The 71,312-nt window shown below is 43.4% G+C and overlaps 1 protein-coding gene across 3 annotated transcripts; it reads left to right on the top strand.

Moving 5' to 3' along the window:
- The first annotated feature begins 25,813 nt into the window (after positions 1-25,813).
- PELI1 (pellino E3 ubiquitin protein ligase 1) lies at positions 25,814-68,819 on the top strand. Of its 3 annotated transcripts, none has more exons than XM_018921086.3 (8): positions 25,814-26,123; positions 51,537-51,822; positions 61,201-61,342; positions 61,568-61,697; positions 63,205-63,306; positions 65,290-65,487; positions 65,599-65,787; positions 66,747-68,819. In XM_018921086.3, exons 3-8 carry the CDS (start codon positions 61,272-61,274, stop codon positions 67,311-67,313), a joined length of 1,257 nt encoding a protein of 418 aa, XP_018776631.1. In that variant the 5' UTR covers positions 25,814-26,123; positions 51,537-51,822; positions 61,201-61,271; the 3' UTR covers positions 67,314-68,819. The 3 variants fall into 3 exon arrangements, with proteins under 3 accessions (XP_018776631.1, XP_018776629.1, XP_009094469.1); XM_018921084.3 differs by lacking the exon at positions 51,537-51,822 and adding an exon at positions 38,177-38,341; XM_009096221.4 differs by lacking the exon at positions 51,537-51,822.
- The last annotated feature ends 2,493 nt before the right edge of the window (positions 68,820-71,312 follow it).

Genomic DNA, 71,312 nt, shown 5'->3' with positions numbered 1-71,312 from the left:
GTTGGGAACAGCAATGGAAGCTGCCTAGTGCCACTAGAGCAGGTGTGTTCTCTTGTGTTCCAGCAAGGGTTGCAATGGCTCTCTTCCCCACCCTCTTGACTCCCTCCTCCTCCTCAGCTGCCTGCAGCATCAAAGCCCTGAATCTCCACTCCTCCATTCTCAGGAGATCTGGTTTAGCAGTTAATGAAGGATTTATGCTGTCATAGGACAGTCACTGCTGCCTGTAGGAATAAGTCTCACGGATATTAACCATTTTGGGATCAAGGCCCTGCTGGTTTGCCTTCTCCATCCTGGCAGGATCTTCTCCCTTTCCTGCCCATTCCTTTATTCATTTACAAGTCCTGTGAAGTCCCAAGCGACATCTGATTTCCATCCAGTTGGACAGCAAACTTACATTTTTCTCACGGTCTCTGTGCTCTTGTGCTTTGGGTCTCTGCCAGGCACTTCACATCTTTAACTTGCCTTTTTTTCCTTTTTTTTTTCTTTCAGACCACATTGCTCAGGTCCTCCCTCCCTCTTTCCTCCCAGCCTTTAAAGGAAGCAAAATAACAACGATTGACAAGAAGAGCCAGACTCCTTCCAGGACTCCTCAGGGATGGACCTGCTCCCCTCCCTCATGCTGAGTGGCCCAGGGATGCTTTCCTGCGGTTCCAGCAACAGCAGCTGCTCAACTTTCTACTCCAAAACTGAGAGATGTAGCAGCCAGTGTTGATAACAGGGGCTGCTCTCTCCCCATTTTGCTCAGAGCTCTGCTGTCACTTAGGCACAAATCACTGCCCCCAGTCCCTTGCCAATGCCAGATACCCTGCACCTTACTTCTGTTTCCCAAAATTCTGGGTAACTGCCCTCATTTTGCAGGGGCTGAGTGTATGTTTCTCTCCCCAGAGGTGGTGATGTTCTGCTGCTCACCCACTTCCAGCCATCACAGGAATGCACAGGGAATGCAACAAGTACCCTCAAACTTACTTCCTTTCCCACTGCCCCATGGCCTTTTCACTTTCTGCTCTGTTGGTGGCAGGGTGGGAAAGAGGCAGGAGTACATCCTGCTTGTACCCTCCCCAGACCTCTTTCTTCCCAGGACTTTTTCTCTTTGACACCCATCTGGCCAGTTATGGATACAGGGACAATGCAGAGATGCTGACCCAGGCACCAAATCCCAGCATGGTGGAAATTCCTGCTGGTAGCAAAGCCTTGGAGCTGACTGAGGACAGCAGGGACCAAGGCAGTTTTCCTAAAATATCCCAAAACCAACCAACCACAAGAGCCCTCACCAATCCCATTAGCTGCTGGTGCTCAAAGGCACCACAGCTACGCTGGGACTGGGGATTTACTAGTGATCCACAGCGAAATGGAATGCCATGGTGGCTTTTCTTCTGCTTGGAGACAACCTTGAGGCAGAGTGAATCTGAAGTCATGGTAAAAATATCTTTCTGGATCAGATGTTTTCTGGGCTGCTGGGACTGTGCACCCCCTTCTTGCATACAGGCAAGTGTGTGGAAATCTGCTCTTGTGCCAAGACTTATTTTGATCACAGTGAACTTTGCTCCCTCTTGATTTCCTCTGCAGGAAGCAAAGTCCCTCGGGTCAGAAGGTCTCCCTGTTTTACGCAGAGGAAGTCTTGTGGCAGCATAGATATACAGCCTTGCCATGCAGATTCAACTGGTTTTTTCTAGGAAAAATTGATTGATACTTAAATTACATCATGTTTTGAATCAGAAGTAGAAGTCCTGCATTAGCAGCTGAGCCTGCCCTGAAGTTGTTAAGGGCATGATGAATCTCACCAGTCAGTAATGACTGAAGGCAAAGGCTGCTCATCCCTTTAGGATGGGCATTTTCTGCTCATGGAGATGCCTATTTGAAGCCAGGTAGCTGCAGAATGTCTATCATGTTACAAAACAGCAAAAATACACTTGATTTTTCTTTCAGACTGGACTAATTGGTTTCTGCATCCCAGAGGATGACAGGAATTTGCTGGGACAGCAATAAGTGCATTTTGAGGAAACTGGAAAGCATAATTTTCTAATTTTCCTAGTTGACAAAACTTTTATATGTACTGGGTATATGACCTTACCTCTCCTCCTTACCCCAAGCTGTACCCCGCATGCCTGGGACAGGTTTGTTTGCATATGAAAAAGAAATCAGTTGTAGGAGTAACAATGAAGAAGATGTAGAAAAAAGAGGAGAAGAACAGCAACAACAATGAGAAGGAGGAGAACACAAGACAAGGGCCTGGAGTGAAACAGTGAAGGAACACAACACTTGGGTGAAGTTGTGTTTTAGCCCCTCTCAATTTATCCTCCATCATTTTTATTATTGATCTTGGAAAGGAAACAGAGGAGAACTGTGAATCTGAATTTGAGATGCTTTACAGGAGTGACCTGCTCAGTGTGCCTAAATGCCTCATTTTCATCAGCTCTCTCATGTCTCTGATGTCTGATATGGGACGGGGTAACCTACAGGCAGAGCCATCAGCAGGGTTATTTTTTAATTTTATAATCACTCACCATTCTTTGAGAAAAAACTATGGAGTCTTAATAACAATATTGGAGGGTTCTGCCTTCTGAAATGTCTTGCTGAAATTGGGCAAGAAGTGTCCCTACTCAATGGAGACTGCAGGACTGTGCCAGCCAGTACATGCCAATAAACAAACCTTAAAAGTGTCACAGTCCCTCCTAGGAAAAGTAGAATAAGAGTCCAAAACTTTAGGGGTTTTGGGCAGAAGTGAATTCAGCAGCATGCTAATTCCTGATATTCATTGCAACTTTAGATCAGTGCTTTAAAAATAGGTCATGTGATGATGAAACATGCTGCCAGGAAATGTCACTCACCTTGTGACGTGGCAGATGAAGATTTATATGGTAACACCTAATAATTTTAAGGGGTTCTGCCTAAAATGGGACTTGGTGCTAAAATTCAAACTATCCAAGGTTACAGTGAGTGTTGGGCTAGCGCTGTCAGAGCCCTGCAAACAGAGGAAATTCTATGGTGAGCACTTGGCGACAGCACTGAGACACTGCAGCAGTAAAACGTCAAAGCACATCCCCAAAATGCAGTGTGGGACTATGCATGAAAGACTTCAGGGCTGTCCTGGGCAGGATGAGCCCGTGGCACCCTGAGGGTCTGGCATGGGGACACGTATGGCTCCCATTCCTCAAGTGATGTTGCAAAGAAAGGATTAAGAAAAGACTTATTTTTGTTGCAGACAAACCACTTGCAACTGAAAATAAACAGGCAAGACATCAGCTCCAACTGAGCTTTGAATAAAATGCAGGATTTGAAAACAATAGTTGTTTGTTTCAAGCACAACTTCAAGGAAGGCAGAAAAACCTTTGATCTCTTGAGCCCCTCTGCTGTGCAGCTTTCAGTTTTAGATGCCTGTCTCGTTGGGTGCAGATCTTAATATAGTTATTACCTTATAAGCTTGATGAAAAAAAAGAAAAAGCTTGCTGGTCATGGCTTTGGTGCAAGACATCTGGGCGCCAGAGGGCTTGAGTGGTGATGGAGGCAGTGGTCCAGCAACACCCAGGAAATTTTCCTTTGAGGCATGTTGCTTCACCCCTTCCTACACCCTCTGCAGTTCCCAATACCTTGGGAAGCTGGACCCTCCAATGAAAGGAAGCCCTGACACCCCCAAGGACTGATTTTTAGAGGAGGGACAAGAGGGATGAAATTTTTTTCCCAAAAAACCTTCTAGTTCAAAGCAATGCCACTGAGAAATGGAGTAATTTTGAGCTCAGATTTTTCTCCCTCCTTCTAAATCTCTGATTTCAAAACCTTTGTTTTTCCTTTTAAACAGACATAGATTGCTTTAAAGACAGAGCATTGTTTCCCTGCTTGGCTAATTAAAGCCCCAGAATTTGCCTTCATGCAGTGGAGCTGTCTGGTCCTCAGTGAGCCCAGAGATAGCTCTGGTGTAGCACTTTGATCATGCCTGGACATGACTGCACCTGCTCCCACTGCCCTGGAGCACTCCAGGCAGAGAGAAGGCACCCAGGGAGGGGGAGAACCTCTGGCACATAAAAGGGATCCTACCTTGGTTAAAGGGTGTGGTGGGTGCAATTCCTGCACGGTTGGTGGTGACCAGCCCTGGGTGAACAAAAGGGAGCTGGGGTAAGGTTCTTCTTTGGTGGATGGAGGAACAGGTGATCCTAGCTGGAATGCCACCAGTCCAAGGCTGCACCATCCCTATTCCCCTCAAATTCCTACCACGCCACTCCTGCAATTTCTCCTCCCAAACATGCCTCCTATCTCTCGACATGTGATTTTTGGGGGTGACACCCTTGATAAAAGGGTTCAGGGTGTGTAGCAATGCCATCTGTACCTTTATGCTGAGAGCACTCAGATTTTTACCCAGCAGAGTAGGAGACTTTAGCAGATCTGTCTCAGCTGAAGGGATAATTCCCTTGGCCACAAAGAATGTGGGCTGTGCATGCCCAAGGAGACATGGGATCTGTGGGACCTCAGGCACAGCTCATAACCATATGTAGGAGGAGGAGATGAGGATGTAATGGGAGCAAGGAAGAGGGAGGGTGGCAGTGACAGCTTTCAGGGACCTGGGTAGTTGATGCTGCAAGTAGAATGAACACAGTCCTGTGTTTGGGTTGGTGTCATAAACACCATCCTTCAGACAGCCATCAGCAGGGTTAGACCATGGCACCAGGGTTTTTTGGACAGGAGGCTTTACTGGAGAAAAGAGGAGCATGTAGAGGAAGGAGGAGAGTAAAAAAAATTGTTGCATGAAAAGAAACAAATAGGGATAAATTAAATATGACCTGAAGAAGTCACTAGAAACATTGTCTGAGGGAGCTTTGAGGGTGGAGGGATGAGGCAGAGAGCCCATCACTGCTAAAGGCAGCACTGGTGGAGCAAGACTTTGGCTTAGCCCTCTACAAAATCACATTGCACCAGGACTTGCCCTGACTGGGTGTGCTGAAGTTCCTGGTGTGCAGAGAGCTGCCTGGGTCAATAGGTGTCTGCCATGGACACCTCTCTTTCCTGCTGCTCCTTGTGCCTTCAGCACTGCCCCAGTTTCCAGCCCCCAGTGGTCAATTCATGAGCCCCTGGTGGGTAATTCATTCATCAGCCTTCAAAGCTTCTCCCCTGCCTGAGCCCACATCAGTGGCAGCAAGCAGAGCACAGCTCCCATCCCCTCCTCCAGCTTTTCCTGCCCCAACCCAATCTGGTTTGCACTGATGCAAGGAAAAAGTTGCACAAAGTTGCTCAGAAACAGGCCCCTCCGGTTATTTCCAGCTACTCCAAAGCTGTTTGAAACCCTACACCAAGACCTCCCAGTGCTGCTTTCTCCCTGTGCTCCTATTCTTTTGTCCTTGCCTCCACCTCCGTGGCTGAGGTTTCTCCAACACCCAGCCACACACTCAGAGCTGCTGGGAGGAGGCAGCAACCACTGCAGCCCCGAATTTCCACCCAGCACCTTCTCAGCCAGGCTGCAGCATGGGAAGTCAAGCCCTGTAGCAGCAGTGACAGCCACAGCAGCTGCCGTACCTTCAAGAAAAATCAGCAAATTCTCTGCTTAAATGGAGGATTAGTTCCCCCTGCTTGAATACTTCTGTCAGCTATAATAATAACAACATATTATTGATATTTATTATTACTATTAAATCCAAGAGTGATGTCACTTCACTCTTGCCTCACTACCTGTCCCTTCACAGCATCTTGGTGTTGCAGGCACCTCTCACCCCTCCCCTGTGAGCAACCTCTGCCACAGCTGGTGGATTCTGGGATCTGGTTTTGGGGTGTCTAAGCTAAGAGCTGGCAGTGCTATGAGCAGGGCTTGCTGGGCATGGCTTGCTGCTGTGGAGGACAAGCTGCTGCCTCCAGGGTCCCCGTGGGGTGATGTGTGCATGTTTGGGCTGGGGATGAAGATGCTCCAGTGACCACAGCATCAGCAAGGCATCCAGAAGAAATCTTCACCACTGGCTTTGGATTTGCCTCTGGTGCCTTCCACCTCCCATCCTGCCACTGGGTCTGAAAACTCAGCTAAAATAGCTGTAGTTGCCCACCAGTGCTTGTGACTCAGTGCTTGACAAATCTGGGCACTGGTTGCTGCTTGTCTCTTGAGGTGTCCCAGAACCCGTGAGTAGGGAAATCTGCATAATCCCATGTACTAAGGGGTCTCCTTCCTTCACTAAGGAGTAGGAAAACACTCATAAAAAAACATATGTCTGATGTAGACATAGATTGTACAGATGCTTTGTCCTCCCTCTTTCTCAAGCCCCTTTATTCTGGAGGTTCAGAAATCTGTTTTTATCTTCTCTGCTGTCTTCTCCCTCTCCTTCTTGGCCTCAGGCATCAGACCAGCAGCCTGCCCTAATAAATAATGTAATATCTGTTGGGCAGTTTGTGATCTGATCTTATCTGATGGATGGTGTCAATGGAAGGGCTGAGCCAAACCTGCTTTGCTCTCTTCCACGTGGGAGATCTATTCCAGTGTCCTCTGGGAGAGGTGCTCTGTTCAGGTATTGATCCTGTATCAGAGCTATCAGAAGGATGAAACAACATTTTCCTCCTCTGTGCACGAGCATCCTGGCTCGGCATGTGGAGAAACTGTACGTGGCTTAAGGGAATAAAAGCTCAGGGATTTAAGTATAGGCCTAAGGTTTTACAAGTGCCTGAGTGTGTTTCTGAGCTGGGGCCTGAGGGAATGGTGTTATTGTATTACCCAGCCTTTATGGGATTGCCATGGACTGGTGGGAGCAGCCAGGTAACCGTGGAGATTTCCTGGGGCACTGGGCACACGGCCCGTTTGAATTCCCTTCAGTATTAGCTGGGTTGGGTTGGTCTCTCAGGACAAAGAGAGCACAAGGAAGCCTGCACTGGAGATGTTTTCACAGCCAGAACTGCATTGCATGAGTCAAAATCTTGCCTTATTTCCCAATGCTCCCTCTGTGGTCTGGGAGAAATGGACTCGCACCTGCTCCAGAGCAACAAAAAACATCTTTTTGGGCTGTGTGTGAGGAGATGCAAAGCTGCCCCTATGGCAAAGGTGTATTTTCATATAGGTGGGACTACTTTAACAGGTGTATCTTTACCTGTGAATTCCCACTGAATGCTGAGACCCCCTCACACCCAGCCAAAAATATACCAGGGTCAGGTGATAGGATTCAGTCCTAAATTTCAGAAATTCTTTCTACAAATAAATCTTTCTCACCATGAGAAAGCAGCAAAGTGATCTACCACATACACATGGGCACATACCCCCTGTGGGAGAGGAAAAAGCCATCTGGGGTCAGAGGGCTGGAGGAGCAGAGGAAGCCCCCCACTGAACAGGCCCTTCTTGTACAGGACTCCCCCAAACCTCCATACTCCTCCTCCTGTCATTTGTGCCACACAGGCACAGCAGCCTTCTTTCCAATGCTGCACAACTTATACTGATAATTTTCCATAATAAAACAAATTTGGAAAAAAGCCACCCCAAATTTTCAAAATAAAAACATTTTTAAACGGTTGAAACATTAAAAATATTTCCAAATAACTTTGCTTTTGAAATTATTTTTGCTTTTAAAAATTACTTCAGTCCTGATTGAAAATGAGGAATAAGTTGATTTTCAGGAGTTAAATGACTTGGAAACAGAATGAAACAACTTTACTTTGAGATGTCAGACACACAACTGCCTGAGCTAAAACAAAAAAAACCAAAAAAAAAACAAAAAAAAAAAAAAAAAAAAAAGAGGGGGAAGGGATTGCATATTAAAAACAAAACTAAGATGGGAATTGTGGGTTCTCTTCCTGCAGTACCAGAGGAAGAGGAGGAGGAAGAGGCTCTGAGCACCCTGAGTTTCTCTGCAGACAAGGATTTTTCACCCAGCCACAGGTGGTTGCTTTCCAGTGCAATAAACTCCAGTGGCTGCAAACTCAACTCCAATCGCCTTTTAAATGTTTTATCTGCTGTCCTGACATTCATCTTTTGTTGCCAGAGCTCTTGTAAAAATGTTTTGAAGCCTATCCTGCTGAGCAGATTCCCAGCTGAGTGGTTCAGCAGTTGTGGCAAGGGGGAACACATGCTTATGAGCCCTCTTACATCCATAAGGAATGGCAACCTTTCCTCTGGAAATGCTCTTTTGGAATGGTTTCAGTCTTTTGCAAAGGCAGGAGGAATGAGAGAGTTGCACATGTGGACATCTCATGGCTGGACAGATCTATTTAAAGATCTCTTCAGTAAGATCTTAGATCAAGAACAAAACTCATCTTGATCCTGTCTCTCCCTAAAGGGAAGGATGAAAATCAATCATGCCCCATTCGTGGTGAAATGATGGATAGTGTTTGTGATAACTTCTCTTGTAAAAGTCATTTGAAGCATCTCTCCTTTTATTACAGCTGAGATCACCCCAATGGTTTGAACTTTAAATACAGCTCTGGAGCAGCAGCAAGGCCCTCTCAGGACCCACCAGCCTGTGCAGGGACCATCTTCCCGGGGCCACAGACAATTTTTAAAGCCTCATTTGTTATTACACAGCTCTTCAATCCTTCCTCAGAGGACATGTTTGCCTCAGAGTACTCAAGTTTTCCTCCTCCCACCTGATGAATTATTTTGGCATCTACAACCCTATTGCCTTCTAGAGTTTGGTGGCCTCTGAGTAAGGCCACCACCACTGCTTTGCAAGTCCTTTCATGCTCCTTACACATATCAGGCTTTCTTGTGCATGCAGTATTACTGGGCCTGCCTGGCCTCCAGATGCTTGTGTATATTAATGTGTATGAAGATGTCTCCTTACTCAGAGAAGAAAGTGCAGCAAGAAATTCCTGTTCTGGCAACCTCTGAGTCCTTCCTGAGGAGCTGTTTGATGAGATGCCACACAAGGCAGCACCAGACTCTTCTTCTGGTCCTTGTCGGGATTCTCTGTGTCTTTGTCAAGCAGGAAATATTTCAAAAGCATATGAAAATGGTTCCTGAAACTTCAGTGCATGCTTGAAGCATGTGATTTTTCCTACCAAATACTTTCCTCAGCCACCTCCTCTTGAAATGCCAGCTAATCCTGTCTTCAGGCAAAGCAACCCCCTCCCACTGCCTTTTGCAATGGGAGGCAGATCCCTGCCTGCCCTCAGACTTCCCTCTATTACCATAACTCCTCTCTTCCCATTAAAGCTGTTTTCTTTAAACACAGTGAAAAAAGCCCTTTGTGTTTGGCTCGCCCATCCCCCATGGTCAGTTTTCCACAAGTGCCCATTCCCAGGGAGTCAGAGACTGCTCCGTGCAGGGCACAGTGCTGGGGACAAGGGACGTGCTGTGTCCTGCCATGGTGCACCAGGTGCTCCTCAAGGCTTGTCTGAGGCTGCTCAGTGACTTCCCTCAGTGGTGTCACAGGGCTTTCAGAAACTGCCCAAAGAAACCTGCAGGTCTGGGGACAAGGTGCTGGTGGTGTCAGGCAGGATCACACCTGGATGCTCTGCCTGCAGGTTTTGTAGGCATGGAGATAAATACAGGCAGCCTGTTGAGCAATTCCCATGTGCAGGAATTCATCTATGGGCACTCACACAGACTTACCCTGCCACGAGGGGTCTTTGTGAACATGGTGTATTTATGGCTTCTGCAAACCATTTTCAGAGCCAGAGAAGAAATCATTTTGGGATGCTTCAAGCTGAAGTCTACTTCTCCATGGTGATAATTTCACATTCCTACTGTGCTCAGTGATCCTGCCTTTGAAATCATTCCAGTTTTCAGACAGAGGCTCCCAGTGTTTCTGTCTGTGATGGGGGGGGTTGAGTGTCTCCTGATGGTGCTGTCACCTGAGGGATGAATTTGGAAGCTGTGCTCTGTGCCCAGCTGCAATGCCACCTGAATGCTGCCTCTTGAGTAAGGTCCTAGCTCGCACTCAGCTAAATGGGATTAAGGGTATCAGTGTTGTGTTGCATTGCTCACTCAGTGGGCATCTTGCACAGTTCATGAGAAGATGCAGACCAAGCCTTGAGGAGGTTCTGCTCTTTGCTTGGCATCAGCCCCAACTTTGCTTGGCATCAGCAGCTCCCTGCCATAATTTTGCTCACTAGTCCTGCTGAGAGAACACTGGGCTTTGGCTAAGAGACTAAGCCTCCAGGACCCTCAAACCTCCCCAGCCAGGCAGATTTTCACCAGAGATATCTCTGGGTAAGCAAGACAATTCCTCACCTTTGAAGTCCGGTGAGCACCAGGTATCCACACCCCAACACTTCTGCTCTTGGAGAGCTGACAGTAGGGGAGCCACCAAAGATCAGTGTCCCCATGTCACACTGACATGTCAAAACCCTTAGAGGGTGTGGTGGCTGTGCTCCAGGCTGGAGGACAGGCTCCAAAAAGAAGCTGTACATGAGTGGTGTGACTTGGATCATTCCAGCTCCTACCCCCTTCCAGCTTCTTGGAGCTGCATCAGCACCCCTGGATTTCCATGTCGTGACTCTGCAAGCATCTGCAATGACAGCTGCCAAGCAAGGTGCTAACTAACATGACTAAAGGAATTCATTGCTGGCCCCGGGACTGCCAAATCTCTGCCTTTGGCTAGAAACATGTAGTGTTTTTCACCAGTGTCATGTGCTCATGGAAAATATCTCCCAGAATCAGATATCTCAATCCCTTCTTGTCCCTCCCTCACCAGATTTCAGGAGCTTTGGGACTCAAAAGTGGCTCATGAAACCACCCCAGGAGCATGACCTAAAGAACAGGCTATGGGATGCTGGGTCTGTGTTTGCAGACACAGCACTGTGGGGAGAGGGAAGGAGGAGCCAAACAGCCCAAAGTCAGAGCTCTCCCACTGCTGATGGGCTGTGTCAGGCTGAGCCATGCAGCTCCTGCTCTGCTGGGTGCAAGCAGAGAGGTCTCCTGCCCCCATACAAGAGCATCCTATGCTCTCATGCATGAGCACCCAGTGAGCCCCTGGTGCTTTCACATCCAAAACAATTTGCACCTGAGTGCTGGATTCACTTGCACATGAGCAGCTGAACAACCTACACATGAGCATAAAGAGTCATTAACAAGTGTTCTCTGCAGAAGATGGGCAACCATCACTTCCTAGCACTGATCTGGAGAGCTGGAACAGGAAAAACGAAATTGGTGACTTGGGGGAATGGAGCTCTGAGGACACAGATGGAAAAAGTGTTGCATTTGAACTACCCTAATGTTTTTTTTCTTGCAGGCACCAGGCCTGACCTTTGTAAAAGGTGCAAGGGCTGGGGTTCGTTATTTTTCAGACTGCTGTGGCCTTCCTGGCTAAATGTTTTGTAGGTATGAGTGCTTGCAATGAGTATTGTATCCAGGTTTTTACAACATTAATTCCTCCATCCTTGTCCTCAGGGGCAGTGGATGAAGTCACAGCAAGTATATTTGGGCTTTGATAGTGTTGGCCCTGGTATTCCAGTCCATGGTGTAAAGGGTGGAGTTCATAACATACAAAAAATTGGGGTTGTAATGCTGATAACTCCCTCTGGTCCCCAGGGGCAAGGAGTGAAATTTTAGTGCATATGCACACATTGTTTCAGCATTAACCCCTCTGTCTGGTGTGCAGGAAGCAAGAGAGGAGCTTGGAGTCGTTATGTATTAGGATTGTGATAATGGATTTGTGTTCAAATGGCTTTTAAGGATGATCTTCAAGGAGAGGAGTGAGCTGGGCATGAACTGCAGGGTTTACTGCATTCACCCATGGGTTCTAGTGAGCTCACACAGGAGCACCCAACAGGTTCCTGCCTGAGCAGCTGATGAGTGCCTGCATGAGCACCCTATTAATTCATGCATGCATCCCCAAACAATGCCTGCCCAGATCATCCATGGGCAGCACATCCATGCCCCATGACTGCCTGAGCAATTCACACATGAGAAGCTCTTCTGTCCATGCATGAGCACCCAAATGAATCACACAGCAGTGCCTGGCTTGCTCACACGTGGGCATCCAGTTAATCCTTGGAGCAGCACCAAGTTCATTTATGCATTGTCACCAAACCGGTTCATGCCTGAGCACCCAAACAGCTCAGGAAAGGGTGATGAGAAGGTTGTGTTCACTGGTACTAACAGAAATGGAGCCAGAACTCCCCAGGTTGGGACTGTTTTACCTGCTGTGCTACCGAGTTCCTGATCACGCAGCAGCAGGGTCACATAGGACCTGTCTCTGGGACGTGGGAGGGAGCTGGAAAGAGGGCGGCAAGGGCAGGTTTTGTCCTGGTGGTGATGCTGACATGTTGTGTAAAGGGACTCCTACAGCACTGCAGCTGGGGACAGGACCTTTGGGAGCATCCCCTTCTACATGCTTATTTTGCCCCTGTAAGCAGCTCCCAGGATGAATTCTGTGGTCTGAAAGGCTTTGTCAGCCTTCTCTGCCTGGACTTCTGGGGGAGCAGAAACTCCATCTGCAGGCAAATATGTTCTTTAGACAAAAACTGTGGGGTTTTTTTGACTGCTGACTTTTAATTGCTTTGCAGTGAGCACATCAATAGGGGGTAACCTCTCACCACCCAGCCACTCAGAAACTGACCACTGGGCTAAGATATGAGGTTTAGATGCTGTGGTTTCTACCTCACTGGGGCCAGAGCATCATGACTGCAACTGTCTCTGCTGCACAGTCATCTTATGGGGGTTGGGTATTCCACCTGGGGCTTTCTGCACAGCACAACACCAAGGTAGGGGTTGGGTCAAATGGGCACTTTCTCATTCTCTGCAGGCACACAGAGGGTGAAACTGCTGGCTCAGGCAAATGGCCACCCACAGCTAACCATTGCCTCTCTTCAGCTGTTTGGGTGTTTCTGCAGATGCTACTTATTTGGTTGTCTTTTTGTTCTGCATTGCATGACCCAGCAAACACAAATAATTGACCGTTGCAGGATTGAATGACAAATAATAATCAGGTAAGCGCAGGCATATTTGCACAAGAAAGAGAGAAAGTATGTGGCGCCAAGGTTGGAGGCATTAAATCAGTTTAGGAACAAACTCAGCAGAAATTCCCACTTATTTCCTCTACTTCCACATAGACCTGATTTCCACTGGTCTCAAGTAACTCAGGGAAACACAGCTTAACCTTAGCAAAGCACACGCAGATCCTTACAGCACAAATATCAAAGCTCACACCTCCAGAACCACAGAGTGCTCATTGCAGACGTGGACCCTGGAGGCCAAATCCTTCTTTGGACTTTGCTCCTGGACAGGGAAAACCAGTTTGGTGTGGTTGGGTCTGTGTCTCTGCCATTGTGCCCAGCTGAACACAGCAGAGTGATGGGGTTCATACAGGGAGCAGGAGGCGGGAGCATGTGGGTGATGGCCACTCTGCGGTGTCCGCAGCCATCCATCCCTGTCTGGCCATGGATGGAGCTGCCTTGCCCTGGCATGCTTGTCTTGGGACTGGTACTTCAAGGGAAGGTGCACTTAAACTCACCTTGGAGATGGAGGTTGACACTGGGAGGATGGGATGGACTCAGTGCTCCTCATTCAGTTCAAGTGATACATCCATCTCACATTCAGGGGGGAATTCTTCTCTCACACATCTGCTGCCCACCTGGGATGCTGGAAAAAACTCCACTCTTTTTCTCTGCCCTTTTCTAATCTTTGTCATAGGAGAAAAATTGTGACTTCCAAAAAAAAAAAAAAAAAGGGATTGGGAAGCCTAACATTTAGAAAATATATAAAAATAAATTTAAAGAAAAAATTGTCTTCTCTTCCCAAAGCCTAAACTAAAATGCTTTGCTGGCTTTTTTTGTTGTTTTTATTTTTGGGGTTTTGTTTGGTTTTGGTTTTTTTTTTGGGGTGGGGGGGAAGGGGGAAGTGAGGTCAGGTTTTTTTTTTTTGTTTGTTTGTTTGTTTGGTTGGGGTTTCTTTAAGTTAGGCAGCTGCTCTGTCCCAGATAGACATGAGCCGACCACAAGGGCTGAACAACCTCTCACAGCAACTCCTCAGCACCAGGATGGAGCTTGAGCAAGCAGGAGGCTCTGCTTTGCACGGACACCATGGTATCTGCCAAACACCCCTCCTATGGCTGAGGTCGAGCAGAGCCAGCAAAAAATTTTCTCTTCCTCAATCCAGATTTGCAACTGCTCTGCTCCAGGTTTGCCAAGCACCATGGCAGCAAGAGCTGGCAAACCTTTCTCAAAACAAAAGCTCGGTGGGGCTGGGTGAAGCTGAGAAGGGTGCTAAATTAATAAATGTAAAAGTAGAAGAAACCCACACCAGGGCAGTTACTTTAATGGAAATAAGCCGCCTGATTTTGCCCTTGAAAGTTTATGGCGTTTGAAACAATTGTAAACATGTCCGTGTACATGGATACGGTTTCTATAGCAGCACAGCAACAGTTAAGGGCTTGCTCCCAAACATACCCCAAAGGACACTAAAAATAGTGTCTCTGTTGGATCAAAATCTGTATACACATTCGGAAAGACATACAGAAACTAGGAGTTTGTGAGCCTCCATTGTTTTTTTTCAATTTTCCCCCCTTATTTCCTCCCTCGTTTCTGAAGGCATTGGAAGGAGGGCGCTGAGTTAAGCAGCAGAATGTGGGGAGGGTGTGCCCGATGCCGGCAATCCTGTGCCAGTCCTTCCCAGGCAGTGCCAAGCCGGTAGGATGCCGTGTCCTCTCCCCACCCTGACACAAACAGACCCATCAACCAGGGCTGGAGGAGGTATCTCCTCCTCTCCCCTCTGCTCTGTCCTCACGGTTGCCTGGTTGCAAGCAATGCCAGCGTGTTCCCGCCGCTCTGCCTCCGCCTCTGCCGCAGCCGGGAGCCAGAGGAGCCGCTGCTTTCCCCCGGCAGCACTGAGAGCTCCAGGGACAGGGCAAACACCGCGCCCCCCTCCCTTCCTGCGGGAGGGTGCAATCCTGCCCATCCCTGCAGCGGGCTGGGAAGGGCACTGGGTGTGAGCTCCTATGGATTTAGGACTCGGGGAAGTTTACTCCTGCCTTTGAAGCTGCATTAAAACCAGCTCAGGAAGATGGATGCTCTGCAGAGCAGAACCCTGCTGGGGCAGAAGTGCCTCCTTCCTCAGCCAGCCTGGCCCAGGCACCCGTGTCCATTCCTAGGGTGGCTTTTGCCCACCAGCATCTGCTCTGGCAACCCAAGGCTGCCTTTGAAGCAGAGGGAGCTTTGCTCATGTGGTTTGGCAGTGGGAAAAAAGGCCTTTCTGGAAAGGAGGGTGTGTGGTCCTCAAGAGGAGCATTCAGAAACACTCCTGTGGCTGCATGGGAAGGGCCTGCAGTGACAGCATCCTTCTGACCGAGAGTGCAAAAGTCCATTGTGTTCCTAAGAGATGCGTGTCACAGCAAAAGCCAAGATGTGCAGCAGAGAAACCAGCCAAAATATACAGCAGATACAGCACGGCAGAGCCAGCACTGAGAAATCTAGCTTAATGCAAAACAAGAACTTTCAGGGAAAAAGAGAAGCACTCAGGACATGCCATGGACAGTCTCCTTCCAAAGAACAGGGTCTTAATATTACCCTTTTTTTTCAATGCACTTTCACACTCAGAAAAATGACAGTTATAAATGCTGAATGAAGGAACACTTAAAATCCTTTGAAGTGTCTCACATCTTCCTTATTTTCTTTTTTAAAAAACATCAGTCCTTTCATGACAAAGCATCAAAGTTCTAATGGCATTTAAGTGTTCAACTACCCCACGGCAGGGCTGCCATACCCAGTGCATCGTTCATAAATCCAGCATCCCAGTGATGGTTTCAGGAGGGATGCAGGCACAGAGAGCATTACTCCTGTCTCATATCTCAAACAGCTCTACTCATGCTAAAACGATGCTGCTTTTACAACATAAAAGTTTTATGCGTTTTATTTTTTCTGAATTACAAACAAGTGCCTTCCTGTGTTTTGAACGCGTTGCACGCCGCAGCAGTTAATGAGTGATGGGTCCCTGCTAATAAAATCTGCACAAGTGGATTTATTGTGGGCATTAGTTTGCAAAATAATACCTTCATAAAAAAACATTGCGGGGTCAGTATTGGGGAAATTGCTTGCTAGCAGGTTGAAATCATCATCCTGTTCAGTTTTTTTGGGGGCTGATAATTGGGATCTCTCAGATAAAAGTGACAAATGGCATTTAGCATTGCTGCAGCATCTTTAACTACAAAGCAAAACCATCTCACCTCTCTCTATGTTTTTATTTTGCGGAGCTCAAATTCCTCTGTTTTGACAAATGGCATCACTGAAAGTTCTGTCTGTGTTCCCTGAGCAGCATTCCTAGTAAAATGAGAATCACAAGCTGGAAACAGCACAACAAACCATAATGAAGGAAAACTGAAGCAGCTGCATCACAACACCTAATTGGCTTTGCGATCTGCCTGGGACTTTGTGATTTTCCTACATTTCATCCTGGTTTAAGGCAAGCAAAGCACACTGGCAGCAAGGGCAGCGTGGCCACAACAAAGACCTCAGAGCTGTGGGACAGGGTCCAGCTGCTCTCTGGCTGTGCAGCCCTGCGCTTTGAAGGATGGCTGTGGCACCACGTGTCCTCCTGCCTTTTGCTTTGCCCTTCCAGCTGTCCTGTCCCCTGCCTTTAGGATATGACTCCCCTCAGTGTGACCTGAATTGCTGTTTGTTTGGGGACAACAGGCACTGGGGCAAAAAAACCCTTGGCCTGTAGCCTGGCTATGGCATGAGCTATTTGTTTATGCAACAGAAGGTGTAGCACTGACACCATTCCCAAGGCAACTGGGAAGATGGTGCCAGGACCTGGACTTGTTGACTTCACTTAGTCCTTCCTTGCACATCACCCCCACTCTCCATTTCTGCTCTGCCATTGCTCTCAATGCCAAAAAGAAAAAGCTCTTCCCACCCCAAGACATTAAGACAAAGATCATGCCTATGCTCAGCCAGAGTTAAACTGCAGTTTTGGCTTCAGTCTTACATTCCCAGCCACCTCCATGCAGGCTATGCCAGAGGAGAGCCCAGACACACTGTCTCCCAGCTGATTTTACTCATGGGTTATTTAAAGCAGACATTGATAGCTCTGAAGTCGCAGCAGCTGAGCGTGGCCGCCAGTGGCTAATGAAGGTGAATGCCAGGAGTCATCATCAAAGTGATTAGTATAATTAAACTGAGCTGTGAAATGCCAGTGCCAGCAGTAGAGAAGTCCCTCTGAGGTTTGCCTCCCTGGATTGAAAACTGGGTGCTTCCTTTGAATCCCCTGATGCCCTATCTGGTTTTCCTTTGGTTTTCCTTTCCATCAGCTCTCATGTTCTGAGGCAGTTGCTGAGCACTACCCTCATGTTGGCAGCTGCTTGTGCTGTGACTATGGACAAAATGCTGCTGCATTTTTTTTTTTTTTTTTTTTTTTTTTTTTTGTGGTCTCACTTCTCAAGTTATAAATATTTAGCTACCTACCTGACAAGGCTGATGTGCAGATTAATTAATATTTCTCAAGTGCCCTGAAATTTGCCAAGTATTATTGCTACATAACAACTGTTGCTACGTAGTGAAAATTGCTGCCACCAGAACCAGGCGTGGATACCGCACCTACAATTCCTGGCCTCACAAGGGTCAAAGCCCAGCTTTGCTATGAGTCTGCATCCAAAAAAATATCCCTCTTTTCACCTCTCTGATGCTTTGCTTGTGTCGCTTCTGCAGTTTTTGTTATTCCCTTTCGTCTGTTGGACAGCACAAGACAACACCAGCGGGTACCTCTGGGTGCCTCATCCCGGAGCAACACAAGGGATGGGATCTGCCAAGGCCGGGGTGGGCAGCAGCTGGTCCTGGCATGGCTGGGCTGCTGTACCCATGAGCAGTGTCAACACCCAGCCCTGAGAAACTGCTTGGCTCCAGCCGCGGAGACAGCGAGGCAAGGGTGGATCTGTCAAGTTCTGTGATACCACACCTTAGTGTCTGAGTGACTCACGAGGCATTCCATGACTGTTCCATTTCTCTTCCCCTTTTGCTCAACTGGGGGATGAGGTTTTAAATAAACAACATGTTGGCCCCTCCACTTTCTAGTTTTCCTTCTGGGAAAGCCTTGTTTCCAATGGCTGTGAACCTTGGCTCGGTGGGCATCACATTGGTCACTCCTTCCAAGGAGCATCAGTGTTGGCAGCACTGAGGAAGAGCACGAGCTTGGGTTACACCAGTGGCTTTTTGGGCCATCATCAAGCCCCAGAGACAACACATATAATAAATAATAATAAATCATACTAATAATAATAATAAATCAAGTGTGTTGTGGGTGGCTTCTCAGTCCTGGCAGAGCCCAGTTCATGCTGACAGCATCCTACTGCTGTCAAAGCCTGCTGCAGCCCCAGACGAGGTAACCCCATCCATAGTGCTGCCTCTGAGTGGTCCCCAGCTCACACCACTTCCTACCCATGTCTGGTCAGCCCTTGAGTTCACCAGCCTGCTCAAAGTGGCGCTGAGGCTCTGGAATGGGTTATTTCATTGTCACAGACACAGCCTATGTATTAGGGTCCATTCATCACCAAGCCATTAGAGGCCATTAGGTGGTGGTGGGGTTCTGGCAAAGACCACCAGGAGTGGGTTGAATGGTGTTGCATCTTCCTCAGGATGATGCTGGACACAGCGGAGCCCCCAGATTCGTGGCTGGTGGGCAGGCAGAGCTGAGCACTCACTAGGAAGGTGGGATGCTGGCTCCTGCTAGCGAGTCTGTGCTTTCACAGCTCTGATTCATTCTGGGTTGCAGCAGGCTGCCATACCCCAAGCCTGCAGGCATCTTCAGAACAAGACTTTTTCCTCTACAACACCCCAGAGATTTCCTTCATGAGAGCCCAAGTAAAACTGAGCAGCTGAAGGGGGAAAGCTTTCCCAGCTGAAAGGACAAGATCATGCCAAATGAGGTTCAGTGACTGGAAATACAAATCAAAGCGCATTGCCAGGAAACCTTTTGATCCTTCAGGTGAGAGCAAGGGAATTTGATATCTGTCATATTAGTCCAGGAATGAAACATGGCTATGAATGGCCAAATAATGACTCCAAAATCCAGCAGTACCCTTAAAATTAAAGAGAAACCCCAAAACATTGGGTAGGATCCAGATGCAGGCCACAGAGGAGGAGCAAACACAGTGGGTGCTGGCAGGTCTAGAGAAGAAATATCAAGAGATGTTTGTAGCCCTGTCCCATAGGACCCCCATTTTAAATGGGGAAAATGAGAGGTTTGAAATGCTCAGAATACAACACTGGAAACTTGTTGCCCAGCCCCTCTGTAGTTGGTAGGACCCTTTCAGTTCCTCCCCCAAAAATGTTACCCATGTCCCCAGCAGTGTCCAAGCCTCCCTTTGGATGCTGGTGGAGCTGCCCAGGAAAGACCTGCTGAGCCCAGCTGCAGCCAGGCCACTGTGGGACTTGCTGTAGGCATCTCGCAATCCTCAAAATGAAGGGTTGAAGGTGGCTATGCCAGCCGGGCCTCAGGGGGACTTTCAATCAGGTCCTGGCTGCAAACCTCCCTGGAGCAATCATTAAACAAGCCTTGTTTTGACAGAGCCCATGGTGGCCTCCTTCCCTTCAACTTTTTCCTTGGATTGACAGACTTAAGTCATCCAGAAAACACTGTGTTAATCATATTGTTTGAGTGAGAAAGCTGAAGAAAGAGTATTACTCTCTTACCACGCAGCCAGCTCATGTGGCTTAAATCATAGCTACAACAAGCAGGCCTTCTGGCAGATGAGTTCTCAGGCAGAAAGCAGAGGGTTTTTCCCATGACATGCAGAGGGGGAGAAAAAAAGACAAAAAAAAAGAAAAAAAGAAAAAAAGATACTATTGGCTGCGTATACTGAATGCAAGCAAAAACATATATACGTCTGTGGTTTTGTGTGTTTTCAAGGACCCGAAATCTGTTTTGTTTCTTCAACCAACCTATAAACTGGACACATGCTGTGGGTGCTGGGAGCATTCACATGCTGATTATGTACTGATTTTCTTACTACTTCACCTCCCAGACTGATACAGCAGCTGTAGCGAGCGACGCGTGGTGTTTTCATTTCGCCTCATTGTGCCTTGCTCAAGTAACACCTGCCTCCTCCATTTTTCGGGCTGTGCTGTGGGTTGGGTGAGGGGGAGATGCTGCCATGTCCCCCTCCCTGGGAAAGTGCATGTGTCCTTCCACACGACAGCTTTGGAGATCGTGTTTTAGAGAACAACAGAAGAAAAGGAAGGCGGGGGGAAAGACTTTAATTTTGAGACTGGATGTCTGGGAAAGCCAGGATGTGTGTTCACATGGTCCATGGGAGGATAGCTGTGATGCTGGGCAGCAGCCAATCACCCTCTCCCACCTGAGCAACCCAAGAGATGCACCTGGGAGGTGCAGGTGGAGGTCTTGCTTACTGCACCAAGTTGGGCACAGTTGGTGGAGAAATCACTGCCAATGCTGAACAAACTTTCCCTCTAGATCCACATTCAAGGACAAGCAATGAAATATATCCCAGAGCCCATGGGATGCAATCCTGTCCTCAGTGAAGGGACAGCAGGAGGCTTCATGTTCTGCTTAAATCTCTTTTGCAGTTGCATTCAAAGGGAGGTCCTCTGAAAGGACTACAGTTTTTGTTCCATATAATTAATTCATTCATTTATGTCAGGGGGATTGACACATGTCCATCCAGGTGGCCGACTCCTGTGACACTCCAGCAGCATCCTGACAAAACTGCTCGTACCACAGCTCCCTCCCTCCCTCCTTGCTGCCGTTGAGAAGTGCCCCTTGATTTTACAGCTCTGTAAATACACTTTGAGAGGGTAGATGTTTGCTTATTAACTGAAGGCAAATTACATTTCTAAGAACTGGTGGAAGAACATGATTTAATTGGTGCACACGATCGGCCTGATTGATTGTGGGTGATTGCACAGCCCCCCCCCCAACTCTGCCTGAGTGCAGTGCAGGTGCCAGTGCCCACCACTGGGCATGGAAAAGAATCACCTGGAGGCTAAGAGTGCTTCAATTTTTCTACAATGATTTGATGATTAGCCCCTGATGAACCCAAGGCTGAGTTTGTGAGAAGGAATCAGCACACTCCTTTGGAAAAGCCCAACACCTGATGATCAGGTCTGCGCTTGGGGTGACAGCATCATGTCTTGTGTTTGATGAGCTCTGACCTCGTGTCCACCAGAGCTAAATATTAATTTCCTCAACCCTTCCAAGAAGGAATTCAGCATCGACTTGTAATCTCAAATATTTTCACACAACTGACTAATGACTTAATCACAGCTCGTGGCACTGAGCCACGCTGATTACCCGCGCAGGCAGGAATTGCAGCATGTTGAGGCACCAGCAGCTGCCCAGCACCCTGTCATCATGCTCAGTCCCAGCAGCATCAGTCCCCAATGAAATTTGCTTGGCTTTGAAACCCTTGGAATCTCTTGGAATCCTATGGGCTGGATGAGAAAGGTGATGCAAGTTTCAGTTTGGTAGCCCAGGGAGGCAGCTAGTTAAAGGTTCTCCCCCAGAAATGAGGGGCCTCTCCAAGGTTTTGGAGAGTGCTTGGTGAAGTATCCTGGCTGGTTGAACTTGGCAGCCCACATCTGGAAAATGATCTAGGCATGGTCAGGAGATGCACTGAAGAGTCTTGGCCTGGGCATGGTGCTCTAGTTCATGGATACAGCGTTTAGCAGCATGGCCTTGAGCCCAGCCACGCCGCTCTAGCTGGGGATCATTTTATTTAATGATATAGACAGGGGCAGTGAGGTGTGAATGAACTGTTGCGGTTGGGGCCATATGCAGTTAAGAGCAGCACAGAAACCTGGGCAAGAGCCTTTGCTGTTTGCTCCTTGCTGCAGTGAGATCACAGGACGATACGTGCTCTGATGGGAACATTAGAGGGGACCATGTGTCACTTTATTTTGCATCTGACTCAGAGAGCCTGTTCACACGAACAGTGGAACAGTGTGTGGCTGTCAGAAAACAGAAAATAGCTGTTTAAATATCAAAGATTATTTCAGAGCTCCAATTGTCTGAGTCGCAGTTCCAAGTTTCATTGCTGGGAGGGGAAAACTGCTGTGAAATGAGATGGGAATCTCTACCTACCTACCATTCCTTCTCCAATTAATTATCCATGGTACTGGGTCACCTCTGTCCAGCTTGACTCCCCCAAAATATTGAGTATTTTATGTTCTGGTTTCCTGCTGTCTCTCCATGTAGTGGTACAAGCTTATAGTACAACGGTACACGGCAAGATCAGAGGAAAAAGCAGCCCCCAGGCTTCCTGCCAGCAAGGAGCTGAGTTCTGAAGCCCAGTTTTTAGCACCAGCTTCTCCAGACCTCTGGAGGACTTTAAGTTGTCAGTGGTGATTGCCCTTTTTCCATAGCAAGGAACATGTGTTAAATATGAGGAAATACCAAAAAGAGTCACCAAACTCAGCTGTTTCATTTTTGGGTTTTTTTTTTATAGTAAGGAGAGAAAAGCTTTCTGAATTTTTTTCTCTTACAAGAGGAATGCTTTGTAATGCTGATTTGTCTCTTAAGCTTCCTCTGAAATGTCTTTGAGAAAGAAATGAACCCTGAGGCAGGATCGAGATGAAAAGGGAACCGGGAGCAGTGCTGAGCCAGGGGGTTGTGCAAAGGATAAATGCTTGCATCGATATAAGAAGGGATTGGGTCAATTCATGAAACAGAAATCCATCATGGAGGTGCTAATTTAGAGTTAAATAAAAGATGGTCTCTCAGCAATGGGACACAAGCCATGGTCTGGCTGCAGGTGCTCTCCCAAGACAGGGAGACGGCTGCGCTGGCACCTGGGACTCATCCTTGCGGCAGTTGGGACAAGGCTGCAGCAGGGATGCTGAGATGTTGGAAATCTCTCGCTGTTATTTCATCTTCTGCAGAAGGGTGGTATGGCCAGGCAAAATCAGGAAAGAGCCTCCCAAGGGGCAAAGTGATAAACAGGTGCTACAGAAGAGCACAGCGCGTGACAGCCACCTGGAGCGGCTCTTGGGAGCTGAAGGGGACCCCATTCAACACGGCAAGAGGGGCCAGTTGTTGTGGCAGGACACAAATGCTAGGGGCAAGGCTCTATACTGTGAATACCACGCTCATCCTCTCACCCTAGGCTTTCCTCAGCATACTCCATGTCTGCTTCTGTCAGCTGCACCTAATTCCTATATAGCTTAGTAAAGTGAGCATGGGATGGCAGCGTGAGGCCCTCTGTAATCTGGTCTCAGTACTCCCCAGGCATAATATTCACCTCTCCACACCCCAGTTTCCCCATGTAAATTGGATAATAATGAGATCTGTTGCCAGTGCCATGTTACATCACACGTGTGGCGAGTGATTCATTGCACGCAAAGCTCTGAGCGCGCCAGGCAGCACGCAGGGGTCGGCAGCAGCCACTCATTCCAGCACGATGCCTGTCCATGACTGCAGCCCTTTTCCATACATCCCTTGCCTTCTTCCCCATCCCATTTCCTTCAGCTTTTGCCCACCATCTCTGGAATGGAAGCGCCTGGTCCCTGGCTTGAGACGTGACTTCCTGTCAGGCGGGACTCGGCAGGTTTTCCATGTCAGAGCTGGAGCCTGGAGCTTCTCCAGCGGTGCCTCTGCACTGCTGTCACCTGCCACCCATCTGCCATGTGCCTGCACGTGTGTTCCGTCCTCCCTCGTGCCTGAGTCCCATGGGAACCTCCAGTGGCTATGGGGAGATGTGGGATACGCTCCTGCTGGGGCGTGAGGGTCTGACTTGCTCCATAGCGAAAGATGAGGGGATGCTGGGATCCAGGAACTCAGCAAAGGGGGACTAAAGTATTTCCTGATCAGAGGGCTGGAAATACCTGGGTTGGAAATCTGGCAGGGAATAATGAGCTGGTGAGCAAGGAGCATAGAGTTACAGCAAATCCAAGGGCAAACCAATAAATGCTCTGAGAAGAGCTCAGTTTTAACACCGGACTTTGTTTACAACAGCCACCAAAATCTGTGGTGTGGTGAATTTACCATCGGGACTATTTTTATCTCAGGTGTTTTCAAAAGAATTCTCCCTTTGAGGAAAAAGCTTTTTTTTGGGATGTGCAGGGTTACACCAGAGATCATGAGGGATGATCATCCAGGCCCCTTTTGTTCTTATAATCTAGGAGCTTCAAGTTACATCTCTTAATCTCTTCTTAGAAACCCCAGGGCCAGTGAAACTCAGGTTAATGACTGGTAGAGTTTACACACCCTGGCACCACTAATGTTTCTGACTCTGGATAATTCTTCAGCAGCTCATGATGGAATGACTATGAAAGCATCTCTATTGACTTTGTGTGTTGTGCTGGGGCACGACCGTGTTGTTTTCTGAATGATGTGGTGGTAAAAACTCCCATTTCCTTAAAAATCTGTTTCTCAACATGTATAAGAAAAAAAATTGAAGACCACATCAAGGCTGTGATTTCTTGTAAGTTATGGAAAACGTAGAGCAAAATCAATTAGTGTAGTCTTTTTTTCTGTGGCTAGAAGGGTCTTTCAGCTGAAATAAATATATATACACATACATATATGGGCATATACACACACATACATTTTTCTATAGATCCGTATGTATGTATACATACACACACATGTACACATGGAATTGTAGAATTGAAGAATGTTAAGGATTTGGAAAGGACTTAAAAGATCATCTAGTTCCAACACCCTGCTCTGCATAGGGACACCTTCCATTCCACCAGGTGACTCAAGGTCTTGTCCAACCTGGTTTTGAACACTGCCAGGTATGGGGCATCCAAACCTCCCTGGGCAGCCTATTCCATTATCTCACGACTCTCACATTAAAAAAAATTCTTCCTGATATCCAACCTAAATTTTCTCTCTTTCAGTTTGTACCCATTACTCTTTATCCTATTGCTACAGCTCCTCTGGATCCTCTGAAGGTCCCCCTTCAGGTGCTGGAAGGTTGCTATGGTTCTCCACACAATCTTCTCTGGGCTGAGCAGCCCCAACTTTCTCAGCCTGTTTTCATGTGGGAGGTGCTCCAGTCCTCTTATCAGCTTCACAGCCCTTCTCTGGACTTGCTCCAACAGTTCCATGTCCTTTTTATGTTGGGGACACCAGAACCATGGGCAGCATTCCAGGTGGGGTCTCACAAGAGCAGAATGGCAGGGGGGGAACCTGCTGGCCACACTCCTTTAGAGGCAGCTCAGGACTCTGTGGGCTTTCAGCGCTGCACAGCATGCAGAGCACAGGTAGGAAGACTTGCACACACTTGCACTTGGGCACACACACCTGCACATGGGCACACATACCTGTACACGGACACACACACCTGCACATGGGCACACATACCTGTACGGACACACACACCTGCACATGGACACACACCTGCACATGGACACACACTTGCACACGGACACACACACCTGCACACGGACACACACACCTGCACATGGGCACACACACCTGCACATGGGAACACACCTGCACATGGGAACACACACCTGCACACGGACACACACCTGCACATGGGCACACACCCGCACACAGACACACACAGCTGCACATGGACACACACCTGCACAGAGGGACACATCTGCACACATGGACACACACCTGCACATGGACACACACACACCTACACACAGGCACACACCTGCACATAGGCACACACCTGCACACAGGCACACACACCTGCACACAGGCACACACACACCTGCACACAGGCACACAGCTGCACACGGACACACACACAGACCTGCAAACACACACACACGCACCTGCACACGGACACGCACCTGCACACGGATACACACCTGCACACGGACACACACACACACCTGCACACGGACACACACACACAGATCTGCACACGGACACACACCTGGATACAGGTGCGCGGGCACACGGGCCGTGCTCAGCGCGGCGCGGGGGCACGGAACTACAACTCCCACCATGCCCTGAGGGCGGGAAAGGGGCGTGTCCCGGCTCGGCCACGCCCCTCCGGTGTGGCGCGCAGTGAGGCGGGGCTGGGGGGCGGCGCGCGGTAGTCGGTGTGAGGGCGGCGGAGCCGGCGGCCACCATCAGTATCGGCTTCTGCTCCCCGGCTGCTTCTCGGCAGCTGCTCCCGCTGCTCCTCGCCTGTGGCTCGCAGCGCCGGCCCTCCGGAGTCCTGCCGGTCGGAGGGGAGCGCTCTGAGGCTTCTCCCCTTGTCTCCCAGTCGGAACTATCGCCCTCCGCGGAGCCGTGAGGAGGCTGAGGTTGCCCCTTCCCCCCGCTCCCGGCCTGCCGGCGTGGGGTGCCTCTTCTGCCCGTTTCCTTCCTCCCCGCGGTGAGTATCGCGCCTGTCGCGACACAGCCCCATCCACGCGCCGCTGTCGAAGGGGTGGGGGGCCTGCCCCTTTCCTGCCTTCCTCGGGCTCCTTCCTCCCCTCCCGCCGCCCTGCGCGCTTTGTACTGCGCCTTGCAGAGCTCCCTTGTTGTTTCTAAAATTATTCTTCGTTCTTTTTTTTTTCCCGCCCAGGTTTGGGAAGTTTTTTGTCTTCTTTTATTTTTTTTTCTTTGTCTTTTTTTGTTTCCCACCCACCCGGAGTTGGCCCCGCTCTGGGGCTGAATGTGCTGGGGAAGCTCTTTGTCATGGAGCGGCTGCCGAGCCGTCTGCCCTCGGGAAAAACATCACTTAAAAAAAATAGGAAAAAAAAGTCACTCTATACTTAAACACCAGGGTTCTGTCGAATTCGGGGGTAGATGGGGTTTTTTTTGGCGGCGGTGGTGGAATATGTGTATTTTTTGGGGCTAAGAACGAGTTCTTCCCCCCCCCTCCCCGTCTCCCCCCGTCTCCCCCGCCAAGTCCATTGATCGCGGGCTCCCGTGCCGGAGCGCGGAATGGGAGCAGCACGCAGGCGGGTGACAACAAAACAAAGGGGGATTTTGTTTGGCTGTTGTTAACCTGAAAGATCTTTCTGGGAAAGCTTGCTTCGTTTTCTTTGGTTTTTTTTTAATCCCTAGCTCTTCCAAATTTGATGATGTTTTACTCTGGAAAAATCTAGTTGGGCGGTGGGTAAGTTGTGTCTTTATTTTAAGATCGTTGGGAGAATTGCAGGGTTTCTCTCCCATCTTCTCAGCCTTGGCTCTTTTGTGAGCAGCCCGCCGTCCAGCGCAACTTGTGTCCGGTTTTTCTTTTCACTCTTGTTTTCACCTAGTTAAATAATATGTTTTCAGGACGATTTAGTACGAGGGGGGCATTTCTGCCTGCAACAGCTGTAGAGAAGATATTCAAAAGGCAGGGGAGAGAAGGAGCAGTTGTGTTTTTAGCCCAATAATTTTCCTCAGAAAAAGGGTATATTTTAAAGCAGTTACGTTTTTATACCGGAAGCTTTTTTCTTGCCCCAACCCCCCTTGTTTTTGTTTTAACTGCCACCTCGAAAACTGCAGCTGCTTCACCTCTGCAAAATGCAGCTTCTGGAATACATGAGAGCAAAAAGCAGTCTGGCTGTTAATGCTCGTGCTTCTGGCCTTACAGGCCACCCCTTTTTGCTATTTTTTCTGTGACTCCTCTGCCTTGAAAAAACAGTACTTGATAAGGAAAATCACAAAGCCTTTCAGCTAGCTAGAAGCTGGCGCTCCTACATCTGAAGGACTGTAGGTTTTTTGGTGGGTTTTTTTTTTTTTTTTTTTTTTTTTTTTTATTTTGAACGCGTATGGGAGGCGGGGGGAGACCCGGGGAAAAAAAAAAAAAAAGGCCATTTCCGGTTTCTGTTCAGCAGCGTTTCAAATTTTTTTTCCCACAAGGAAGCAGCCGGATGACCTGTTGATGATACATCTTCAGTTGCTTTTTTGTTCCAGAAGGCGCCTGTAGGTTAGTGGAGATGGACAGGCTGCTCACATCTTCGTTTGCATGCGTTGTTGTGCGGTCTGTGTGGCTTTGTAATGTGTTAGGCTGGCAGTTTTGGAGTGAGTAATGTGGAGCTGAAGTTCAGACGTCTGCCCAGGACATTTCCCCCTTTCCTCTCCACCACAGTCCTTTCCCCCATGAAAAAACATGGCTTGTTGAAAATTGAGCATTGGTAGTTGGAAAATGAGGCTCTCTTGGTGCTGTGTAAGAGAAGTGTCCTAACTCTTTGAAGTCGTGTGAATGGCCTGGCAGGAAGCTTTAGGAATGCATTTTGGTTGTATGTAGGTTGCTGCTGGGTACCTTAAGCTTCAACATCTCCTTTTCCAAATGAATTAAACATGTAGGAGCACCTACTGTTACGCTGAGTAAAGTCGTGTGTAACGTGTGCCTCATGAATGTTTCCATTCTTACTAAACACTGGAATATATTTCTCAACACAGCAGGTCACCATGCTAATGTTCATCTTAGAAATTAACATTTTGAGTAACTACTAGTGTAATTTCAGTTAAAGAAGAATTTAATATAATACCTTTGCTACAACCATTTTGTATTTTGAAGGCAATATTGGTTTCTATTGAGAAACCAGGCATGGAAAACAGGATCCTTTCACTTCAGCATTTATAGCTAGTGGCTGAGTTTGTAGTTACAAAATAGAGGATCATGTGCTTGGAGACAATGGTATTTAAAACTCTTACTCATCTGTAAGGAGCTAATTACAAGTATTTTTTGATATAAAATGTCTTTTTAGACAGGAACTCTGGAATACAGGAAAGTGGAAAACCCAAAGCTGTTTGTAGATGCTAATCCGTGCCCTGAGCTAAAAAAGGGAGAATGAGGGTGTTTCATAAGAAATCAGTCACCTTTAAGTGCATACTTGTAAGAGAAATTACACAGCTGATTAGCAATTCCTGCTGGATGCCAGTAATTTGTGGTACTTATTGCTGGCTGGTCACTGTGCTCCTTGCTGGTTAGATTGTAAAAGTTTTGACTGAACATCAGGGTGAAAAAGTCCAGCTCCTTTGCCTTGCAGACATTCATTCCTTAATCTCCAGATTCACAAGCGTGCTGACAAACTGTCAAAGGAAGTGACAGCAAAGACATGGGATAGGAAGTAGGTCGAGTGCCGCTGAACGCTGCTGAGTTTCAGTGGAAAAAAAGTGAGCATGTTTCCATCTGATCTTGTTTCTGTTTCCTTTCAAGCTACCGGTTAGCAGGATGCACCAGGAAGTGTCACACTGCTACTGTAGTTCCCCAGTCCTACTGAAATTAATATTGCTTCTCCAGTCAGGCCCAGTTAGTCTACCTGGGTGAAAAGATTCATGGGGAAGAAGGTCAAATATCAATTTAGTTATGAAAAATCGTGTCAGTTAGGCAAAACTTTAGTGGCTTTGTGCCTCTCAGGAGATGGTGGGCAGGTCGTGGGATGCATTTCTCTATCCCTGTGCTGCTGTAGGCTCTCCAGTGGTTGCTTGGGGGTGGGCTGGGGCAATAGGGTACCATGATGGCATGTTTTTTGCGGCCTTAACATTTTGTAGTGGCAATTAGTAGTTACAAATGATTGTGTTTCTTCTTTAAAATGTTTGAATACAAAACATTGTATTCAAAAGCCTGCTTTTCAAGTTAAAAAAGATGGAAGCTCTTTTTCCTGCTAGAAATCCTTCTGAAACTTAAAAAAAATAAAAGCAAGGTCTACTTGTTTCTGCCTTCTGCTAAAAGCACTAAAAACTCTTTGAAAATAACTTGATTTGCAGAAAAATGACACTCTTGCACACTATCAGTATGTTCTTTTACAAGCATCCTGTATTTTATTGGTTTGAAAAGAAGCTTTTTCTTCAGGCAGGCAGAGGTTCTTAAATGCGTTGCTCGAGTGAGTGCACAGCTTTTGGGCTATCTCGGTGGGCCCTATGGCATGGCCTTCTTTTGCTGACCCATGTAACGTGATTGGTAGCACCAAATGTTCCTAGCTGCTCAAAGTGACCTCTCTGGAATAAGCCTGTAGTGATGAGTGATTGTGAAATAGTTGATTGAAACTACAGGTTTTGCAGGGACAAGCTGTTGTCCTCTGCTGGCACCCTGTGCTGGAGGTGGGTGCTCATCGGTACCAGTCCTGCTCCAGCAATGTCTCCAGGCTGGTGTGTGAGGTGGCATTTGGGGACGTGGGCTCAAGTGTGAAGGAGTCAGCAGCTTGTTTGGTTGAGGCTGAATGCAGTGCCTGGGTGGGAGTGTTTGGTTAAGGATTGATGGTATCCTCTGGAGCCTGCCATGCAGGAGCATGGCTCAGTTCAGGAGCAGGTAATAAAAATTAATCTGCTGACCTTGGTTTTAATCCATGCTGCTGGATTTAATCACAGTGACTTGAATGGCACCCATGGTACTTATGTAAATGCTGAATTTTGGGCTTGAATCTCATTCTCAAGAGCAGAGTGGACTAAACCTTGCAGTGAATTTCTGGCTGTGGTTTCAGGATTGGGAGTATCCTATAAATTTTCTCTTCTAATTAAAGCTATATTGCAGTTTTTAGATTAGAAGTGATTAAAACCTCTTACTCTGGTCCAGTAATTATATTCCTGTCAGGAAGACACTTTGCTCAATTCACACTCACTTTCCTTGTTCACTTGTATATGTTGATGAAGACTTGGGATATATGTCAGTGCTGGCTCAGATTGCTCTTGGTCTGCCTTGATGTTGGCTAGACAACCATGCCAACCAGATGTTTTTCTGTGCCTGCCTTGTTTGTAGAGATTAATTGCATAAATGTGTTTTAGAAGGGAGAAAAGCATTCCTTGTGAGGAGTTTTTTTTAATAGTAGTACAGAGATATTTGGAGCAGGGAGATGCTGGCCTGGCTACATCAGGGTGTGTGTATATGTGTGGGCAAGGAGGGTATTGAAAGGCTATGGTTAAAAAGGCCCAAACCAGAAATGATCTCTGGATTTTTTTTTTTGTTATTATTAAGGGTGGTTGATAATATGAATAGCTACTAGATAATATTTTGTGGATTTATTGAGGTTTTGTGTGACTGAGATATATGAATGTGTAGGTACTTGCAGGTTATGGGTTTGGAGTAAGTTAGTAAAGTAGGATTCTCTGGGGAATAGTTTGTTGGAGCTAGGACTTGAAGATACAAAACCAAAAAAATACCCCAATGCAACCAAAACCCAGAAAAAAATAATAAAGCACAAATCCCTGCCTAGCCAGACTTTTCTTTTAAATAGACCACTATCAATGGGTCTTTTCCTTGCATTGCCAGTTGATTAATCTGTCTGGATGTACTTAGCTGCTTGTATTTCAAGTTTGTAATGTTTCTGTAACTATATAACCCTTTGGGTTTTATTACAAATGCTTGAAAATACTCTTTTCTGAGCTGGGGTGCCTCTTTTCCTTACTTTATGGACAAGGTAGGGAATAGAATTTGAATTTGAGGGCACTGATTTGGTTTTTGTTGAGAAAACTGTTGACATTTGACATTGGTGGAGCTCAAGGCCTGCAAGAATTTGTGAAGGCATAGTGAGAAGAAACTTGGTGATGTGACTTGTTCATCTCACACTGTCCTGCTTGTCTCTTCAGTGTTTCTGCTTAATTATCTGAATCATGCAGTGAACAACTGCAAAGTTGCAGCTGTTGGGTTAGTTTGTCCCTGCCAGCTTATCCCCATGGATGGCAACCCCTTCATCTGGGCCAAAACCACTAATGGCTTCATTGTTCTTTAGGTCAGGAGAGTTCAAACTGGCATCTCTGGGTTAGGTCTAGCTTGAAACATTTCACTCAGCTGGTCATCTTTGCCCAGAAATTCATCAGTGATGTCTGGAACAGCTTGCAAGGCACCTGGGTAGAACTGTAGGTTTTAGGAAAGGCAGCTCCTGTGCCTGTGCAGCCTGCACATAGGGCCCCCTTAAACATCACATCCTTTGGGATGCTGTAAGGTGAGGTTTAACTAGTCACAAAGTTAGGCTTGGGCTTCCATATGTTTGTAATTCCTTTCCTTGCATCAAGATCATGCCTTTCCAAAATGCCCACTTTCTCTATTCCCAGATCCTTCTGCTTTTAATAGTCTAGCAGTATTAAACAGTAAGGACTTGATTTTTTAAAATCATACAAGCTTGGGTACTCCATCTGTATTTTTTTTTTTTTTTTTTTGTTCTAAGACAAATTGTTCATGTTAAATGATAAAATTGGTCCCTGAAGAATTTCTGGTAAGAAATCTCAAGGCTCCTCTTCTCTTTAAGCGTTAATACGTATACTGAGATTTTTGTCTCATGCTACCTTGATACCCTTTCCACTTATCTGAAGCAGTTGTAGTTCCATGAAATATTTTTACAAGAATAATTATTGCCTTAATCATGATTTAACACAAGCTTCAACAGGGAAAATTAGCAATGATCCTTATGTCAGATCGTGGAGCTGAACTGTTTATTTGGTATGAGGTTAGGGGTAAAAATGCACAATTCATCATATATGGAGGCTTACTAGAGAAATTTACTTACTTTTAAAGAACTTGTTGCTCATTTTGACTTTTTAATGCACCTCTTGGGATAAACTGCTATATTCTGAAAATGTCAGTTCTGTCATTTCCCACTAATTTTTTTCCTTTGTTTGGTTTACTTTTTTCCTGAGCCACTTCAAATACTCTGAGGAGTGCTCAATGTAAAAGAAAATAAATGCAGGTAGATATTTGAGTTGCTGTGTTTAGATTGCTGCTGTACTTTAAGGTTAGCAGAAGATGACTTTAAACTTCTGTGCTGCAGTGCAAGAGAATAAAGTGGCTTTGGCCCTTACTAATATTGGAGGTAGAGTATGTGCTCCCTCTTGGATTTGGATCTGACTCCTTTTTGCTGGGCAACTGCCATCTTTTGAATTTAGGAACATACTACAAAATCTTCTGATCAAAACAGAGAGAGTTCTTCCTTGTGTCGGAAACCAGAGTAGTTGACTTCATATTTGAGAAGCCAGTGTTATGGACTGTTCAGTCAATACTGCTATTTTCATCTTCATGATCAAGCTTTCATGGTAATTAGGTTTCAGATTTAGGATGCTGCTTTCAGAAGTCCACAAAAAACTGTATCATGCCCACAAGTGGCATGAACACGCTATGTGTGTGGTTGTATAGTTACAAGGGGAGAAGATAATAGTCCAGCTGTGAAACAAGTCATTGTGGTAACACCTAATTTCAGCACCCACAAAGTGTTTGAGTATTTATTTAATGTACTTTCAATAAAGAGTTGGGAGACAACCAGCTTGAATGGCCTGAAACTTAGAGACAGTCAGTTAAAAACTGCTTTTTAACAGGCCACAGGTGTGACAGTTCTTCAGTAGGTAGTGCAGAGAAACAGAAGGTCCAAAGCAGACACTTAATGTTTCATTAGTGCTTTTTCTCGTGGTAATGTTGAGACAGACTTGTGATGATAGTGCTGGCACTTCAGATAAACCCTACTTACTGCTCTAATCTGCTGTCCTTGTGTCTCTTAAAGTTAAAAGATTGTGTTTAATATACATACATATATATAGATATATATACATATCATATATATTTATAACTGCATTTCATACCCTGGGCTTAGCAGAACAAGCCTTAGACAAATTACATTGTAATGCATATTAGTCTGAAGACAGGTGATCACACCTTTGTGCTTAGATGACTTTCATGGCCAAGTCATCATCTCTTGATTCCTGTAGTAGGTGGATCCATCATACTGAATCTTTGTTTTTGTTTTTCTTTAATAATAAGGTAATTGCTATGCTGCTGGTAGCCCACATCAATTGTTTTAGTATTTATTAGGTGCTGCATTTGGTGGATGTCAAATATTCTAGTTGAGCTTTCCCTTTTGGTGCAGCGTGAGCAGTTGCCTGTTGGGTGAAGTTTCTGTAAACTGCTCAAGGTTGTTCCTGAGGGCTGGAGTGTACCATGGTGAGAGAAACAGCTTGGTGGGGTTTTTTCTCTTGTCTATTTTGAAAGAAGTGATGTATTACTGTATTAAGGCTGTCAGCCACCTGCTGAAGTTGAGGAACTCAACTTGATCATGCAGGCAAATAAATGCACAAATAGCTTTTATTTTTATCCATTGTTTTTTCTTGCATGTGTGCATATTTATGCAGTCAGTATTTTAGCTTTGTCAGAGGGTTTCTGAGCAGCAGATGTGAACACAGGGTAGGTTTTTGTACCTCTCACTGCTGGCTGAGAAAGGTCAGGATGCTCTAGTAGAAAGTGTGGGCTTATAAACGATTTGTGACTTAGATACAGCAACTACTTCTGAATTCCTGTGTCAATATATATGGGCTATTTAATTTTTTCCTCATTGAAATAAGCATTCATATATCACTCTTTTCAGATGTGCATAGACAGCAAGAGGAACCTCTGCTTCAAGAGGAGAAGTGCTACAAAAATTTTTGTTGCCTTTCTCTTACTTCCCCAACTTAGGGAAGGGACTCATTCAAGTTGCCAAGTATAAACAGGAGCAGAAAGAGGAGCCTGATCCAAAAGGTGAGGGAAGAGTTAATGCTTACGTTAAAGCTAAGAGAGATCAGTCATAGGGAGGAGTGAACATGATCAAGTTAATAATCATGGGTCTGGTGTCTTTCAGTCTCTTGAGTCTTATTATTTTAGAGCTGTTAATGAGGAGGAGTAAAAGTCAGATTTATCTGGCTGCTTTATATAGTTCATAACCCCAATCACCAAGAAATAATGGCTTTAAAGATTCAGATAGTGCTTGGCTAGCATGTAGAGTGAGATGGCATGAGAGGTTTCTTGACTTACTTCGGGCTGGTGTCAAGTGTAGCATTGCCTATTTCTTCTTCGCTTGCTGCTCCAGTTTCTCAGGGCAGGGCTGTGGCTGAGACATAACAAAGGTGGAATTGTGCTCTGCTCTCCTGTTCAGTTAGGAAAGAGCTCAAGACATAGGAGATGGCAGAGAGAGGAACCTGTGTGCTGAGATGGTGCAGGATGTCTCCAAAGCCCCAGATGGATGTTAGGCTTGTCTCTTGTTTTTTGTCCTTATTTTAAGAAAGGTAAGGAACTCACAGGTGTGTTGATTTTTAATTTGTTAATGTTTAGAGTCTGCTTCAGAAATGCAAGTAACTATTCAGCTACTAATCAAACCTTGCTCTGCTTTGAGGCATGTAAACTAATGAAGTACCAACAAATGGGAAGGTGGGTGAAAAAAATGATAGTGCAGCCTGAGTTCCCTCAGTGCAGGCTTCCCATTTTTCTTCTGCTTTCACTGTGTCAGATGTATAGAAGTGTCAACATGACTGAGGACCGGGCAGAAGGCATATATGAGGCACAAACCTGATGCTGAGCAGGAAAGCACAGTGCTTTGGAATGCGGGGAGGTCTAACATCTGTTTGTAACCTTTTGTCACAAGTGGAAGGGATTATAGAATGACAAATAGTGATTCTTTGCCAATGGGCATGGGTTCCATTCAGCATTGCACCAAGCATGCCAATTAGATTTAATACAAATGTTCCCAGAGAAAGATCACCTTGATTTAATTTTTTTTCAGATGCATAAAGTAAAAATGAACTGAGGCTCTCTGTTTGTTCTTTAAAGACTAAGTACTGTATTTCTAGCTCTTGGCAGACATTGTCCTTGAGTACTTCATGTTCCATTGGGCTTATGCCAAATTTAATGTACCGTGTGTACTGAAAGCATCAAAACCAGACTTACTTTAATTTTAGATTTTACAGTTACTGTTATTGATTTTTCTTAGAGCTGTTCCATCCAATCTGCTATCATCTTAATTTTTTTTTCCCTGCAGGAGTTTGGGGAAGAACCATGACAGTCTTTAATTGTGTGGCTAGGAACTGTTCATGTCAGTGAGAGCTGTAGATCAGACATCTCTGCAGTGGCCAGACTCTCCATTTGTAGAAGCTAAATCAGCCCACTGCGTTATTTGTGATCTCTTCAATACTGACTGATATGTTGTGACTGAGGACAGTGTTAAAAGCAGAGCCTGTCGACAGTCTTTCAAGAAACTTCATTTTAATAAAATCCTGAGACAGGAAGCTGAACATACCAAAAATTGTGAACTTTGGTTTTTCAGCGCTTCCATGCTTTATGAATAGAAAGAAGCCTGACAAAAAGACCTTGGACTCTGAAGAGACAAAAAAGGATGAGGTAGGAGAGAGAAGCAGAGCACAAGTAGGAATTGTGGTAGGTAGACAAAAAGAGGAAGGAAATAACTGAGGGAAAGAATAGGATAAAGTGCAAAACTTCCAACCAGTATGGGCTAGAGTGTTTGTTATGCTACAGTCCTTAGGTCTGCCTGTCCCTGCTTGACAGCTGTGTCTGCTGGCCTCAAATTTTGGCTGTTCTTCTTTTTATTTTCAACCCTCAAGGCGGAATAGCTCTGCATAAGCATGGCTTCTGGCCAGGTGGCTCATAGCACTCAGAGTGGAACAGGATTCCCCTCCATTGTGTTGATGTGGAGCAGCATGGCATTCGGTGAAGCCTGGGTTTTCCCTTTCACTCCTTCTGTTGAGGCTGCTTTTACTAAGTGGCAGTCTAGTCTGGTTTCTGCTTTGTAACTTTAACAACTCTAGCAGAGGGTAAAGTTGCTTAGTGTTTCAGAGACCTACATCTGAGTGGGGAGTCTCTTGATAGAGAGATACTTAAAATCGCAATGTGTTCTACATTCCCTGTTAATAATAATCCTTGTAGTTAAAGTATGTGGGAATTCCAAGTTAGTTTATATTGTAAGCTTAACCATGGCAGTTGGTGGTTTTTCTTAGACCTCACTCTTATGCTGAAGTACTAAGCATGGTTTTAAGTCAGGTATGTAGTTCTCAGCCACAGTTTATATTTCAGACTTTACTTCATCTCAGAGATGCTGATTAGTCTTTGGGAATGTTATTTCAGCTTTGACAATCTTCAGATATTGTCTCACAATTTTCAAATACTGTATTTTGTGACCTACACCTGTCTTCTCATTCCACTCCCAACAGTGTACTGGAGTCTCTATTTGGGGCTGTTTAGTTTCTGCCGGTTATTTTTGCCAGGCAGTGTCAGAAGATGCTTTCCCAACCAAGTGACCAATTCAGAAGAATTGTTGGTGGAAGAGTTTTCCAACTGGACCGTAACCTGTGTTAACATTGGTGTATCCCAAGTTTTATTGTAGCAACTGATTATGGAGGTACCTTGTATTAATATGAGCAGACAAAATACTCCCATGGGAAGAAAATAAGTGTACAGGAAATGACTAAGCCTTGATGAAGACAGAACTATAGATTGTTCCAAGTGTGTTTTTGTAACTGAGACAGAATTTTAATTTTTTTCATTTGTTGCTGTTAATGTGCTTGTTTTCAAGCTTAGTTTTACACCATCTTTCATATAAGCTTAGTTTTAACTCCATATTCATGCTAATAAGATTATTGTTGTACTAAGCGGTCTTTTACTGATGAATATAGCTTCTGCTACTTAAAAGAACAAAAGTTGAATAGAAGAATGAGCATACAGAAAACAAAGCTAGTGCTAGTTAAAAATGGGAGTAAATTTTCCTTTTTTTTCAAGATTTAACATAGCTTTTAAGTACTGCTCAGAAATAAATTCTTATTTCCTGTTATCTCACTATTATTTAGTCCATTTGTTTAAAAATACACAATTTTACTATTTTTCTGGAAATGAACACATTCATATGGAAGGTGGTCCCAACTCTTGGCACCTGTCATCTGTTCAGGTGCACTCGTCACTGAGTAAATCCATTTGAGAAGAGTGGTCTGTGGAAATCAGGGTTGTGCAGAACCTTGTGCCATGTAGCTGCTGGGCCACTGGCAGGCCTGTTGCTTTTTCAGGCAGCAGTGCTTTGTGACACCTTAAAACTGTTTAACTGCAGAATGTGTTCCTGTTATACATTAGCAACTAAGTTCAGGCATTCCTGAAGTCATGGAAATAGGTGATAAATAGCAGCTCTCTGATGCAGGACTTCTGTTTTTGCGTGCAAAGCTCATGCCTCTGTGCTAGTGGCCAGGTTTGTCAATGAAGAGAAGAATTTGGAAGAGAGCTCTGGTCATTATCTGGTCCAACTGCCCTTACTCTAAGTAGTTTAAAGTTAAAGCCAGTTTCATCCCTTTATTTTGCATGGTTTTAAATAACACACAGCCAGGGTGTCTGCTGACAGCACCTGTCTAATGCTTACCTGCAACTGACAATCTTCTGTAAATGTAAAACTATGACTTATCCAGTATAATTCCAGAACATATTCTTAAATTTCAGTAGATTTTGAGTGTACCAACTGGCAACTGAATTCCCTCAGTAATGTTGAAGAACTGAGCATTTGAGTTGCTTTGCACTAGGAGTACTGACTGGAGAGAAGGGTGTACGCTGTGTTCAAAGACGTGTTTATTCCGGGAGACACTGAGCCGGCCTCTAGGAAACCATTCTTTACAGTGGCTGTGAGTGACAGGTGGATCTCCTACCTGTGCCTCTGCCAGCTGACAGTTCTCAATTGCTGATGTGGATGGGGCTTAACCATATGGTCTCACTCTGGCTTTCTCTCGCAGTGTTGAAAATCGTTGTCCTGTCTGCACTAGCAGCTAACTGAGCTCAGCTCATTGCTGACAGCCACCATCATCAACAGGTCCCTTTCCCTCTGCGCGTGAGGCTTTTGATTATGTATCGTAAATCCAAGTGGAAGCGTGGGTACAATCTCGAGGGGCTTGGACACGGTGAGTTTGCATCTGCACAGTTGTTCTACAAGAACAAACTTCTTTACTTGAACATGATCTCTTTTCAAATTTTTCATCTAGAGAATTTGGTAACTACTTCTAGAGTTCCTTTCAAATAGAGCTTTTATTTACCTCTGAGAGATTTTGATTGAGATAAGCTGCTCAAAGTACAAGTGTAGAACAACACAAACTACTTCTATTGTCTTGCTGTAACTATCCGTAAAGGTATTTGTCCTCTAATCACTATATTTTTTTAAAAGAAGTGGAAGAGAATGGCTTTAGTAATTCATTGGATAATATCTCTCTGCAGCAACCATAGCTTTTATAGAATGCAGATTATTAGTGACATGCCTTCTAATCTGTGCCAAATTTACGTAATCTTGGATTTCTACCTAAGGTTATTTCCAGAGGCTCTGATACAATATTTGGTGCCTGATGAGAGTAATGCCTTCTCCATCTCATCTCCCTGGACTGTGCACGCACATAGCTCCCCCTCCCCAGATCTGAGCTACGCAGTCCTTGGCCTGTCTTTACTCCAGATCTGCTGAACAGAGCTTTTCCATGAGCTGAATTTTCTCACTAACTCAAGAGAAACAAATTAATTGTGGGAGTTTCCTTAGAGGTTCAGGGAGCTATGCCTTAAGTTTTGTTATTAGACTGACTGTGTATCCTTCTGATGTGGTAGGCTTAAAGTTCTTGCATTGCTTTCTGTAGCTTTGCCTGTGAATGTATCTGTGGCTTGTTCTTTTTCCTTGGCCCTCTGGTTTGAGGACAGCAGCTGCTGCCTTCTCTCAGTATTGCTTGAACCAAAGTAATAAGGTGTTGTGAGAACATCAACTTTACCTTGCTTAGACCAGTTTACAAGTGGAGTTAATGCTAGTGAAATTAAGAGCTGTGATTAATAGCAAGAGGACTTCTGGCATATAATTTTGAAAATGTTTATAGTTTGATTTTACATCTCAGGGAATTGGAGCAAATAGGCATGAGATGCTAATCATAATAATGTTTTTCATGATCAAAGCTATCAGTATGGCTGCTATTTCTGTTTCAACTGCCAAAGTCCTGAAACTAGTTATGAGCAGTCAGTATTGGTGGTTAACAGCCTGAAACATTTTAGGTGTGGGAAATACCACTTCATTATTCAACATGAGTTTGCTGACTTGAATTCATGCTGCATATTTATTTTAGTTTCTGATCAGCCCTGTTTTTCAGTGTGCCTCTTGATTTTCTGTCAAGTTTCTGTCGTGAGTGAATTCTTAGTCCAAAATTCCTAAACTCTGTCAGTATGTTTCAAGGGGAAGCTCAAGAGGTCGTGCGGTATGGTGTAGACCTTTAAAAGTAATGTAGGTGTTACAGCTTTGTTTTAAAAACTTGAGAGTCTTGTTGGAAAATGCATTAGGAAGAGGTTCTGTCTAATGAAACATGGTGGTCTGAGAGGACTTGCTGTGTTCAAGCACTTGTACATAGGCTAAAAACACTTGGAAAAACTCTAGGAAGAGCTGTGAAACAGGGTTGAAGCTTGTGGCTTCAGAAGCTGGAGGGTGCCTGGCGTTTATGTGCTTCATCTCTTCAGAGAAACAGTACACAAATACTGTACCTGACAGTGAACATTGTCTCTGATGGCACTGTAGTTATTTTGAAGGTCTGGGGCTTATCCAGAATCAGAGTGGTGAATTAAATTACATGTCCAGCCAAGATTTGCTCTAGTGCAGTCTTGCATAGGTAGGCTGATAGTGATCTTGCTTATGCTGCTGAATTCAGTTGCCTTCAGTGCAGCTGAATCCTTACTTAGCTGCATAATTGGGCTCAGGTATCAGGTCTGGTGAAGCGACCTGGTAGATGATGAAAAACAGAATATGGACTTCAATTTCTTAATTTCTTTTCCTTACTTAGCATGCCTTTTCTAGGGGTTTTTTTAGGGTTTTTTTTTTGGAATAGTATGCTTTGAAACAAAGTCAGTTAGTACAATTGATCATCTGCTAATCAGATGAGCTAAAAGTCTCAGTTTTATTTTTGTGAAACATTGGGAAAGCTTAATATAGTAATAAAAAGAGAGAGAGAACTAAGTCTTCTGCTTTGTTACTATGACAGGCAATAATCCTTCCTTGCTGACCAGTACCTTAGCTGTTCCAGGCATGGCATGATGTAGTTTTATTTTTTTAACAAAGGCTTTATTTAGATTATCCTTTTAACTAATGGTTTTGGCACACTTTAAAAAGACACTTAAGGAAGAGTATCTTATTGCAGAATTCCAATCTGGGCTAAACTTACAGGCTGCAAGTATTTTTACTTTTTAAAATTTAATTAGAGAATCTTCATTTGTGACAGTAAAAACCATCTTTGGAGCATGTTGAGTTTGCAGGCAGTTACCTGAAAGGCTGAAGTTCTGTCAAAGGATTCGGTCTTCTGTACACTGGAACTGGCTTAGATTACTCTGTGCATTTGTGGTTGAACTGAGATTTTATGTTGCTTTCGATTAACAAGAAAGCTTTTCTTATGATCTTTGATTTCAGTTGGCTGCCACTTCTCTGAGAGTTTTGACTATAATATTTCAATGCCCCTTTGTGTTAGGCCTTCTGTTATCTCTGCTTAACTTTTTTTTTTTTTGCCTGTAAAGATAAATCTTGCTGCTTCACTGTATACAATCATAGTGGTATTGTTTTGGGGGTGAGAATTGCAGCCTTTCTTTTTCTTATACAATTGTTATGGTTTAGGTAGACTTGTATATTAAAAGTTAAGGAATAAGCAACGTGCTATGTCTTTGGGAAACAAAGACATTTATTTAAATGTATTAATTAAATAATTAGTAAGTAACGTGTGAGGATTTTCATATTGCTGAATGGGAGAGGATGACTGGAAGAGACAGGTCTAGCTGTGAATAGAAATCCAGTAATTCCTTAACTCGCACCCCTTCATGTTAGGCTCAGTCCTCTTTTTAAAAAGAAGGACCTAGAACAAGTAAAACGTATAGTTAGTCCTGCAGCTGGGCTTTGGCAAATCCTAGTAGAGCAAATGTGAGGATGCTTAGTCGTAAGTTTTAATAGCAGAAGCAGTAAAATTCAGGTCTCTGTCACAAAACTGGCAATATGCAGTTGTTCCCAAAAGCGGTGCTTTGCTCCATGGGCACCAAGCTCTAACTCACAGTTCTTGTTGGGCAAGTGTCAGGGCTGAAACTTTGTGTCAACAGCTAGGAGTCTGCATTTTGGGCATATATTTACGTCACTCTTTTGAGTAAATGAAAAAAGTGTATCTTATGTCTGATACGGGAGAGCTACTATAACTGTTAGATTTTAAGCTTAGGCCACAAATTGGATTTTAAGTGAAGACTTTTAGAGCAAATAGGTTTTTTGTGCTTACCTGTTTTTATTGGTTTTGGGTTTTTAAAATTTTTTCTGCAATTTAAATTAAGTGCCTCCCTTCTAACAAGGAAAAAAAGCCTCAGCTTGGAATTGATTACTAAAATAAAAATACTTCACCTCAGAAACTCCAGTAAAATTATTGGAGATTATATACTCCTCGTGTTGGTTTTGTAACATTGTATAGTGTTGGTAACATGTCAGAGTGGTTGACCTTGCATCTTTTTGTCCTAGCAGTCATGTTTGCATGCCAGGAAAACTATTATAAAATTGAGGAGAGCAAGCTTCTGACAGTGCTCTAGTTATTTGTATGGTTCAAGGTTTATTTTGGGGATATTTAGCATTTCACTGATGTAAGTGTGTGGATTAAAAGTGCAGAATTACTTCAGTGTTTTAAAAAGTTGAGGTGTAACAGTGGCTGATTTCTTTCCTTTATGTTTAGGGAATATCTGTTCTACAGCTGGGGTTGATGTTAGTGGAGTGAGACTGAGCATGCTTAAAAATTTGTTCTGACACTGAGTTGCATAGAGGCAACACACGGTGAGTGCTAAAGGCAGCTCTGATGATCAGCCTGACAAACTTGTAATTTTCATCAAAACTCACCTGACACTTCATAAAGTCATGCTGGGTGTCTAGTGTTGAGTTGGGTCCAATGACTTTGCCATATTTGATATTCTTTAGGTTTTTTTAGTATTTCAGTTGAATAGTTAATTACACAGATTATATTCCTTAAATGTTTGAGGGTTTTTTTTGGTTGTTTTGTTTTACTTTGAATTGGCATTGGTCCAGAAGCTTGAATGTATCAGACATCTCTGAATCTGGGTAGTGTCTATTTGTGTTAAGGTTGCCCCATGACAGTTCATTACCTCTGAGCCATCTGCTCTACAAAGGGATGGCAGGAGGCATCGCTAAGCACAAGAGTTACAGATGACAAACCTCTAAGAATAGGTGTGAACGAGGCTCCGCTCAGCTGTGAGTTGTTATTACCAATTTGAAGCAATGTTCACAAACAATATTAGTCCAGACAGGGCCAATCTACCCTGAAAAGCTTGCAAAGATCACTTCAGAAGAGCCAGATTTCTTGGAATTAATCAGTCTGCACTGAATGGCTGAATGGAAAGGGGCAAGTGAAATGGCTTCTCCAGACTAGACTGTTGCTGTTAACTTTGCTGTGCTGGAAAAACAGCGCCTAAGGTTTCCATGGAAGATACCCACACAGGCAGTGTATGGGTTAAAGTGGAGGCTTCTCTTAATCTCTTTCCCAAGGTTCAGAAAGGAAGAAGTCTGTACTATATTAACCAGTCAATGTGGTTAATAAATAATTGGTGCTGTAAATCATGTGAAATTTATTTCCAAACTCTTTAAAGTGCTGTGTTCTGAATAGTCTGGTACTGTTCAAAAATTACTTGGTTGTGGTGCTGTCAAAACTGCTGGGTTTTGTGGCTGTATGCACTTTTCAGTGTATTTGTCCAATACTGTTTCCTATTTCCTGAATGGAAAAATTCTTCTTTGAGAGAAAACAAGTAATTCTTTGCACAAAATCTGGCTCTCAAGGCATCCAGGTACAAAGTGCGGAGCAAAGGTCATTACTAGAAGTGAGTTTGCAAGAAGATACTTCTGCATGTCAGAAAAATGCCTGAAAGAGAAAGAAATGCAGATTTTATTTCATGCTTGTGTTAGTTCAAATCTAGCTCTAACTTTTCAACCTTTTTTTTTTTTTTGCTTTGGAGGCTTCTCCTGGTAGCTTTGAAATGTGAGTTGGTAAGTACAGAGAGCCAGAGTACTGACCCACGTAGATCTTTAAGCTTGGGTTTTTGTTTAGTGTTTTGGGGGTTTTTTTATTTGGTTTTTTTTTTTTTTTCCAGAAGAAATTGTTCAGCTGCTTTGCTTGAACATTTTATGTCAAATAAATAAACTATCATTAGTTGATGAGAAATATTCTGAACTTGTGTTCTCAAACATCAGTTTTAAGAGTCTTAGTTCCTAGCCCAAATTTTGAAGGTTTATATTCACACAAAATTCTCCTGTGGAATTCTTTTGGATCAAGGAAGAACATTTTTTTGTCTTCAGGAACATTTTCTTTGCTGGTAGAATTACGGAGTCAAAGTGCTGCCTTGCTAATGTAATTGCATTAGAGTTTGCAGTGTGACGTAGCATCCTTGAAAATTCTGGGGCAGTCCATGAAACTACAGCTGAACTTTTTAACACTGCCATACAATGGGTGCATCACTTTGGCATTTGCTGGAAAAATGTTCTGCCACAGTGCCTGTCACTCTCCCTGTACTCAACCATCTAAAATTGCCTTTGTCTTCATCTGCTAAATTTTGTCTGACATATGCTGAGTAGACAAGAAGCAATACAGATTTCAAATGCCTGACTCTTTTGAAAACAGACAGACTACTGTCTTAGTACCAAAATGCCTTCGCTTATCTTTTATGACCCACATTCTTGGGAATAGTTCTTTTTCCACTTGTAACTGAAGGCTGTACTAGTTTAAAGTTCCCATATCAGGTTAGATACCTTCCCTTATGTAAAAGTAACATCCCTTATGTAAAAGTAACATTTTTCTTTGGACATAGAAAATTGAAAGTTTGAAACTAGTGATAACCTTGAAAACCTGCAACTGTAAGTCAAATGTGAAACAATGATTTCCTTAGCTGTTAATTAAAACCTGACCATATGGTCAGACCAAAGTCCCTTGGGTCTCTATAGAAATAGTACATCTCCCTCTCTGACACCCTGATTTTTTTAAGATTTTCTAAGCCTTCTAATGTTGACATTTTTGTAGCGAACTTTCTCACACTTTCTGCAAATAACATTGTTTTGCATTCTTTTATGAAAGAGGAGAAATTTGATGGACAGTTAGTTTGTCCAGTGTCATTGGAGAGGTGGCACTGTCACCCTTCAATCCACTGTCACTTTTGGAAAACTATAAATGTTGGAGTCAGAAAATAAACTTCCTTTTTTCTCTTCACCTTGAGAACAGAGGTGTGCGCTTGTGTTCTTTCGTGTCCTATAGTGACACATCTCCGTGGTTGAGGTATTCTCTCCTGGGCTTTTTTTGCTGGGAATATATTTGGCACAATAATACCAAACATTGCAAGTGACAGGAGCCAAGAGTAGCTCCCAGTTCTCCCTTGTACCTCTAAAGAAGTAAATGTATTTCTGCCTCAGCTAAGGAGTAGAACTTAGGAATGGCATCTCTAGCACTGAACTGCTACTATTTGGGAATGACCTTTTTTTTGTTAGGTGTTAGTGCTTGCATAGAGGTAAAGTGCAAATGCCTGTTTATTTTTATAAGCAATAAACCTCTTAACCAAATTGGATTAGAAGTGTAGGAAGTAAAGTATTGTGCCTGTATATGCTAAATCATGCATTGCCTATGAGATTAGAAAGAAAAGAAAAAGATCTGATCAACTGGGGTGGGATTTTTTTTCACTGAGCAGTAACAAACTATGAACAGGCAGGGGGTCCAACCCCAGAAGGCATTGGAACTGTACTGTTTGAATTCCTGGCTGTAGGAGGTGATGCACATGAGAACTAAAGGGTGCAAAAAGTTATTTTTGTGTTTATGTATAAATGCAAGTTGTATTAGCATAAAAATTGGTTCACCTTAGTTTTTAAGGGGCATCTTTTAGTGCATCAGGACATAGTTCATTATTCCTCTATTAGAAACCTATTGACCATGTGACAAGTAATCAGGTCTTGTGCTCTTGGGTTACTGCTTAAAGTAACATTTGTTCTGTACCTGAGCTCATAAAAAAGTATTTAAAGTATTCCTAAAAAGATGTCCTTGACAGTCAAAAGTACAGGAAACAGAGGTGCTGAACCCAGTGTGTTCGTACAGAGCTCTGACATCTCCTAGCAGGCCACTGTGCAAACCTGACCCTTGGCTTGCAGAGAGGAGGCAGCCCTCTGACAGCTCTCCAGAGGAATATAGGTCATATGCTTTCATGTGCAAATGCTGGAGGTGATATGTTTAGAAAGGACCAAGTTTTGTACCTTGTCTAAAGTTTGAAGGGAAGCGGAAGAATATAGTAAGATGGCTGTTTAATAGCAGTGATTTGCGCAGTATTCAGGTATGAGCTACGGACTTGGACGCTGTTGTGCAGGAGTCAGGGGAGCTGTTTTGAAGTTATCCAGCACTTATTTTTACCAGAATTGCAGAGGGACTACAGTCAAAATTGTGGGTGTCAAGAGTTTAGTAAGCGTGGTTAGGAATTTCGGATAAAGCAAAGGGCTGTTAGATAGATTGAACTTTTTGCTTCGTGATCTCTTTGAGGGTAAATATATTTGCCTTCTTGTAAGAGGTCCATTTGTGTGATGTGGAAGTTGATTAGAAACTGTACTGAATAGTTTTTAAACTTGTCCCTCTTAACATAATTTTTCTCTAGAATGTGAGTGTGGGGAGACAGCCAGTTATAACTGAATTTCTATAACTGAATACTTTTCCTATCTTTTTTTGCTAATCTGAATGAATAATCTAACATGAAATGTTTTTCATCACTGAGATAAAGATGTTTTTCAGAACTGAAAGTGTTACTACATCTAGCAACTGTCTTAGAATTCTCTTTACAAGTCCGTGGTCAAATGATCTGGCTTTGTGGGAATGAAAAATTTCAGGTAATGCAGGTTCAGCTAGTTCTACTATAACCTTAAAGGCTTTGCAAGTACAAAAATCGTGTCTTGGAAATTAATTCAAATTGGGCCTCTCTTTTTTTATTTAGGGGAAACCATAATACCTGAAGCTCAGTGAATCTGTGTTCTGATGCTGAAAGTTTGCTGAACAATATCTAAAAAATTCTTTAAAGAAATGCTTGTGCCTAGCCAAGACTAATTGAACCAGAAATGATCCTAGAGAACTTTAAAAGAAATCTTTTACAATTGCTTTTTACAAGTACCTGGGAAATTAAAGTTACTGTCTTGGAAAGAAGCCTGGTGCAGACTTGGCAGATGACTTGCATCAGTTTGACTCTTTTGGAAACAAGTGTGCTTTCTTCAGAATGAGGCTTTGCCTATCATTCTTTCAGTCTTGAATTTTTAGGAATTCAGCACATCTGACAGTTCAGGTGGTACTTGAAGCCAGATGAAGAACCATCTCTCCTGGTTTCAGCTGGGATAGAGTTAATTTTCGTAGCAGCTGCTACAGTGCTGTGTTTTGTGTTTAGGATGAGAATAGTTTTAATGCACTGATGTTTTGCTGAGTAGTGCTTACTCTGAATCAAGGACTTTACAGGTTTCCATGTTGTGCCAGCCAGGAGCTGCACAAGAAGCTGGGAGGGAGCATGGCCAAGACAGGTGACCCAAACTGGCCTAAGGGATTCCCGTAGTGGACATCATGCCCGGCATTATAAACTGGGAGAGTTGGCTGGGAGGGGCTGGCTGCTGCTCATGGATGACTTGGCCATCAGTCAGTGGGGTGGTAAGCAATTGTGCATCCCTTTCTTGGGTTTCCTTTCTTTCTCTGTTCATGTTGTCTCCCTTTTCCTTACTATGTTTTGTTTTAGTTTATTTCAAATGCTTAATTGTTGTTATTGCAACCCGAGTGTTTTACCTTTTTTTCCCTGACTCTCCTGCCTTTCTCAGGAGCCAGGGGAGATGTGAGCAAGCTGCAGGGTACTTGGTGACTGGCTGGGGTTGGTTAAACCACAGGATTGTTTTAAGAGCAGCTTAATCCCCAGATGTCTTACTTGGGCAACAGTGGCTGTGTTAATTTGCTCATTGGGACCCATTTCTCTTGTGGAGGACCTCCCTGGTGGAACAGGACTTCATAAGAAATGGTCATTACATTTGTCTGATGACAAAGTGTGACTCCTGTGATGGGAAGTGCCTCTGTGCAGTGTGATGACTTGTTGCCACTCTGTAACTAGGCTACTTCAGTCTTACGCTTCAGTCACAAATTGATCCACAGTTGCTTAAGGATCACCATCGCTGGATGAACAGCATTTTAGAGTTGGCAAATCTGTTTGAAGGAGACTTTGTTGTGCCTTAAGAATTCAAGATTCTATTTAGATCTTTTACTCAGCTGTCCTGAAATTCTAATTAACCTCTCCTACCCCTTCCAGAAGGTGGTCAGTGTAGAAGAGTTCATAAAGTATCATCTACCCTTCATGTCACAGAAACTTGAGATGCAGAAAAGGGTTCTTATCTGGAAGCTGTAGCTGTAACAATGGACCTTTGTTTTCCTGGCCCCTGTAAGAACTTTCTTACTTCTTGCCATAAGCCACCACACAGTAGTGTAGGGGATTAGGTCATTTCCTTCCCTTCTCCTCTTCCTGCAGATTATTTGATTAGCATTTCTATTGTATACTCTAAATAGCATGTTCTTGGCTTCAGGCTGGTCTCCCCCCCCCTCTATAATCTCTTTAAAACACTGTAGTATGACTTTTTATTAGCAGCATGACATGGGAACTCCTTGCACAGAGATTACATGTGACGTAACACAACAAAAGATTAATGAGGCTGGTAAGTCAGTAATCTTCCTTTCTTTCTTCTTCCCTCATGCACCTGAGATTGGTTCTGGGAACCCCCTAACAGTGCTAATGCCTTAGAATACATGAAATATTTTTCTTATTTGGATGTCATTGCCTTTGATCAGAATTCAGCCCCGGACTTCATGGGAAACTGAATTCAGGTTGTGTATAGTGTATGTTCAACATTCAGCATTGAGTGTACAAATATACCTCCCCCTCGGATCATTATGTGTCCTGGTCCTCCACCAGGTGTTTTACTCCCTTTTCTCAGTGTTACCTTCAGTCTCTGTTTTAATATAGCCTGTGTGCAGTAATTTCAAGCTCTTATGCTGCATGGGGTTTTTAGTCTACTCCTTGCCTGTTTTGTTGAATAAAATTATCAACAGGTTGTTTAGAACATCAGTCTTGAAAGGTAGTAGTAATATACTGATAAGGTTAACTCCAGCATGAAGAGTTTGCCATTCAGGCTTCTTGCTGGTCTGGACACTAGAGGCTGTAGTGTTGCCTGTTGCCCGAATCTGTAAGGCTGTCTTTTCAGCTGGAACAGCTAGAAGTGCATTCCTCTCCAGAGCTCATGTTGAATGTCATGTGAAATCACGTAATTGTATCAAACTGTACAGCATCTGTTTGTGAGTCAGATAGAAGAACATGACGATAGAGCCCTTTATTTCTTTAACAGCTTCAAAGAAAGAACCTCCCCTGCAGTTCAGCATCACTTCATGAAATTAGTAGTGATATCTTGGGCTACAGATTGCATTGTTTTAGTCTGGCATGGTATCTGTACTCCAGGAGAAATCAGCTCACCTAGCGACATGCCTAGCATGCTGGAGGCATTTCATTCCAGTCCGCAAGGCATGGCGTAGTTCTTGTGATTCTGTGAAAAATCATTAAACCCTCCTCATCATAAAGGTGAGGGGCAGTGCTGGCACAAGAACAGCTGAGTAGAACATGGCTGTGGGTAAACACAGGCAGGGAGACAAAGTGGTTCAAACTCTGTTGGGTGTGATTTAGAGGCAGCCACATAGAAGTGTGCCTAGGGGCAAAAAAAACCCCTCAAAAATGGGGTATGATTAGCTATAAAGATGGGGCATGATTAGTTATAAAAAGGATAGTGTGTGGTGTTGCCTGATCGCTCCAGAGGGTCACTAATATGAAGGCAGGTAAGGATTGTTATCTGCAGGAGGCTGGTTGGGGTGGTAGAAAGCAAATCCACCTGCAGCTGCTTCTTAGGTGGTTGCAGCATAAAATAATCTACAAGCTTATTAACCTGAATGTTGAACAGCTCTGCATCTGTAAAATAAAGAATTTCTGGGAATTAAGGAGTTCTAGAATCAAATTAGTCTTCAAGTTCTGCTTTTCAGGATGTTTTGAAATGGTACAACTCCAGTTTTACAACTTGTGTGAGAAAAGTAATGCAGCTTAGAAGTGGTCATACAAATTTAACTAATCACTGTGGTTAAATACCTGAATACAGAGCACCTTTTGTACTCTTGGTGCCATATCTGTGTGTTAAGTGATACTTAGGCAGTCCTGATGTGGGTTTTTTTCTTTTTCTTTTAAAACAAAATCACAAAAGCAACCCTTAGCTCTGATTAAAACAGCATTCAAGCTGCCAATTTTGTATAGGCTGGGACAAAACAGAAAATACTTGAAACTGATGGGGGAGGTGGTGTGGTGTGACTCTTCCACGCCAGTAAAATTTGCCATTTTAAGGATCTACACATTACCAATGAAAAATCTGGGTTTGTGTGCCAGTGCCATGAGGCTGTTGATTTTTGGCAGGGAGGAGGATACCCTTAGAACATAAATCTCAAGATCAGGCTTGATGAATCTCTGGTGTTTCTGTTGTGATGGATGCAGAAGGTCCCTATCCCCTCATTTGCATTGGTATAATGGGATTACAGAGTAAACACACAAACAGATAAGCAAAATTATTTGGGTTGAAATAGTTGGAGATTTGTGTTTGGTTTTGGTGTTTCCCTTAGCCCTTTGCCAGTTTAGTAATCTGACAGCTGTGATCACAACCATACCATTTCAGAGCAGTGTTCAGTCCTGGGTTTTTTTGGTCAACCAAAAGTGTGGAAACAAGGGAGCACCTGCACATCATTGTTTCTCCAGGCCCTTTCCAGTATTCAGCAGTTGTGGCTCAAGCACTTCTGTGGAGCAAGGTGGTATCTTTGTACTTAGTAATCTGTGGTAGGAGGAAAGAAGTATCTTTGAGCCTATGTATAGTTTTATTATCCAGAAGAACCTATGACAAGTTATTCTGCAGCTAAATTTTTATGTAGGTGACAAGATCCTGCAACAGGACAGCGGTATTGTATTACTTAGGGTAAAGTTTGCTGTGGAGTAGAGGTTGAGAAGAGAGAAAACACAGATGCATTCACCTTGTTCTCAGCAGTAAAGCTGACTTCTGTGGAGCTGCAACTTTTGTTATGTTATGGCATTATGAACAGAAAAGCTGTTTTGACAGTTCTTAGGTTTGAGTGTTACCCAGTAGCTATACTGTAAGGTGAACTGGGGAACAGTTCTGTTAAAAAATAACAGAGCAGATAAACCAACTTTAAAACATTGACAGATCAGTCTATAAAATTGTTTTTAAAAGATTGAGGTCGCAAGCCAAGGAGGGAGCAGCAGAAACAGGAGCAGCAAAAGTCACATGTACAACATGGGCATGTGAAATGTCAGACTCTATCTACATTGCTTGAGCCAGGGTAAGTGTCTAGCCCTTCTTCACCCACTACAGCTGTGATGTAAAATTTGATGTAAATGTTAAGCTGCTTTGTCATATTGTGATTGCTGCAGCCTCACAGCATTTGCATGATCAAATCCACGAGGTAACTTGGAAGCTGTGGTAACTTGATCACCACTTTATGGCTCAGACATTTAAATTATCCCACCCACTGGCTTGATGCAGTGATTTTGGTGTTGGTGGAATGAGAAATGAGCTCATAACCTGGTCTGGCACTTGCAGATTTGCCTTTCTAAATGTGCATCCTACAGGATTGAGCTGTTTTAGAATCATTGGCTGTGACAGTCCAGTACACACAGGTGGCATCTGCAGATGTGTCATGTGTCCAGTCCTACAGTATTAGTGCAAACAGAGATAGCAATGCCTGAAGAGTTTCTGCTGGTATAATTCTCAGTGTATTAAGAAATTACTCTTCGTGTGGGAGGTGAGGAAAGCTAGCTGGGCTAATAAATTACGGTTAAAAAAAAAGTATAGCATGCATGGGTACAGTTATGTAAGAGAAGGAAATAAATCAGTGGTTCTCCGAGAACCTCATCTGCAGAGCTGCCAGGCAATTGGGCTGCAGTATTGTTCTCAACACACCCTCTGCTTCCTTTTTTCCTTTTTGGGGCCAGGGACGGATGAATTGATGGAGCAGGAGCAGGATGCTGGTTCTGCCTCCAGCCAATGCTGTGTGGTGCCGTGGTGTTTACCCAGCTTACGCAAGGCAGAGCCGGCCCCTCTTGAAGGCAGGAGGTGCTTCCCACGGCTGAAGTAAAAGCACACAGAGCAGTCACTCAGTCTGGCAGTTGCTGGGGCTTAAAGGAGTTGGTGGATTTCGGCTGATTTTAAACAAGATCAGAGGGTTGGATTTTTTTCTTCTCCACTGTGTAGGAATACTGCAAGGACACAAATATCCTGGTAAGTGCTCTGCATGCCGTCACTTTTCCCTTCTAGTGTGGTATTGTTTCAGTCTCTCTTCTAAAAGTCTCCTCAGTTGCAGTGGTTTTAAGTGATGCGGTGGAAAGGAAATATGAGAGCAGGCACTGTGTCTGCAGGCTCCCCTTCCACCTCAAAGAGGCAGAGACATTCAAAGTGCACAGCATAGTATGTACTGTTTGATCATTAGAAGTGTCAGTCACTTCTCATTTTTAGGATGTAGAGCAAGGTGCCTTAAAACTGCCATTACCTAACAAAATTGTACCAAGGGCAATTTCTCATGGAGATGTTGAATATTTCTGTTGTCTAAACCGAGAATAAGGCTTTAAATGTAAAGGCTGTAACTCCTATTTTTGTAAGATGATATAGATGCTATGTGAAAAGGCTTTAGTGTAATACAAACAGCTATTTAGCAATACTTTGGTACATGAGCTGCCTTATCAGGAAGTCAGAGGCTCATAAAAAAAGCAAAACTGTAATATTTGGGCATGTAGAACAAGAAGTCATTGTGGTTTTTTCCAAGCCCAGGCTCCTCAGCCATAAATCCCAGTACAGGTGCATCAGACAGTAGATTTTCCTGGATTTGAAAAGCTCTATTGCTTTGTGTAAGAATAAGATGCCTCTGCTTTGGTCTAAACTTTTAGGAAGTTTTACTCTTGTGGCTGACTCTAAGTGAAAGTTGGGACTGCGTTTTTTTTTTTTTTTTTCTTAAGGTAATACTGTGTAATTAGTCTGAAGCAGCGGAGAAGGATAATGTTAAAGGTTTCTAACTGTAGAGTTCTCTCCAGCTGAACTATACTTGTGTACTAGTATTGTATGAAGTTTTTTTCTTTTCTGTTTGTATTTTTGCAAGGCATTCTCTGAAGACACAAATAGGTATGCTATGGCTAATGAGCACCTGCTGTTCTCCCAGCATGCCTCTGTAGTATTTTATGGCTTTTTCATACAGGTTACAGATTACAAATAAACTTCATTGATAATCTGAGTGAAAAGAAAATAAAATCAAAACTAATTTTTTTCAGCATGGTTTGTACTAACAGGCAAAGTGCAAGTGCAGCTTTTTCAAGGAGAAAGTTGCAAATTAATCTTCTGAGGCAGCTTGTGTAACTCTGGCAGGTAGTTCAGCTGATGGAGCAAGGACAAGCTGTGGTGTTTGGCCCTTGCGCCAGAGGGTCCGAGCCCTGTGCGAGGCTCCGCATGTTGTCATCGCTGGATCCAAAAGGGGCAAGGGGGTTCAGGCTGCGTGTACATGGAGCAGGTTAACTGGTGAAAAACTTTCTCAGCTAATTAAGGATACAGATAATATTGCAGTGACAGCTTTAAAATAGACACCTTGTGCTAAAAGACAAATGTTTTTGGCTTCCCACATGCAGTCTGAATTACATCATTTATAACCCGTAGGAGGTTATCGTGGTTTCCTCAGGGGAGGATCAGCTGTTACTTTTCATAACTGAAAAAAATTTGGGACTATTTCTTTTTCCAAGGGAATATTTTCAGAATTTATTTTTGTCATTCTGTTGGAGTGGATCATTATTGATTACATAAATCTTCCAGGTTTAATGCACCCAACCGCATTCTCATGTCATCAATGGTAGCTCAGAATAAGGGAACTGAAGTTAGCAGAGGTCTGACTGAAATCAGACCCCTGTGCTTAGATGGGTTTTTCAGTCTTCTGAAGAGGAATGCTATTTTTGAGTACTATCATAAAGTACAGATTTTCATATAGGTGCCTATAATAGAAGTCCTGTTCTAAAACACTTCCCTTGTTCATTGAGCAAGTTTGCTTGTCCTCAAGGCGCTGTTCCTGTCTTTCCTGAAATTGCTGAGAGCTTGTCAGACCTGCTTCTGAGGCTGGAACAGAACTTGAAGCAGAATGCTGGATGCCAATTCAACCAAAACTGCTGTTTCTTAGACTGGACAAAATTAGCTGTGGCCTCAGAACAAAACAGTATATTTTCTGTTGTCTCTCAAGTTAATGCCCCTTTCAGAGTGTCTGCAGACAAAGCATTTTTGTGTGTGTATATGCTCTGACTCACATGACTTACTTCCTGGATGACCAGCCCACTGATGGCAGGTGTCCATGGTAAAAAGGTGTTTTCATTCTGTTTGTGACAACAAAAAACTCCTCTATTGAGATTTTACAGATGTTCTCAAGTCATAGTAGTATATAGCTGTAGTAGTAGATTGCATTGGTTTGTGCTTGATGTCCTGCGCAGGATCAGCTGCTTGCTCATTTCAGAACTTGGCCTCATTGTCTTGTTTTTGATATCTTGTTTTTGTCTTGCTTTCATATCATAAGACACTTGTGTGTCTATAGTGGATGACTAAGCTTATTCTGAGTTACAAAAGAAAAGGTGTACAGTATAGACTAAGGAAATAGTAAGCCATACTAAAGCAAAAGGCTGGACTGTTACTCCATGCTCACAAGGCTTATTCTTGGGGATTTTGATGCTGAAAAACTCCCTTTTCTAGAAACAAGAAAATTAAATTTCCTTCCTAACAAAGGTAGTGTATGGCTATTGATCTAAAGTGATAGGCACTTAAATTGCACTAACAGATGCATCACTGTAACTTTTCTGTGCGTCTGTAGTGAAGGATGCAAGCTGTACACTGAATGTGGCTGATCTCAAAAGTGGAGTTTAAAACCTGATGATGGTAAAATTGCAGGTGTGAGTGGGAAGGAAACGTGAGCTTGTTTTTAATTGAAAACTGGGAGAAGTGTTAAAACTGGTAGGTAAACACATGTTCTCTTTACCCAGTGATCACTTCAGTAAAAACTATTTTAATACAAGCTCGCAAAACTATTTATAGGAAAAACAGTTAAAGGAGAATAACTTTCCAGTGGTAAACGTTACTTCACCCATCACGTAGAAGAAAGTGATTTCTCAATCTTTGTCTCAGCTTTCAGAAACATAGTGATGCAAGGACATGATTCCTTCTTGCTTGTACCAGTGCAGATCAGTAATATTTAACATTATTGATATTGTTTGTGAAACCTGGCAAGCTGGGTTTGGTGGGAACACATACTCAAACAAGCAGTCAGTCTGCTGGGAGTTACTGTGGGGTTTTGGGTTTGGGTGAGGGGGTTTTTTTGTGTGTCTGTTTCTTGGTTTTTTGGGTTTTGGTGCTTTTTGTTGTTGGTGGTGGTTTTGCTTGTTTCTTTCCTTTTTTTTTTTTTTTTCTTTTCTCTGATTGCTTATTGTCTCCTCCTTCCATGCTTGCAGATATCTTCATCTTGAGAGACTAGTATTCTGTACAGCTTGTTTGTGTCTCTCAGTGACTTAACTTTAGTATTCTGGTTGTTTAAATCTGGAAATCAAGATTTTTTCCTTTGAAGTGGTGAGATGTAACCATAGAAGAGAATATGCAGTGCTGAAATACTGTACATGTATTCAGAGGATTTTGGTTTCTGATCTTGCAGTCACAGGAGACTTGCCTAGTGGAAACTAAAGTGGTAAAGAGCTTAAATGTGTAAGTGAATATTGGCAAACTTGGGTCCTACTTGTGTATTCTCAGGTGTTTGTGAATTGTTTGTTTGCAGTAGGAGGTTTTAAATCCAAATAAAGCTGTAGATATTGACTTGTAAATCTTGAGGGATAAGGACAAAATCTTGTTTCATTGGTTATGGAGTTACTTATAATTTATGTCTTGCTGGTCAAAGGTGCACTTCAAATGAATATTCCAGTTGCTTGATAGAATTGTGTGGACTTCCTAAATTTAATTGTATTCCTGGAATAATTTAGGTTGGAAGGTTGTCTGGTTCAGTCCCTGGACTCAAAATGGGACTGGACTGCCTTTGATCAGGCTGTTCAGAGCCACATGCAGCTGATCTCCAAGGATGGAGATCTCATAGGCTCTGTGGATTGAGGGTTTTTCCCTCCCACAATAGCTAATCAGGATTTTCTGTGTTGTAGCTTGTTTGTTGCATCTTGTTCTGCTATTGCATACCTGTCAAAAGGACTAGATTCCATTTTGTCCCCATTCTCTCTGCTGTAGCACAGAATTGCTCAGGGAAGATCTGTATGTGAGAATTGCAAGGGTAGTCAGTGCTGAACTGCAAAAAAAAAAAAAACCATCAATAGATAAAATGTCTTGTGCTTTATTTCTAAAAGAAAAAAATCCAAACTTAAAATATGTAGATATAGAATATAAATATAATACTATAAAAAGGGATGGGGAAGTTCCCATTTTTGTGTCTGAATGAGCATATTTTTAATATATTGGTTGACAGAGGACTTCTTTCTATACTGTGTAAGTGGTTTTCTATGCAGTATTTTAGAAAAGGGCTACTCTGGCACTAGCTACAGTTGCTAGCAGCCTATAATACTGGCTCTGTGTTTAGAAAATGACGGTAGTTTATTACAAAGAGACTTTTATTCTAGTATTTTTAGCTTTCAGCCGAGTGTTTAATGAATGTCTGCCTGGGCTCATTGAATTTATGTTCTCCCCTCCCCCACCCCATTTTAACCATTAAGATACTGCTATTCTTGCTGCAATTCCAGAAGCTGTACTTGGTCTACAAAATAGCAAACTTAATTCACAAGGTACTGTGCCTTACTGTAAACAAAATCTGAAGACTGGCTGAAGCAACTAAAAACTAGTTGTGAGTCTCATGACCAGGAAAGGCAGCTGAAAGGTTGCAAATGACTTGTTAAGCTAGAGCTGATAGTTTCAAAAGAAACCAAAATTCATCTGTCTCTGTCCCCCATGGAAAATGATGTGCTCAAGGAAAGTGAGCTCTTTACCTCACCTACTCTGAAGTGTTGTTTGGGAGGTCTTCCCAGGGGACAGCCTGGATGCAGGGACCAGTGTTTGTAAGAGACAGGAGAGACTACGGTGACTTTTCCTTCTATTGGAATGGAGTCAGAAATCTGTGGCTTGCTTTCTCAGTTATAACAGTCTTTGCCTTCTGTGGCTTTAGTGAGTACTAGAGAGCATGAAGGCTTGTCAGAAACCAGACTTATGTTACTCAAAAAAATTTTAAATGCTTTTCTCAGTTCAGTTTTTGTCACTTTCCAGTCCTTCAAAACGATTGCATGTGATAGTATTCAGCATTGAACTTTCTGTTGCCCCCAGAGGAACCAGTGTTGAGAATAAAAATATTACCTGTTCATGAGTTCTTCCTGTTCCAGTTTCCTATTTTTGACGCTGAAGAATTTTACCGGGTACCCATTGTGGTTTGGGGCTAACTGCAAACAGTTGTGCTTGCCTTTAGCCATGCAAGCTGCTTTCCTCTCAAAATCTTTTCAAATCCATAATACAGGACTCTGCAAAGGTAAGCATTTTCAGGCTTTGGTCTCTTCTCTTTAGCAGTAGCAGAGATCTTGACATGAAATGTTTGCTGCTGCCCGTTCTATGATTTTTGGAAGAACACTGGATGAGATGGAATCTTGTAATTGGCATCTTATTCCATATCAGTGTTGAATGTTCTTGAATGAATTTAGAAGAGTCTGTTGTTCAGAGCTTTCTCCAGTGAAGCCATTTCCACTGATGTTTGGAAATGCTACTGCAAGAAGCAGCAAAAATGTAATTTGTGTGTTTTGTTCAAACAAATGGTTCCTTAGCTATATACTGGCCCTTCAGAGCCAATTTGTCTTTTTAATTAGCCTTTCCTAACTTTTTGAAGCAAAGTAGTACTCTAGAAATAAAAACTGGTCAGGTTATACTATAAAAGAAGGCCCATTATATATTTTGGTGGATCCATTTCTTCTACTCAACAGTTTTCCTTGAAGTAAGTTCTTCACTCAGCTTTAAATGATTCATAAGCCTGCTCTATTTCAGGAGTGGAGTTGTTATCCCATGGCAGATTAGACTCATCTCCAGTGGGGCAGCACTTGAGTTTTATTCACAGACATGAAATTTCCCTTGGACTGACTTTCAGGACCTCACTGGAAGGGTATAATTGGACTTTGTTATTTCTGGAAACAAAAATATTTTCCCTTTGGGTACAGTACACCAGGCCAATCATACTGGATGAGAAGTAGTGTGTATGTTGGACTGATTATTTTTTTAGGAGTACTGAATCTTGTATGTACTTGAGTTGAAGTAATCTGGGGGTGTAGTAGTTGTGAAAGTGTTGTATGAAGCTCATAAAGGTTCTGAGATGTATTTGAAAAAAAATGAAGTTCAAACATTTCAGCTGGACTTTGGAAAGGGAATGAGCAAACTGTGTTATTAATGATGGCTCTAGAGCTCAAGCCTTCCTTAAGATTAATAAGTGGATTTCCATCATGTGCAAAGTAAACTTGAGTGGATTTCTTTAAATGTAAAGCAAAAGAAAATGTTTTAAGGAGGAACTGAGCCATAGATGTGGGACATCTTTCCTTGTACTGAGGTTTTCTGTATAACTCCTTGTATTGCTGAAGTCTGTCCCTGGGAACTGCTGACCCCTTTTATCATTTCTGCACAGTCTGGTCACTTGGGCAGGTAACACATTAGAGTTTCCTTTCACTGTTCACATGTTATTTTTGTGAGGCTTTGAAGTTGACTCAGACTGAGACATGCATTTTTTTAATTTTCCATTAAAATCATTCCCTTGGATAAATGCAAGAAGAGGAGAAGCTGTGCCAAACCTGTTCTTGTAGTAATGGCTAAAGGTGTTTTAAATGTTTGCCTTCCCACTTTCTCTGAGTGAAAGAATTAGCTCTTTAACACTGTAATATAGGGTTATGCTGTTTAAATCTTTGGTTATTGTGGTATGGTGTTTCCTAGTTCTATGCTGTTCCCTTATAGGCACTGCTGTAGTTTCATGGCAGTATTTCTTGTGAGTTTTTAAACATGAAGGCAGAGGACAACTGTTGGCCAAGATGAAATTAATTGTATGTGAAGAAGACTGAATTGCAGGGCAGAGGTTGTTGAAGAGATCAATATTCAAGTAGAATATAATTTAATCATGTGGGGAGGAGATGAGAAGATGGGCTCTTTCAGAAGACACCTGTACAATGCAAGAAGATCTTAAAACAGAAATGCTGAAGTAGATTGTAAAAATACTCCATAGAAAATACTTCTTTATTTTTATATACAGATAAATCACAAAAATTTATACTCATTTCAAAAGTAGAAATACTTCAGAAGGGAAATGTATCTAAAGAACTGAGCACTATTAAACACTAGGATCTACATAGTTCACTATTAATGTCAGAAAAGCAGCCCTGAGGTGTGTTTACAGGCACATAGTTTGAGTGTGGTGCTCCAAAGTGGGGTGTGATGCCAGGAGGTAAGGATGGCCCTGGAAGACATGAAAATTGTGAACACAGTTAATGTTGTGAGGCTCTCTTTATCAAATGGGGCAATCCCCACTTCAGTGTGTTGTGATTACTGACCTCATTTAAGGTCACATTTTCATGGGATAAGTTTGCTTTAATGTCTTCATTTAGAATTTAGAAGGCAAAACCTGCTACAGGGAGAAACCTCACAATCCCGGGGGAGTTACTGCTACACTTGGGTCAGCAATCCAGAAGGGCTTTGAGCAAACTATATTCCTTGACTCTCTCAGTGAACAGTGCCAGAGAGTTCAGTGGGACAGAGGGAGACTGCTGGAGCGGTAAAATGCACTTTCAGCACCAGCTGAGTGATGGGTACCCTAAGGCATGAACCAGGACAGCTGCTGAGTGAAAGTGCTCGCTGCTTCCCAGGCAGCAGAAAGAGCTTGGTGTCACTGTTCTAGAGATGGGACACAGACACTTCACAGCAGTGTTATGCAAATCAGGTTTGTTGCAATGCACTCATCTCTCAGTGGGTCAGGGTACTGTTGTGATAATATTGTGTGTGCTAGCCACAAAGACAGGCTGCAGATAACTTGTTTCAAGCACTATGAAATCTACAGTACCCAGACTTGAAAAAAAGAAGAGATTTGGAAAATAATGAGAAAAGAAAGGAGAAATTTAAGATTTCTATTTATTCTCCTGGTTGTGTTCTGCAGGCATCATAGCAAATGCTTTGAGAAGGTGAGATGTCTTTGCCTGTATTAGTGAGAAGCCCTCCCAAATATGTGGAATAGTATGAAGGAACTTCACACTATTTTAGAGCTCAGATGCTCTAAAAACTATGAGTTTTTAGAGCACTGTGAGCTGATTGCAGATGGCAATCAACATATGCACGCTGAATAGGAACTTGTAGATTTTGAGAAAACATGTTGAAGGCCAAGCTTCTCATTGGAGGAGCAAAGACTGGGAGAGAAAAGGTCAGTAAAGGGATCTTTGCATCAGCTCCTGAACAAATGTGAGCAGGCTGTCAAGCACTGCCACATCTTTTTCTCTGTTCTTACGCCATAACATGGGGATAGATAATATCTGCATGATGACATCTTTTCTGCTAATAATCATGGTCTAGTCAAGGTAGATGAAAGTGGAGATAGAGCACTGTAGTTGTGATCAAAGTTGATGACAGGATTCAAAATGTGCTGTGTGGGTCAAAAAGTGCATTTGCACAGAAGGCAGAATGTTAACCATCAGTACTAAAAGAGATTAGCAGCTCTTTGAGTTGGTATGAAAACTCACCTGGAAGGACTAAGGGAGTGTTCCTGTTTCTGTTAAAGAAAGCCTCAAACAGGCTCACGTCAGCTTTATTCTTTATCAAGCAAGTGCTCTGCTGGGTAGGCTTTCTCTAGAGGGAAGGTCAGAGATGAGCTGCATAGGTCAAAAGTGTCTGGAAATGCTACTAATGAGAAGCTGTAAAAAACACTATATGAACTGTTCCTCAAAGCAGACGTCTGAGTAAAAAATGCACTTCAGGACTGTTTTCATTATGAGTTACCTGGAATTCCCTCAGGAAACCTCCTTCAAAGAGATGTTTATATCACTTCTGTCTCTGGCTAAACATGAGCAATCACAATGCATGCCCTAAACTTTTATGGTAGGCTTGATATCAAATTGTCATGCTACTTCCTTCTGTCTGCAAATCCAGAAACTTCGTAGAAAGCTCTGAATTAGACACTTCACATGAAAACTTTTGCCTGTCTAGCTGATGGGCTGGTCTTGCTTTGTGGTTTGGTTTGGCTTTTTTTTTTCCCTTTAAATGTAATGTCTATCTGGCTCTATTTCTCAACAGTTGAATGAAATATAATAAATGAAGCTATGTATCATTTATTCTAAAAACTAGCGTGGAGGAAAACAAGTGTGGATGTTTTAAGGCCATAGTGGAATTTTTTAGATGCATTTTTTTGGTGATGTGGCACTTCTTTAAGGCAATTAGACCTTAATTCATGTGGTTTTATATATGTGTTTTTAAAAATTATTTCAGGCAAAATCAAAACATGGAAAATACAAAATATTGTACCTGGAGTATCAGATTGGTGTGAAAATTTGTGTAATTGGAGTAGAATATTTTCTCTTACACTTAATTTTGGTTTTATTTTTACAGGAAATAATGAAAAAAGTGTGCCACAACTCTTGATCAGAGACCTGAAGTTTGAGAAGTCATTAGCTAAGCTCATGTTTTCTCCTGATCAAGAAAATCATCCATCAAAAGCACCAGTCAAATATGGTGAATTGATTGTATTGGGGTAAGTGTTTGTGTGTAAGAGTCTGGGGGTTTTCTATGCTCTGTAATCCTGTGGACATGTGTCAGTGTTAATTAATTCTTGAATTTAAATGTGATTAATTGAAACTCTCTAATTAATTGAGAATACTTGGTGCTTAGAATGAAAGTTCATGTGGGTCTGTACCTCATGAGAAACTAAGTAATACAGGAATGATGGACTTTGTTCCTTTTCTGTGCTTTTTGATAGGTACAATGGGTCTCTCCCAAATGGAGATAGAGGGAGAAGGAAAAGTAGATTTGCTTTATTTAAAAGGCCCAAGGCAAATGGGGTGAAACCCAGCACTGTGCACATTGCCTGTACCCCTCAAGCAGCAAAGGTAAGCTCAATTTCTCCCTTCAGGTCTGTCTGATTTCTTCTTGTGCCATATAAAGAGCTGTTAGGAGATCGTTTAAACTGCATAGATATCTGGCTGTGAAAAGAACTGTTTGTGTTTATCCAAATTTTTTTAGTACCTGTCAGGGTTAGCAAGAAACAATTCAGCAAAGAAGATTCAGTGCATAGTCCTTGCCATAGCCAGAAAGAAAAAAATTAGTTTTGAAACATGAATGATCTGGACACAGGCTAGTCATCTGTTCTAGACTGTGGTTTTGTACTCGCTCTGCTTTAGGACTAACTTTGCTTCATGTGCAGCTGACTTTTAAATGATCCTTGCCAAAGCTCCATGTGCACTTGGTGCTCCATCCAGTGGGTAGGAGTTCCCCAGGGATCAGGACAGGTGGCTTTTGCAGGGTATGTTTCATAGGGCTTGTAATCAGAGTTCTCATTAAGAAGCAGAAAAGGAAGGGCTTAGGCCCTGAAGCTGAACTGTATTTCAACAGTGTATGTCAAAACTAATACATCGTAGCTAAGGTATTACCATGCAATATTGTGGCTATTCAAGTGTGTGTGCAAATGTGTTCAATAACTAATGGAGCATTTCTAATAAGCAATGGAATTTGAGGATGCTTAGTGGTTGTTTAGAAACTGCCAGTGACAAGATCAGGCCTTTAAACAAACACAGTAGTGTTAAGTGCTTGACTCCCAGAATACCTTGACACTTAAGGATCTTGACCCTAAATTCAGGAAATGGTATAAAGTATTCTGAAATCGGAAGCATTTTTCTATCAAAATTCTTGTAGTAGAGCTACATTCATAGCAGATCTATGAAAAGAACATTTATTTTTGCAAATTCTTTATGGTCCGATAAGTGCTGTTTAGCAGCACTTTTAGAAGTGTTGGTTAGTTCCCTAGTAGGTAATTGCAGAATGAACATCTAGACTAACCAATTGAAACCTTTGCTACAACTTCTGCAACCTATGTTGAGTTTCTCCATTTTTACCCTATTTACCATCACTTTATCTACGTATCTTAAATCAGTCATTACTGATTTTAGTATTAACTCAAATCCTGTTTTTAGAATGAAGTCCCTAAGTTTTTGTCCTCTCTTTGCTGTTCGCCAAGTTCACTCTGAGATGGCCATGAAGGTGCTACATTACGTTTTAGCGTTTTTGTTTGGTTATTTTGTCCTTTTGTGTTCTGGCCAGTGTTGCTTTAACACAAAACATGACTAATAGTATGCCTTGATTATGTTTATTTAGTTGCAGCATGTGGTGAAGAGACCAGTTTGGTCTGTTGCTGAATCAATCCTGCAGCTTTTTTTTAGTGGCCAGGACTGGGTTTTGTGAAGTTTAACTGTAGGTGTGTCATTAACAACCATCTGCCCTAATGCCTTAATTAGCAGAAGAGGCTGATGTTATATACATATATGTATATAGTCTGCTTTGCTGCTGTATTCTGTAGAATTATTGTGCACTGGTTCAATAACATTTGGCATTTTTCCTTAGGCAATAAGTAATAAGGACCAACACAGCATATCTTACACTTTGTCTCGGGCCCAGACAGTAGTAGTTGAATATACTCATGACAGCAACACAGATATGTTCCAGGTACGTGAAGTAAATGTGTAAGTGTGTTCTCATTTTTGGCAGTTTCAAACAAGGCATCCTCTCAGCAGGCTTTTTCCCTCATACCCAAAAATTTGTGTGTCAGTTTCTGCACTCACCATTCAGAACAATTCAATTCAGTTCATTCCCAAGGCCATCCTGTGAACTAGGTGGTGTGTCTGTACATCTCTTTTAAAAGGGTTGGGTAAAGTTGAAAGTTGGGGGTTTTTTGTCTAATGCACAAGATGATGATTTTGCCTTTGCTGGTCTGCAAGTCACATAATCTGTCTCCTAGTCCCTCCTTGCAAAATGAAGAATAAAGGGCACCTTTTTCTTCAAGCACTTAGAACTTTGCTTCTGGCATTTACAGAGAGATTTGGGATCAGCCAGTTGGAGACAGGGTAGAAGAAATACAGCGTGGAAACACAGGAAAGCTTTTGGCACAACTAATATGAAAAATAGTCTGAACTTGTTTAAGCAAACCCAGAATTGTCTAAAGCACTGGGAGATGTGAAGAGAGGAGCCTTTAGTGCTGATGCTGGCTGAGCAAAACAACTTTGCTGTAGTTCCTGTGTGTATGAGAAGGGACCACAAACACATCTGCAGCTGTGGTGTGCCCTCATATCTTTTAATTGTTTCCTGTTTTTCTCAAAAGGAAGGGGTTTGTTTTGGGATTCTTTTTAATGTGGGCTTTGTTCTCTCTGATTCCCAGACTGTGATCTTGTGTATCTTTTTTTTTTCCCTTGTTGTTGCCACTAGTTTATGGCAAGGAGTTTTGCTGTCACAGCATTTAGCTGTGACGCCACTGCAGGATCTAAGGAGGTGGGAGGTGTTGGGAAGTGGTGGAGGAAGCTGCTTTGCAACTGCAAGTACAAGAGAGCAAAAGGACTGTAATGAAATCACTGCAGCATAAGCTATTGTTTGTGCGAATGTTCTCTCTTCAGCATGCTCTGGCATGTGTGCTGCTCTGAAATTGCCCCTGGCAGTCCCTGTGTACTCACGGGTTATCCTGCCTAAGAAGCAGTAGAAAAATAGATTCTGACAAAGCAGTTTTAGTCTCATGAAAGCTCTCCAGCCTTCACCAAAGAGCACCTCAAGCTTTTGGGTCTCTTGCTCAGCAGTTAATCAGTCTTAATATAATCACCTATTTTCAAAGAGCCTGAGAGCTCTGGAAATGAGTTAGTAGTTTGTAAGGGGGCTTTAAACCCAGCTATATGGATGTTTGGGAATGGGTTATTACTTTTCCTCTTTGCAAGGAAAAGTACAAGATGAGTTGACTGGAAAAGCTGGGATACCTATGCTATGTTTGAGTTTCCTCAAACTCAGTACAGTTGTGTGGGACTGCAAGACTCACAGTTCCCTGCGCAGCTAACAGCAAAACCTGATTGTAGTCAGATGTTACATTCTTGTGTTCTGAGTGTGTAAATGTAACCCCTCACCTCCACAACCACGTGGTCCCTGGTCTTACACAAAAGGCTTGCTGCTTCTTGGTGCCCACCAGAGCTGAAGAGACAGCTCACATAATCTGATTTTCATAGATCTATACCTTGACTTAGTCTGGCACTGTTCAGGGTGTTCTGGGCATACAAAGTGACTGCATGTCACTGTTCTTTCCTCTAACTACTGTTCCCTGGCTCTTTTGGTCCTCCTGCAGCTGGTCTGCCTGACCTGAGTGTAACCTCTCTGATGAAAAGGCCTTCAATGGGAAATCATCTCAGAACTGACTTAATTACATCATTTTATTTCTCCTTCCTTCATTTGGCTGTACCCAGCTTTCAGAATAACTTTGATCATTTGGAGGCAGAAAAATTCATCAATTCAGATGAGGCTTTAGAAATCTAAATTGATAGACTGGTAGACAGGAATGCTTTAAACTGTAATGTCATGATTTTTGTATCATTGCTTTTAATTGCTTTGAATTTGAATAGTCCTAGACCCAAAGACAAACTTCTGAACAGGTTTTTTTTTGTTTCAATGCTTTTCCAGATTGGTCGGTCAACAGAGAGTCCTATAGACTTTGTAGTAACAGATACAGTTCCTGGGAGTCAGAGTAATTCGGATACACAGTCTGTGCAGAGCACAATATCAAGGTTTGCCTGCAGAATCATATGTGAACGTAACCCTCCCTTTACAGCAAGAATATATGCTGCAGGATTTGATTCCTCAAAAAACATTTTTCTTGGGGTAAGAGAATTCTTTTTTTTTTCCACTAAGAGTTCATTGCATGCTTATATTTTTAAAATAATTCATAGCTCCAGCCAAATTAAAGGTTCTCAATGATGTGATTTCTTTTAGGAGAAAGCTGCAAAGTGGAAGACATCAGATGGGCAAATGGATGGACTAACAACAAATGGAGTTCTTGTTATGCATCCTCGTAATGGATTCACAGAAGACTCCAAGCCAGGGGTGTGGAGAGAGATTTCTGTGTGTGGGAATGTGTTCAGCCTCCGTGAAACCAGATCAGCTCAACAGAGGGGAAAAATGGTGAGAGGAGTGACCAGTGTTTTATGCAACCTGTTCAAAATGGTGCAGCCATAAGGAGTATAGTTTGGGCATAGAGCTGGAATCTGCTGGAATTCCACATAGTTGTCACCTCTGCAAGTAGTTACACTGCCTCTTATGTGTCTGTCTGCATGCACAAAGGTGTTTTGATCAACCTAAATAACTAAGTTTATCTGCAAACTAGTACTTAATTGCACATCTAGGCTGTTCTCCTAAACTTGAGTTTTCAGCCTACTCTGTATTTCTGCAAGCTCTCCAGCACATTCTACAAGTATTTTCTCAATTCTCCCTTGTTTGCTTATGCTTTTCCTGCTTTTCCTTTTTTATAGAATAATGAAAAATAGTTATAGTTTTATTGGATATTCATTTCCATGCTGGCATTCTGAGTTTTCCCTCTTCCTCTTGTTTGCAAAGCATCGGTGACATTTCCAGGAGATATTTGGGTTCAATATGACTTGGGGATGTTTTCAGCAAAAAGAAATGCTAGATTGAACGTTTTAAGCAGCATATTTAGCTAGGAGTGCTAATGGGAGGAGGGGAAAGCCATGTGTAAAGGGGTGTTTTAAGAAAAGTCTAAAATATGATGGAGGACTAAAACAGTCTTGTGATGATACTCCTTGAGGCATTTCAAGCAACATAGTTGAGAGTGCTATAGGGATGGAATAGAGAGTTGTTAAGATGGGAGAGGAGCTTTTCTTGCCTCAATGTGGTCTATTTTAATGCACACTTTAATCTCTTAAATTGTTGGGTGGGGTTTTTCCAAAAAAAGGAGGGCAGAGAAAATCTGATACTGAGCTCTCTATGGGTGTCTTGTGGACACAGTCAGAAGCAGCTTGAAACTTTGATGGATCTTCCAGGCAGATTAGTATTGTGGAAGTGCACGTTGTTACTCTTCAGTGACCCCTTAGGTGACGGCTCTCCATGTTTGTGTCCATGTCAAGGTTGAGAACGAGACGAACCAGCTGCAGGACGGCTCCCTGATCGACCTGTGCGGGGCGACACTGCTGTGGCGCACGGCCGAGGGGCTCGCACGCACGCCCACCGTCAAGCACCTGGAGGCTCTGAGGCAGGAGATCAACGCAGCCAGGCCCCAGTGCCCCGTGGGCTTCAACACCCTGGCCTTCCCTAGCATGAAGAGAAAAGATGTTGTAGACGAAAAGCAGCCGTGGGTGTACCTGAACTGCGGCCACGTGCACGGCTACCACAACTGGGGGAACAAAGAGGAGAGGGACGGCAAGGACCGCGAGTGCCCCATGTGCCGCTCCGTCGGCCCCTACGTGCCTCTGTGGCTCGGGTGTGAAGCGGGATTTTATGTGGATGCCGGACCTCCAACTCACGCATTCAGCCCATGTGGACACGTGTGCTCAGAAAAGACAACTGCATATTGGTCCCAAATTCCTCTTCCTCACGGTACTCACACTTTTCATGCAGCCTGTCCCTTCTGTGCGCATCAGCTGGCTGGTGAGCAGGGTTACATCAGGCTCATTTTCCAAGGGCCTCTCGACTAACACAGGTGTTCCCAAGGACTGCAGTAAACTGATAAGCTAAGCGAGTCTTGTTTTTAAACCAACTGTTTTTCGTATTCTCTGGGCTTTGCTGGTTTGCATTAAGATGAAGAATTTTTTGGGTTTTTTGTTACAACAGCTAAATCCCTCTTTATTGAGAAAAGTCTGGAAATAGAAGAAATGGGGGGAGAAGGGGGAGACCTGCTTTTTTTCGTTATTAACTACTTCTGAAGAGGTGAAGCAAGTGTTGTAGAGTGAAATTCAATGCCTTCAGTTTAATGGTTTTTGAATCACATGCCCACAGTGTTTGAAAGGTGTTTCATTCTTTTTGTATATGGAGGGTAAATAGTTCAAAGAACATTAGTTTACAGCCTGGATGCAAACATTGTAAAATATAACATGTATATTAACTCTTTTCTATTTATCTTTATTATTGAAAATATTTAGAATGTTTAGAGAGTAGCATGGTCATAGTGTGTTACATCCAGCAATTGGATGTGTAGAGTAGTTCTGGATGGAGAAGAACGTGGGATGAAAATGGTAGAAAAATCTTTAAATCTAAAATACTGAGTTCTTAGAATAGTTAAAATGCTTTTTAAACAAAGCTAATGCAAATTATGATGGCATAAAGTTGTGCTTTAACCATGTTGAAAGGTAGATAAGAAGGACTTCTTAAATTGTCTTTTTGGTAGGACTGTACTTAAGATCTGGTTAGGAGGAGAATATTTACCAGACTCTTTGAATATGCAACTTAGTCTAGATTAAGGATTTTTTTCTCCCTTCACGCTAACACTTCTCTTTATTTAGCATTAGTGACATTTGTGAGGGTTTTTCCAATGTTAAACATGAACAGACCAGAAAGATGAGGCTTGTTCTGTTCCTTGCTGTTTGGGGGTGAGGGGCGGCGACAGGGGGAGAGGTGGATGCACATGGGCATGTGTGTGGGGAGCAGTTTGTGACTTGACCACAGTCCCAGCGTGAGAGGAGTTTGTCAGCTGGATGCTCAGCCTTCCACCTGCTGACTGGTGGGAGGGCCTCAGGCCTGGCCTTTGCTCCTCTGCCAGGTGCAGCTGCTCATCTGGGCCACACGTGGAACAGAGGTAGAGCCTGGTAGCCAGGGGATGTGTCCCTGCATCCTTGGGCAGCTGGGCACAGCTGCCAGTCTGTTGGGAGAGTTGGGGCTGGGCTGGGCTCAGACCCTCTGTGAGATGCTGCTGTGGGCTCTGCTTACTCTGGTCTCTGTCTGCTCTCCTCTTACTCCCCCTCCTTCCCCTCTGTATCCACCAGAAAAGACCAGTGTACTACATGCAGCTCTGCTGCCAGCCCACTGTGCTTCATGGCAACCTGACCTTTTTAGCATTGATTTGAGCTTTTTTTGGCCAGCTTCGTACATTTTTTTAAAATACGTACTGTATAATTGACAGTAAGAAAATTTCTGTACCTTATAGCAAAGCTTTAGCTTTCACTTTTCTTTTGAAGCTGTTCTAAAACTTCCTTTGTTTAAAGAGACCTGTGTTGCTTAGATGTCATGAATTACTTACTTTGACTGTCAATTATTTCTCCATTTTTAAAAAGAAATTATATATATTGTTTGGTTCACTCAGGAAATGCATGTGTCAGGAAACCTGTACTATAAGTTCAGTTAGCTGTCATGTACAAGTAACTGCTGTTACTCCCTTTCCATAGAAATATAACTGATTTTGACATTTTCCAGATTATATGCATTAAGTAATGAAACTTATGCAGCAAGAAATCCCTGTATTGTAGTTGTTCTAATCATCTTATTCAAACTATAGTATACTGTTTTAATTTTTATTTGCAAATTAATTTATTTAAACTACGTGAGTAAACACTTTTCAAAAACAGAAATTCTGGGATTGTGGCTTTGTTTCCAAGAGATGGGAAAGGGCTGGGGATGGCCCTTCTGTCACCTCAGGTGTCCCTCTGTTGTGCACATATGGATTAAGAGCACAGAGAAGCTGCAGTAAAGACTTTGGACGTTTTCCCTGCTAATGACTTTGAATGGCTCCTTTCAGATGTGCCCTCTCAATGTGTTTTATATTTAACTCTCTGTTAAAGGTGAGATTGCTGTTTAAATGACACAGTTAAATGAGTAAGTTACAAATACTGAAATGTAAGCAAAAACTGAACTAAATTTTAAAATTACAAGAGCTCTTGATTCTGTCTTCCACAAAATCTAATTGACATTTCTCTGGTCCTGATCTTGTTGACTACAGGAACATGAAAAACCAGAAAAGAACACGATGAAAGCTACAAAGCAGTATGAGTAACACAGAGCTGAACTGTGAGCACAGATGGAGCACGGGATGGTAGGAGGAATATGGGAAGTGCTGTTGGAGGCCCAGCTGGAGGCTGATGCAGAGCCAGGGGTGCAGCTGGGTACATGCACACCGAACTGTAGAGGGGAAGAAGAGAGGGTCATGCCCAATGTGCAGCCCTTGTTAAAGCCCTACCCCATTTAAGATGATACATTATGCTTACACTGTACTTCTGTACCCCACTCCTCACCCCCCCAAAAAAAGACATCCCAAACAAAGGTATCTGAGCAGAACTGGTTGTGTCTCTGGGGAGTGTTAGGCTAAGGTCACTCTTCAGTCTGCCCCACATTCTGCCTGTTTTGTACTTTTCTTCACCCAAGTTGGGCTTGTTTAATCCCATTTTTAGAAGGCTTGAACATGGGCATTCAAACGCTTGATACAGGGAAATCCCACTGTAAAAGGCAGCATAGCAATGGTTGAGTAGTTTGAGGAGCAAGTTCCATCACCAACAACAGCATCTCTAACTCTGGTACTCTCTTTGAGTACCCCCAGGCTTCTGTTCTTTGATAAATGATTGCGATAGTCCTCTGTAAATGGTAAAGTGAATTTCAGATTAAAAGTACTCAAACAGATCACTGAAGCACTCTGAACTTTAAGGCAAATCCTTTTGGTGCTGCAAGAGGTGGCACCTTGCTGGTTTTAAGACAATCACAGCTCCACTTGTGACAGCCTAAAGCAGCCCCTAGCAACTGCAAAGACCAGCCCCAGGTGAGATCTGTGGCCTTCACCTGCTTTCAAAGATTTGCTGGACTGGCAAGAAGCATTGGTGATGCAAGCAGCAGATGGGATAGGACTGTTCCCTGGGATACCACTGCAGGTATAAGGGAATCAATGGGAAAATGACATTAAGTGTAGGTACTTTTTGAGCCTTATAGTTCAGTGAAGCTCTGCCCAAGTGCCTTTGGAAATGAGCAGCTGGTTTTCTGGTTTGTGTGTGGCTGCCCTGATCTGGGCAGTGCAATGTGTAAAGCAGGTGATTTAATGAACTAATTTGCCTTTCAGCTGTAGGAAATTGCATGGATTTAACACTGCCAGAAAGCAGCCACTGGCTAATAAAGCCCTTTTGTTTTTTTTGTTTTTTTCCCCAAAGCAGAAGTGGGGCAGCCCGGGGTGCTAGCAGGAGGGCAGGAGCATAGACAGGGAGGTTGCGGTGGCTTTCCTAGGGCAAAGAGTGCTCTGGTTCCTTTGCTGACTTGGCCACTGGGTTGGAGCAGCCCCACAAATGCCTGGTGTGGCCCTGTGTGCAGGCTGGGGATGAGGCCTTCCCATCTCAGCAGTGCTGGGCTTGTTACACCTGCAGGAATGAGCTTGGTCTTCTGGAAAGGTTAACATGAAGTCACCTCAGGGGACTCCTGTGTTGGAAGGTGCTCTGCAAATCCCATAATGATCCTGCCATGACATGCTTGATTTCCTTTTGAAGTGACACTTTCCAGGCTCAATTCTAAAAATACATTTCCGGTTTTGCAATATAAATCTACCCTGATGCCTACAGCTACTTGCATGCTGTCTTTCAGCCTGCATTAGGCCTGGCTGCTGTTGAGTTAGACCAGATTTTGTGGTCCTTGTCTTGGCTCATCCCTTTCTGTAAAAGCACTGGTGTAGAGCTCGTCTATTTTTAATTGTAGCACTTGTCTTTACATAAGGCCTGTGATCATCCTAGAAA

This window comes from Serinus canaria, chromosome 3 (assembly GCF_022539315.1).
Source record: "Serinus canaria isolate serCan28SL12 chromosome 3, serCan2020, whole genome shotgun sequence".
NCBI lineage: Eukaryota > Metazoa > Chordata > Aves > Passeriformes > Fringillidae > Serinus > Serinus canaria.
The sequence above is the reverse complement of the archived record's forward strand: the minus strand, read 5'-3'. Positions and strand labels throughout refer to the sequence as shown.

Bases quoted from the DNA above. Each gene is read 5' to 3' on its own strand.
- PELI1 (XM_018921084.3), top strand. From the start codon at position 38,287: ATGTATCGTAAATCCAAGTGGAAGCGTGGGTACAATCTCGAGGGGCTT. The intron at 38,342-61,200 runs GTGAGTTTGCAT...TTATTTTTACAG, and splicing joins TCTCGAGGGGCTTGGACACG to GAAATAATGAAAAAAGTGTG. The intron at 61,698-63,204 runs GTAAGCTCAATT...ATTTTTCCTTAG, and splicing joins GTACCCCTCAAGCAGCAAAG to GCAATAAGTAATAAGGACCA.